This window comes from Xenopus laevis, chromosome 4S (assembly GCF_017654675.1).
Source record: "Xenopus laevis strain J_2021 chromosome 4S, Xenopus_laevis_v10.1, whole genome shotgun sequence".
NCBI lineage: Eukaryota > Metazoa > Chordata > Amphibia > Anura > Pipidae > Xenopus > Xenopus laevis.
The window spans coordinates 85,026,161-85,098,249 of record NC_054378.1 but is presented as its reverse complement, the minus strand read 5'-3'; the positions used below and the strand labels follow the sequence as shown (position 1 = coordinate 85,098,249).

The window sequence follows — 72,089 nt, the reverse complement described above, 5'->3', positions numbered from 1 at the left end:
CCATTGCCGCCAACTTCTACTGTTACCGCCAGATTGCCAGCTTCAAAAAGGTCAGCAGTGTGGGATTTTTTTAATGTGTGTGCCTCTGACAAAAGCGTTGTAATTTGCAATGAGTGCAGTCAGAAACTGAGTCTTGGGAAGCCCAACACCCACATAGGTACAACTTCTATGCGAAGTCACATGAACGGCAAGCACAAAGCACTATGGGAGCAACACCTCAAAGGCAGCAGACAAACTAAAAGCCACCCTCCTTCTGGTCCAGCATCTTACTGCTCTACCTCTGCTGTCCTTGACCCGTCTGAACCACCCTCCACTCCGCCTTCCACCTTGACCACCAGTTCCAAGTCATCTGCCCCCAGCCAAGTTTCTGTGAGGGCCATGTTTGAGCGTAAGAAGCTAATGTCTGCGAGTCACCCCCTTGCCCGGCGTCTGACAGCTGGCTTGTCTGCACTCTTAGCCCGCCAGCTTTTACCATACCAGCTGGTGGACTCTGAGGCCTTCCGCAAATTTGTAGCAATTGGGACACCGCAGTGGAAGGTACCCAGCCGCAATTTTTTTTCCAAGAAGGGAATACCACACCTGTACCACCATGTGCAGAGCCAAGTCACCGCATCTCTGTCACTTAGTGTTGGGGCAAAGGTCCATATGACTACTAACGCATGGTCCTCCAAGCATGGTCAGGGCAGGTATGTCACCTACACTGCCCACTGGGTGAACTTGCTTATGGCTGGGAAGCAGGGAATGCGTGGCTCAACAACAACAGTGGAGTTGGTGTCACCGCCACGGATTGCACGCGGTTCTGCCACCACCTCTACTCCTCCTTCGCTCTCTACCTCGTCTTCTTCCTCTGCTTCCTCCTCCTCTGCTGCTGGGTCCTCCTCCTCCACACCTGTGCACCCCCAGCTCCCCCTAGGCTATTCGACGTGCCAGGTACGCCGTTGCCGTTTCTGGAAAGCAGAAACCATACCGGATCTGTACTCCTGTCATCTCTGCAGTCACAGGCCGATCGTGGCTGACCCCACACCAACTGAAGATCAGAAAAGTGGTGTGTGACAACGGAAGCAATCTGTTGGCAGCACTGAGACTGGGCAATTTAACACATGTGCCCTGCATGGCACATGTTCTGAATTTAATAGTCCAACGTTTTGTCTCGAAGTACCCAGGATTCCAGGACATTCTCAGGCAGTCCAGGAAGGTGTCGGCCCATTTCAGACGTTCCTACACAGCCATGGCACGCCTTGCTGACATTCAGCAGCGGTACAACATGCCAGTCAGGCGTTTAATTTGCAACAGCCAGACTCGCTGGAATTCAACGCTCCTCATGTTTGAACGTCTGCTGCAACAACAAAGAGCCGTCAATGAATACCTGTTTGAACTGGGTGGTAGGACTGGATCTGCAGAGCTGGGGATTTTTTTCCCCCGTTACTGGGTGGTTATGCGCGATGCCTGCAGGCTCATGTGCCCTTTTGAAGAGGTTACAAACATGGTCAGTCGCACCGAAGGCACCATCAGCAACCTAATACCCTTTGCTTTCTTCCTGGAGCGTGCCGTGCGACGAGTGACAGATGAGGCTGTAGACCAGCGTGACGAGGAGCAGGAAGCGCACGATTTCTGGTCGGAATCACCAGAACGAGCCCAGGCACCTGCTGCAACGCAGGGAGAGGTGTCAGAAGTGGAGTCAGAGGAGGAAGGTGGCTTTGTGGAGGAGGAGGACCAACAGGAGCAGGCTTCCCAGGGGGCTTGTGGTGACCTTTTGGGGACCCCTGGACTTGTACGTGGCTGGGGGGAGGAGACCGTGGATGATGTAGTCCTTGATAACGAGGAAGCGGAGATGGATACCTCTGCATCCAACCTTGTGAGAATGGGGTCTTTCATGCTGTCATGCCTGTTGAAGGACCCCCTGTAACGATCGCCGCCCGGAGCAGGCCCAGGAGCTCCGGGCGGCGCGTCCATCTTCGCCGGCGTCGCTCCCAAAATGGCGGCGCCCATGGCCGCCACGTGGGTAGCGGCGCCGGGCGATGACGTCAGCGCGCCGACGTCGGCGCAAGAGCGTCAATGACGTCAGAATGGCGCCAAATTTGAAAATAAAAACTCCAACTAGACGCCAGAATGGCGCCCAAGAATAGGATTACTTTCCTGAAGCATATCCTGGGTTTCCTGTGTGCCTTATTGCCTAATATTGTTCCTGCCTTGTATCCTGACCCTTTGCCTGGACTTTGGACTTTGATTGTATTCTGCCTGCCTGTGAACTCTTGCCTGATCCTGACTATTCTCCGTTTAACCCTTTGGATACCGCGACCTTGTTCCCTCAAGAGGGCTTCCTCCTTGATCCAGACAACCTCCCTGGAGGGAGCTCCCGGCTCCCTGACATTATTCTTGGGCCATGGATCCTTCTGAGGAAGCCACACCTCATGTCGGACGAGCGCTCCGCGGACTGGCATCCCGCATGGAGGACTACGAAAACCAGCAGGTTCGCATTGGGCAAGCACTCGATGTCCTGCTGGCTCAAGTGCTTTCTGCGTCCTCAACTGCTCCACCTACTGGGGATCCCCCCATGGCGGCAGCCCCCACGAACACAAGCTACCCGACAGGTGAGCCTCGCATTCCACCTCCCCCTCGTTTCAGTGGGGACCCACAAGCCTGCAGGGGATTTGCCACGCAATGCCAAATTCAATTTGAGTTCCAACCCACACAGTTTCCAAGCGAGCGTTCCAAGGTGGGGTATGTGATGTCTCGATTGGAAGGCAAGCCACTGGAGTGGGCAACGTCTCTTTGGGAGAAGAATTCCCCGCTGACTTTTGATGTTAAAGACTTTCTCCAAGCTTTTCGTATAGTCTTTGATGCTCCAGGTCGGGTTACGAACGCCCCTGCCCGTCTCTTGCAGCTCCGGCAAGGAAGCCGCAGTGTCAATGAGTATGCTATAGACTTCCGAACACTGATGGCGGAGACTTCCTGGTGTGATGACGCTTACAAGGCTGTATACTACCAAGGCCTATCCATCCGCATCAAAGATGATCTCGTCTCCAGAGAGACTCCTGACACCCTGGAAGGGTTGATCGCTCTATCCATTAAGGTGGACACTCGTCTCAGAGAGCACCAGGTGGAGAGAGAGCGCAGTAGACGATTTTCTCCCATGTTGGCCCCTCGCTTTCAAAGGCCGATTCTGCAAACACCCGCTGTTCCTGTGACCCATGTGTCGACGTCTCCCTTGGAGGAACCCATGCAAGTAGGAAAGACTCGCCTCTCCGAGCAGGAAAGACTCCGAAGACGTATGGCAGGTCTCTGTTTATACTGTGGTGGGCATTCCCATTTTGCCAACGCCTGTCCTGCCAAAGCCAAGAGTTTTGTACCCCGAGGTATGTCTCAGGTTTCTTATGTAGGGGGCATCACTCGAGGTTCTCTGGAGAAGTATCAAGAAAATTCACGCAGGCTTCTCCTTCCTTTGCAGATTCACCTGGCAAGTAAGTCTATCTTCGAAAGGGCCTTCCTCGACTCCGGAGCGGATGGCAATTTCATGGATGCCTTTTTTGCCGAACGCATGAAGATTCCTCTGCTTCCATTGTCTTCTCCCCTGCGAATTACTGCCATAGATGACAAACCCCTGGAGTTTGAATTCGTCACAAAGTTCACGGCGGAACTATCTGTACAAGTTGGGGCGCTGCATCAAGAAAAACTTTCATTCTTCATCATCCCCTGTCCTTCTACTCCAGTGATATTGGGTCTTCCATGGTTACGTCTGCATAACCCCACCATAGACTGGTCCACTGGGCAGATCTCTCGTTGGAGTTTATTTTGCCTGCAACATTGCCTTCCGCCAAAACCCCTCGAGAAGGTGAATGTCTCCTCTGCGGAATTAAAGACTTTGCCCTCCACTTACAAGGGATTTTCCGATGTGTTTTGTAAAAAGTCTGCAGAGTTCCTTCCCCCACATCGCTCCTACGACTGTCCGGTTGAACTCCTGCCTGGAGCTATGCCCCCCAGAGGGCGCACCTACCCTCTCTCTCCTGCAGAGACTACCGCTATGAAGGAGTACATCCAAGAAAATCTCCAGCGGGGGTTTATCCGCCCTTCTACCTCTCCTGCAGGGGCTGGGTTCTTCTTCGTGGAGAAGAAGGACGGAGGCCTTCGGCCTTGTATAGACTATCGGGGTCTGAATAAGATCACCGTGAAAAACAGATACCCTCTGCCCCTGATTGCCGAGCTCTTTGACCAGCTGAAAGGGGCCAAGATTTTCTCCAAGTTGGATCTCCGGGGGGCCTACAACCTCATTCGCATCCGGGAGGGTGACGAATGGAAGACGGCATTCAACACTCGGGATGGGCACTATGAATATCTCGTTATGCCCTTCGGCCTATGCAATGCCCCTGCCGTCTTCCAGGAGTTTGTGAATGATGTGTTCCGAGATCTCCTAGGAAGGTTCGTAGTCGTATACTTGGACGACATCCTGATCTTTTCCAAGGACCTTGAAAGTCATCGCTCCCAGGTGAAGGAGGTACTCTCTCGTTTGAGGAAGAACTCTCTCTTCGCCAAGTTGGAGAAGTGTGTTTTCGAGGTATCCAAGATCCCCTTCCTAGGATACATTATCTCTCCAGAGGGATTTGAGATGGACCCCGTGAAAGTGTCGGCCATCCAGGAGTGGCCTCTTCCACTGAGTACCAAAGCAATCCAGAGATTCATCGGATTTGCTAATTATTATCGACAGTTCATCCGGGGGTTCTCTTCCCGCATTGCACCTATCCTGGCCCTCATCCGTAAAGGGGGTAAACCCAGCCTGTGGCCTCCATCTGCTATAGAAGCCTTTCAGTCCTTGAAAGAGGCCTTCACGTCCGCTCCTGTTCTTCGACATCCCAATCCTGCACTACCCTTCTGCATCGAAGTTGATGCTTCTGAAGTCGGAGCCGGAGCTATCCTGTCTCAGAGACATTCCTCTGATGGAAAATTGCACCCCTGTGCGTTTTTCTCCAAGAAGTTCTCATCCGCAGAGCAGAACTATGACGTCAGGAATCGAGAACTCTTGGCAGTCAAGCTTGCCCTTGAAGAATGGCGTCACCTCCTGGAGGGTTCTGAAATTCCTGTCCAGATTTTCACTGATCACAAGAATCTGGAGTTCATACAGTCCCTCAAGAGGCTAAATCCCAGACAAGCCAGGTGGGCCCTTTTCTTTTCCCGATTTAACTTTGTTTTGACTTATCGCCCAGGTTCCAAAAATCTGAAGGCCGACGCCTTGTCTCGTAGCTTCACTCCGGTGGACCGTGACCCTGAGAGACAGGAACCAATCATTCCACCAGTCAAGATCATTGCCTCTCTGTATCCCCAATTTGCCGACCAGATTCTGGCTGGGCAGTCCTCGGCTCCTCAAGATACTCCGATTGGCATGGCCTTCGTCCCTCCAGAACTTCGCCTGGCCATCCTGCAACAAACCCACTGCTCCAGGCAAGCTGGACATCCTGGTTCGGCTAAGACCCTTGAACTCTTGAGTTGCCTAGTCTGGTGGCCTGATATCCGCAAGGATGTAAAGGACTTTGTGGCTGCTTGTAATGTCTGCGCCACTTCTAAGCCTAGCCATTCCCGCCCCAGTGGGTTGTTACAGCCTTTGCCGGTACCCTCTCGTCCATGGACGCACCTCTCTATGGACTTTATTGTCGAACTTCCTCCCTCCGGTGGGAATACTGTGATCTGGGTTGTTATTGATCGCTTCTCCAAAATGGCCCATTTCATCCCTCTGAAGAAGTTGCCCTCTGCGGTGGAGTTGTCCCAGCTTTTTATCCAGTACATCTTCCGCCTGCATGGTTTCCCAGTGGAGATCGTCTCCGATAGAGGCACCCAGTTTACTGCCAAGTTCTGGCGTTCCTTATGCAAAGACCTGGGAATTGTTCTTCAGTTTTCATCTGCATACCACCCGCAAACGAATGGGGCAGCTGAACGTGTCAACCAAGCCCTGGAGCAGTTCCTGAGGAACCACGTATCCCTCTGCCAGGATGACTGGTCTGATCTCCTCCCATGGGCGGAATTCGCTCATAATAATGCTTGTCATTCCTCTACAGGAAGGTCTCCGTTCATGTCGGTGTATGGTCAGCATCCTCAAGCTTTTCCCCAAGACTTTGTGCTATCTGACGTCCCGGCTGCTGACGACTCCGCAGCCCATATGTCTGCTATTTGGGCTGCGACCAAGTTGAACCTAGAGAAGAGTGCTCTTGTTCATAAGACTTTCGCGGATCGTCGTCGAAGATCCTCTCCTCTCTACAAGGTGGGTGATAATGTCTGGCTCTCTTCCAGGAATATCCGGTTGAAGATACCATCTCCCAAGTTGGGTCCAAAATTCGTGGGACCATTTCCCATCTTGGAGATAATCAACCCTGTGGCTGTCAGACTCCAGCTTCCACCAGAGATGAGAATCCCCAACGTGTTCCACGTGTCTCTGGTGAAACCCGCCATCACCAACCGGTTCTCTGGCGGTCAGTCTCCTCCTCCTGCCATCTCAGTGGAGGGTCAACTCGAGTACGAGGTGGAGAAAATCCTAGACTCCAGAATCTCCAGAGGGTCCCTTCAGTACCTCATTCAGTGGAAGGGCTTTGGCCCTGAAGAATGCTCCTGGGAAGGACACCGTGATGTTCACGCTCCTCGTCTGGTGAGGGAGTTCCATTCCAAGTTTCCCCAGAAGCCAAGTCCTGGTGGTCCAGAGGCCCCCCGTGAGGGGGGGGGTACTGTAACGATCGCCGCCCGGAGCAGGCCCAGGAGCTCCGGGCGGCGCGTCCATCTTCGCCGGCGTCGCTCCCAAAATGGCGGCGCCCATGGCCGCCACGTGGGTAGCGGCGCCGGGCGATGACGTCAGCGCGCCGACGTCGGCGCAAGAGCGTCAATGACGTCAGAATGGCGCCAAATTTGAAAATAAAAACTCCAACTAGACGCCAGAATGGCGCCCAAGAATAGGATTACTTTCCTGAAGCATATCCTGGGTTTCCTGTGTGCCTTATTGCCTAATATTGTTCCTGCCTTGTATCCTGACCCTTTGCCTGGACTTTGGACTTTGATTGTATTCTGCCTGCCTGTGAACTCTTGCCTGATCCTGACTATTCTCCGTTTAACCCTTTGGATACCGCGACCTTGTTCCCTCAAGAGGGCTTCCTCCTTGATCCAGACAACCTCCCTGGAGGGAGCTCCCGGCTCCCTGACACCCCCGTATCAAGAGGCTTAAGGAGAAGGACCTGTACTGGGTTGCAACGCTACTAGACCCTCGGTACAAGCATAAAGTGGCAGAAATGTTACCAACATACCACAAGTCTGAAAGGATGCTGCATTTACAAACCAGCCTGCAAAACATGTTGTACAATGCTTTTAAGGGTGATGTCACTTCAGGAACTCATCAACATTCCAGGGGCAGAGGTGCCAGTAATCCTAAGAAAAGGCACACTGGCACACAAGCTGTGAATGCAGGTGAACACCTTGCAAAGATTTATTACCGGAAGTGCAACGTTTCGGGGCAAGCCCCTTTGTCAAGCATCATATGCTTGACAAAGGGGCTTGCCCCGAAACGTTGCACTTCCGGTAATAAATCTTTGCAAGGTGTTCACCTGCATTCACAGCTTGTGTGCCAGTGTGCCTTTTCTTAGTATCAGATTTGAGGTTGCCGGTTACCTCTATCACTGTGCACCAAGGAAATTGGAATTATCTACACAGAACAGGTGTGCGTGAGCTACTACTACTTTGTGCCAGTAATCCTGCCACGAGCGCACCTGCAAGGACAATGCACTTTGGCCACTCTGTAACGTCAGACATGCAAAGATTTTTCAGTCCAAGGCAGCGCCAGAACCCTTCTGGATCCACCCTCAGAGAACGCCTCGACCGGCAGGTAGCGGACTACCTGGCATTAACTGCAGATATCGACACTCTGAGGAGCGATGAACCCCTGGACTACTGGGTGCGCAGGCTTGATCTGTGGCCAGAGCTGTCACAATTTGCCATGAACCTCTTGTCTTGCCCCACCTCAAGTGTCCTCTCAGAAAGGACCTTCAGTGCAGCAGGAGGGATTGTAACTGAGAAGAGAACTCGCCTAGGTCACAAAAGTGTGGATTACCTGACCTTTATTAAAATGAATGAGGCATGGATCTCGGAGGGTTACTGCACGCCGGAAGACTTGTTCTGACTCCCCATGCAGCTGTCCTTCTCTGCACGCCGCATGACTCCACACACAGCTGTCCTTTAGCGTCCTCCTCCCTCCGCCACCGTTACAAACTAGGGTGCAAACCCTACTGGTTTCATTTTAAGAAAAACTTTTTGGACAGGTAAATCCTGAGTTTTTCTGGCCTCTGTGCTTCAGTGGCTGCAACCAAAAAAATATATATTTTCAGCATTTATATGGCATATTTTTTCTGGCCTCTGTGCTTCAGTGGCTGCGACAATTTTTTTTTATATTTTTAGCATTTATATGGCATATTTTTTCTGGCCTCTGTGCTTCAGTGGCTGCGACAAAAAAAATTAATATTTTCAGCATTTATATGGCATATTTTTTCTGGCCTCTGTGCTTCAGTGGCTGCGACAAAAAAAACATAATTTTTCAGGAAAGTACACATGCCTAATTTTTCAGGGTTCTGCAACAGTGGCAAAATCGCATCTTTTATGGTCACCGCAGGTGATCAATAAAGTAGACCAAAACTGGGCCCACACTGCAGAATCAGTGTTTTTTGGTTCACTTCACTGTACATTGAATTACCTCTGCCTGACCGTGCACACAAGCACAGTGACTGCTAAACACACCACTACAGAAATATTGCCACCAACAGGACGAACATCCTGGAGGTGACAAGCAACTAGTAATTAAAAACTATTATTTGCTCACTTGACGGTATCATTCATTAAAGCTCTTTGCGTTTTTTTGCATTGCAGTAAGCGCCGCGTTTTGTCTTTGCGTGTGAACAGGCTGTAACCTTTACACGACTTGATTGGCATGTAGACGCCAGACGTTTTAAAGCAGTTTATTACACAAGTTTAGAAATGTAGTGTGATTTCTGCCCTTTACAGAACTCTGCAAGGATTTGATGGACATTTTAGGTTAGGTAGCTTTGCTGGCTAGTAATCTACTTTCTACTGCAGTGCTCTGTATGTAGCTGCTGTGGGCAGCTGTCCTGCTGCTGATCTCTCATCTGCTGACTGCTGCCTGTAACCCAATAGTCCTTGTAAGGACTGCTTTTATTTTCTTTTTTGTTTTTTTTACTTTGCTACTGTAAGAGCCCAGTGCTATTAGTCTAGCTGTGTTGGGGAGTGGGACTGGTGTGCTGCTCCTCCTAGTAGTTCACCACCACCAGCACCAACCAGAGTCAGAATTGTTACAAAGTATCTTATTTGCACCTGTTAGCTGTTCTGAGCTCTCTGCCAAAAGCTAATTAAGTTAGAAACAGTTTTTTTTTCTGGCTGTTCAGTGCAGAGAAAAGAGGGACGGGTGTGCTGCTCCTCCTAGTAGTTCACCACTACCAGCACCAACCAGAGTCAAAATTGTTACAAAGTATCTTATTTGCACCTGTTAGCTGTTCTAATATATTATTAGCTTATATTATTTTATATTAGCTTATATTAGCTTATATATTAGTTTATATATTATATTAGCTGTTCGGAATATATTATTGCTGCTTGAAAAACGTCACTCAGGTGGTGTTTCTGGAGACGGTATTATTATTGATATTTAGACAGAATGTGAAAAAGCTCACACAGCTAGGTGGCAGTTGTTTGAAGAACACACTGGGCAAACAATGCCTGCAAGGTCAACTTATACACTACAGCAGTGGATACGGAATATATTATTGCTGCTTCAAAAACGTCACTCAGGTGGTGTTTCTGGAGACGGTATTATTTTTGATATTTAGACAGAATGTGAAAAAGCTCACACAGCTAGGTGGCAGTTGTTTGAAGAACACACTGGGCAAACAATGCCTGCAAGGTCAACGTATACACTACAGCAGTGGATACGGAATATATTATTGCTGCTTGGAAAACGTCACTCAGGTGGTGTTTCTGGAGACGGTATTATTATTGATATTTAGACAGAATGTGAAAAAGCTCACACAGCTAGGTGGCAGTTGTTTGAAGAACACACTGGGCAAACAATGCCTGCAAGGTCAACGTATACACTACAGCAGTGGATACGGAATATATTATTGCTGCTTGAAAAACGTCACTCAGGTGGTGTTTCTGGAGACGGTATTATTATTGATATTTAGACAGAATGTGAAAAAGCTCACACAGCTAGGTGGCAGTTGTTTGAAGAACACACTGGGCAAACAATGCCTGCAAGTGCACTACTATTGGTGCACTACTATGAAGAACAGCAAACAGCACTGGACACGTTAAAGAACAGTAAGATAAGTAAAATAAAAAAAATATATATATATATATTAAAAAAAAAAAATTACTCTGGTTGGTGCTGAACTACTAGGAGCAGCACACCAGTCCCACTCCCCAACACAGCTAGACTAATAGCACTGGGCTCTTATAGTAGCAAAGTAAAAAAACAAAAAAGAAAATAAAAGCAGTCCTTACAAGGACTATTGGGTTATTACAGCAGTCAGCAGATGAGATCAGAAGCAGTGCCCACAGCAGCTACATACAGAGCACTGCAGTAGAAGGTAGATTACTAGTCAGCAAAGCTAACTAACCTAAACTCACTGTCCCTCAAATCCCTGCAGAGTTCTGTCCCTACAATACAGAGCAGTATCAAGTAGATTACTAGCCAGCAAAGTTACTATCAACTGTCCCTCAAATCACTAAACAGCTCTCTCCCTACACTAGCTCTTCCAAGCACACACAGGCAGAATGAAAAAACGCTGCAGGGCTTCAGTTTATATATGGAAGGGGAGTGGTCCAGCGGGTGTGGGGGTGGTCCAGGAGGGAGAGCTTCCTGATTGGCTGCCATGTATCTGCTGGTCTGGGGTGAGAGGTCAAAAATAAGCGCCAGCTAAGGCGAACCCAAATTGGCGAACGTCGCGCGACGTTCACGAACATTTCGGCGGACGCGAACAGCCGATGTTCGCGCGAATTAGTTCGCGGGCGAACAGTCCGCGACATCCCTAATGTCAGGATACCGCTGCTATAATTTATTAAATGAATGTGTTTTGTACTGCCTAGCAACTGATAGCTACTGTTCTGTTACTGACTGTGGGAATGACAAACCTGAAATTACTCCATTAATGATTTGCACTACAAGTGTTGAGGATCACTGCCTCTGTTTGCCAGTTCCACCGCCCATAGCCACAGAAGAATGTGTTCAGCTGCAGGACACACATTCTCTTCAGCTGAGGTTTATAGTTAAACACTTACTGAATGAGCATATCTGGTTTAGGCAATCCTAATCATATAACCTGTTAATAATAAACTGGCCAGTCTTAGTTCTTTTTAGTCTATTTTCATTCAATAATCATTTGTTGTATTTTACATCAAGAACAGTCTTTAAAATATTATATATATATCTTAATATTACATATATTTGTAATACAGAATCTTGTTAAATCAAAGGCAAACTTCCTTTGCCAGTTAAAACACTGCATTGTATAAAATGAAAATGTATGATTTTATACCAGCCTGATGAGCAATTAGTTCATTAATGTATTATATAGTTGCATAGGCAGTTGTCTTAACGAATGCAGTCTAATCTATATTATACTTTCTATCTGGACTATAAAGAAAATATACATCCCTTTTTTTTGTGATTTAGTTAACTTTTGAGAATATCTCTGCCACATATTTTATTGTGTATTGCTATATGTTTCAGAGAAGGTAAGCTTGAAAGTATTTAGCAGAACTACAGCTCTAGGCACTACCAATGGTGAAAAGGGTTGTTCGTCTTTGAGATAATGTTTAGTATGATGTAGAGAGGGATATTCTGATATTATTACGGTAGGTATGTTTTTTAGCATTTTACTTAGCAGCTTTCCAGTTTGCAGTTTCAGAAATCTGGTTGCTAGGGTACAAATTACCCTAGCAGCCATGCATTAATTTGAATAAGAGACTGATAGGTGATGACCTGAATAGAAACATGAGTAACAAAAAGTAGCAGTACCAACACATTTAAATACAAAAAAGAATGGTTGTGGGTGCACACCTGAGGCCAATTTCAAAAAGTCTAATTCCCTGTCTCAATGATTCAAGTAAAAATGCTAGTGCATATAGTTTTGAAACAGGGTTTTTTAGTTACAAAGTTATGATCATAAAATTGATAAGCCACCATACCACGTCAAGGTAAACCCCATACGGTGGTCCCTAACTTGTTTACTTTTAATCATAGTAAAATAGGTATCTTACCTCTCTTCTTAATAGCATTACTTCATGTGAACAACTCCTATGCCTTGGTTTTAAACTGTGTGCTAAATCCTCCCCCACCAACTGCTATGCGGCTTTTAAATGGGAGAGACTGCCTTCAGGCTAGATCCTCCCATGCCGCTAGCATTTTCGGCTTTTAAGGGAGAGTGATTGCACAAACCAAAGCAAATAATTAAAGGGACAATAGGACCACCAAAAATCTAAAAGGGTGGGTATGAGGGTGCAACAAACCACATGGAGCTTAGCCATAGCTCCCAGCAATTACAAATACAAAAAAGAATGGTTGTGGGTGCACACCTGAGGCCAATTTCAAAAAGTCTAATTCCCTGCAATCACTCTCCCTTAAAAGCCGAAAATGCTAGCGGCATGGGAGGATCTAGCCTGAAGGCAGTCTCTCCCATTTAAAAGCCGCATAGCAGTTGGCGGGGGAGGATTTAGCACACAGTTTAAAACCAAGGCATAGGAGTTGTTCACATGAAGTAATGCTATTAAGAAGAGAGGTAAGATACCTATTTTACTATGATTAAAGGTAAACAAGTTAGGGACCACCGTATGGGGTTTACCTTGACGTGGTATGGTGGCTTATCAATTTTATGATCATAACTTTGTAACTAAAAACCCCTGTTTCAAAACTATATGCACTAGCATTTTTACTTGAATCATTGAGACAGGGAATTAGACTTTTTGAAATTCGCCTCAGGTGTGCACCCACAACCATTCTTTTTTGTATTTCCAACACATTTAAAGCCTTACTGAGTATTTGTTGGTGTCGGTAACCCCCATTTAAAAGCTGGAAAGAGTCAGAAGAAAAAGGTAAATAATTGAAAAAATATAAATGAAGACCAACTGAAAAGTTATTTGAACTGGCCATTCTATAGTATTCTAAACGTTAACTTAAAGGTGAACCACCACTTTAAGCTACAAAGGTAACTCTGCTAGAACTGTAATATCTTTTGTTGCAAGCATCTAAGAAAAGAAAAGGCCATTTATGAATATTCAGTGCTACTGCTTTTTTTTTTTTTTGGAATCTGTGGAGTTACAGTGTACATGCTACAGGTGGCAGTGTGGCTAGATGAAATATAACGGCCAATAGTTTTGGGGAACTTTGGACAAAATTCCGTTATATTCCGTAGCTCTAAATGATATGGCAATCACTTCTCATTCAGATGCTAAATATAAAAAAATGGATTGGTTAGTTTAAGACTCAATTGTCAACAACTAATATGGCCACTCTCATACATACTGTATGAATGAATGGAAATCTCTAGAAAATACTGCACAGTAAGTCGTGTTATTATGAGACCACTTTGTTTTGCACAAATCTGTTGAGTGCAGCATTACTAGTTGCATAATACAGTATATTATTCCTTTTTCTCTTTGAGGTTTCCTGCAGCTGATTACTGTCACTGGTTGTGGTAATTGCTTTTAGTGTTTATGGTTTCTGATTCTGCAGTCAGTATTGGGCTCTTTTTTCGCTTTTATTGTATCTGTATCATTAGTATTATGTAAGCATGTGTAGCCTTGCAACAACAAAGCTGACTTCCTGCTGACTTCCTGAGCTTCTCTTTTGCCTCATTCACCAGCGACATTGTAGTTCAGAGGTGACGTAAGATTGCATAAGGTACATTGGTCTGCAATGTGTAGTTTCATTTTTGTATTTTCCTTTCCATCTGCAAGTCTTAAGGTGGCCATAGAGGCACCGATTGTATGAAATTAATTTTTGTATGATATTCTGTGCGTGCACGGTGGGAGACGAGCCGACAGATATCAGCAGAAGATTTTGATCGTGCTCCTTTGAAGGCATCCGTACATCGGCCATTGTTAGTGCTGGATTGTCAGATACAGGAAGAATCTTATTGTTTCTACCTGTATATTTGACGATTCAGCTCTACACGTGAGTATTGAAAATTAAATCTTTTCCAGCAAAGATCGTAATTGTTTCGTCTATGGCCACCATAATAATGATCACCTCTGTTTTGACGGAGCTAAGCTCCTTTTAAATGTGCTAAAGGGTACAAAATCACATTCCACAGAGACCATGCACAGAACACTTAAAGGAAAACTATACCCCCAAATTGAATACTTAAGCAACAGATAGTTTATATCAAATTGAATAACATATTAAAGAATCTTACCAAACTGGAATATATATTTACATAAATCTTGCCCTTTTACATCTCTTGCCTTGAACCACCATTTCGTGACTCTATCTGTCCTGCCTCAGAGATCACCTGACCAGAAATACTACAAGACTAACTGTAACAGGAAGAAGTGAGGAAGCAAAAGGCAGAACTCTGTCTGTTAATTGGCTCATGTGACCTTACATGTGGTTTGTATGTGTACACAGTGAATCTTACGATCTCAGGGGACGGCCCTTATTTTTTAAAATGGCAATTTTCTATTTATGATTACCCAATGGCACATACTACTAAAAAAGTATATTATTATGATAATGGTTCATTAACATGAAGCAGGGTTATACGCATGAGCTGCTTTACTCAGTATCTTTTAATAGAGACCTACATTGTTTGGGGGGTATAGTTTTCCTTTAAGAATGTATCACATTGCATAGTGTTGTCAGGTGCAAAGGAGCCCTATATTATTGCCTACTATTTGGCACAAGGTAAATACAGTGCTCCCTAAGGAGTGCACTGAAAAGCAAGTGGAGTAAATGCAACTCAGAATGTTCATGAGTACAGCCAGGTAGAATATAATATAATAAATTAGGAATGCATTAATTTGTGCTCAAACCTGCTTTTTAAAGGCATGTTAAACACAAAAAATGAAGGCAGGAAAAACGCCTGTGTTTAAGAGCCCTTGGACTCTAATGCAAGTTAGTGCATTTGAACGGGTTCAGCATGCATTTCCCCATATTAATATATTCTGAAGGTACATCAAACAGATAAAAATGTAGCAGAGATAGTAGAGGTAGCGAAACTGGACTAAATTGGATGTCACCATCTCCAGTAAAATGTTTCTTTGTTATATTTTACAGAAAACTCAGAGCAAGAAACATCTCACTTTAGTTTGAGTGGTGGCTTATTAACAATTGATGGCCTCTACGTTTTATCTGCTTTTGGCTATCCAAGGAATTTGTCATACAGCTAACCATCTTTATCTCACAAGGCAAGTCATGGGCAATGCACAAATTCTACTTTGCACTTCGGAAATAAACTGGTACCCCCCCCCCCCAGCATGCCCAGAAAAAGGTTGTTTTTATACTCTAGAAATATTAAGACCTATTGCTCCATTAATAAGTCTCCACTGTATGATCACATTTCATACCCTTAGGGTAGAAGGGAGTGTTTTCTTCTCACTGTCAGTGCATACTTTATGGATTTCTTGTTTTTTTGTGACTTAAACTGTTTTTATATTGTGATACCAGAGAGCAAAAAAAAGGGAAGGGTTCACTCACAGAAAGCTGTTGTATGTGTAACTCTATAACTTGAAGATTGGTACTTTAGCCATACTTAATAAGTCATTCTATTGTGTATGTGTACCTGTTAGTTTTCATAATTTATTTATGAACAAGTTCCAAGTTTGTATTGAGTTGTAATATCTAGATATAGTTTGTATTGAGTTGTAATATCTAGATATGTTTTAGATTATATTTCATCTTGTATTGGGGGCAGATATTTTATTATATATATTTTATATATATATAATATATATAAATATTTGTATTTGCATCCTAAAGGATCTGCTGCATTTGTTTCATCTAGTGCAATTACAGCATTCATCATTTGCCACCTAGTGTAAAGTAGGGAAAACCACTGCCTGGTTGCTAAGATAAACAAGACCTTAGTAACCAGCTGCTGAAATGCCAACTGGAGAGCAGCTAAAAAAAGAAGAAAAACCTGTTGCAAATTGTCTCAGATTGTTAATGTCTATGTCATTCAATAACATTAATTTAAAGGTAAACAAGTATAAAAGAGTCCTTTATGTATTCATCCGTGTGGGTGTGCTTCTCTACGCGCTGCAATCCCCGTGCTGGAGTGCCAAAGGTTAATAATACAAAAAGAGGTAGCCGGAGAGCACTTGATTCTTTAGTTAAAGGGTCATCTCTTTATTTGCAGACATTTACTGCACAACATGTTTCGGCTACAGGCACCTGATGAAGGCCTGTAAAGGTAAACAAGCCCTACAACATACAGTGTACAACACTGCTGTTCTTAACCACTTAGAACTTTCCATGACTTGCTGAGCCTTCAGTTGTTTGCACAGTTAAGTGGTCCATCGCTAATGCATCCTTGCGTTGTACCTTAAAGAAACAGTAACACCAAAAAAATGTAAGTATTTTAAATGAATGACAATATAATGTACTGCTGCCCTCCACTAGTAAAACTGGTGTGTTTTCTATAGAAAATTTGCTGTGTAGAGGTAGCCATTCAAGCACAGAATACTTAGTAGATAACAGATACGTTATGAAGAATCCTATTATATACAACAGTTCATTTGTTATCTACTGCGTGTCTTGTGCCTTTTCTCATTTTACAGCTTTGAATGGCTGCCCCATGGCTACACAGCAGCTTATACTATAAATTATTGTAGCGTTTCTGAAACAAACACACCAATTGTACAAGAGCAGGGCAACAGTACATTATATTATATACATTATACTTGCTGAGTAATCAATGAAGACGTTTCACTACTCATCCGAGCAGCTTCTTCAGTTCAACTGACTGGTGTGGGAAGTTCTCGACATATAAACTCTTCCACTAATCCAATCACAATGGCACATTGTAACTCTTCAAAGAGGTGACATCTGAAGAAACTCACAGAGGTGTTGATTCTGTGTAGTTGTGATAGGATTATCCAATGTATCATGCAACTCCTAGAAACTGGTGTTACTTGTGAAAGTTGCATGAATGGATGTGTGAAGTGTTCTGAAACCGCCGGGGTACAGATGTTAGAACAGCATTGTATGTAGCAGACAGGTGTTGTCGAAGGCCCCCCACCTTGACATGAATCGCCTCTTTCACGCCTCGTTCAAACCAGCTGCCTTCTTTATCCAAGATTTGGACCTTGCTATCTTCAAAGGAGTGTCCCTTGTCTTTTAGGTGTAGAAAGACAGCTGAGTTTTGCCCTGTAGTGTTCACCCTCCTATGCTGAGCAATTCGCTTGGTGAGCAGTTGTTTTGTCTCCCCAATGTATAGATCTGTGCACTCCTCGCTACACTGGACTCAGTGTACCACATTGCTTTGTTTTTCTTTTGGTGTTGGATCCTATGGGTGTACCAGTGGTGTTTGTTGAAAATCTTCCTGAGTTTCTCTGACACTCCAGCTACATATGGGATGACTATGTTTCGCCTACTATGTGTCTCCGGGCGGTTTTTTCTTTTGGTGTTCCTGTTGGGCTTGGTTGCTGCTGTTTTGACAAAGGCCCAGTCTGGGTAGCCACATGCTTTCAAAGTTCCTCTAAGATGTTTTTGCTCTTTGTCTTTGGACTCTGTATCAGTTGCCACAACTTCCACCCTGTGGTGCAGAGTTCTAATGACACCCAGTTTGTGTTCCAGCGGATGGTGCAAATCAAACAACAGATATTGATCCGTATGAGTGGGTTTCCTGTATACTTCAGTTTTCAAGTTACCCCCCTCTTGGATGCATATCAAACAGTCCAAAAAGGCAAGTTTGTTCTCGTGGACATCTTCCCTTGTGAATTTGATGATATTGTCCACTGAGTTAATGTGTTCTGTAAAGGCCACCACTTCATTGGATGTGTCATACACATACCTGAACCCTCCTTTCCACTTCCTCCATGTACAAGTTTGCTACAATGGGAGAGACTGGAGAACCCATTGCACAGCCATGTTTCTGTCTATAAAAAAGGTTCTTGTACTTGAAGTATGTGGTGTTAAGGCACAAATCTAGCAATAAACATACTTGGTTGGGACTGAACTTCGTTCTGCAGCTGAGGGTGTTATCTTGTTGCAGTCTCAGTTGCCTCTGTAGTAGGTATACATGTGAACAATGAAGTGACAGCATTTGATACCATTGTTTCTTCTGCCTCTAGTGTAATGCCATGAATCTTGGTTACAAACTCTTTGGCATTCTGGATATGATGCACTGTATTGCCTAGCAATGGGGCTAAGATGTTAGCCAAGAATAGCAGTGCTGTATGTCACTGAATTTATGCTGCTGACAATGGGTCTTAGTGAGGCTCCTTCTTTGTGTATCTTGGGGAGTCCATATAAACATGGTGTGGCTTCTCTGGGGTACATGCGGTGGTATAAAACTCGATCAATGGCTTTCTCTTTTTCAAGTTGTTGTAGGCAACCTATTACCTTTTTCTTGTAACCGCTGGTTGGGTCTTTCCTTAAGGATTCATATGTATTGCTATCACTGCTTAGTGTGGTTATCTTGCCAAGAACTTCCCACACCAGTCAGTTGAACTGAAGAAGCTGCTCTGATGAGTAGTGAAACATCTTCATTGATTACTCAGCAAGTCCAGTTGTTTTTAGATTTACCTATACTAGATATACCATGACCTGGATGAATGAAAATCTTCATAGTCTTTTATTCTGTAATTGTATGTAAAACAAATTGAATTAAATAACCTGCAGCCTTTTTTTTCTTATGTCAAGAATAGGATTCCATTTGTTTTCTCAAGTGTGAAGTACAACTGACAATTCTTCACAAGTTGTTAAGTATATTCTGAGTTACTCCCAAAGCTCTGTAAATGACAACAGCACAGAGCATGTGCAGTGAATTAGCAGAAAAGAAGATGAGGAGCTACTGGGGCATCTTTGGAGACACAGATCTTCCCTGCTAAAGGGCTGTGGTTGCCTTGGGCTGGTACAGAAGCCCAAAACATAATGTACAACATTTCTAGCTACTTCTTTAGTAAGGCTTTAGTTCTCCTCCACCATAACTTTCCTCTTCACTATGAGCTACAGCACAGCTTACCATATACAGTACATTATATTACAGTGAATGATACATTTCTCTGAAGTTTTTTACAAACATGCTATGATTGATCAGGTTTATTAAATAATTTTCTTAAAACATTTTGGAAACAACTCAGATTAAAAAATAAGTTAATTGGCTTACTGGACAATGAGAGGGTAAATTTTCAGCCAAATCTTTTGTGAAAAATGTGGTGATTATGTTTTGGGGTATCTCTTATTCTACTATACAACCCCACTAGTAGAGTACTATATGCCACTGGCATATATACATCTTTAAACAATGTACAGAGGAATTAGGTATATATCCAAACAAGATTGCTTAAATATTTGCATATATATGTATTACAATTATGGTCTGTGCAAAGTTAAAACTATTTTGACCTTTGGTGCTGTTGTTTGGCTGTAACACAATGTATGGACAATGGGGGAAGATGACATCATGTAAGAACTTTAGAGAGTTCACTTGGAAATGATCTCACCTCTATGAGTAACAAGGGTTTGTTATTCATGTATTTTTTAAAAAGCATAGTACAGACTGTAGGAATTGATGGCAATGTCATTGGTAAAGCCAAAACACTTCGGCCATTTCAAAGATCAAAATCAAACAAGATAAATTCAGATTTTAGAATTTCTGTTACCATGGTTTCACTGAATTTTAAGGCTGGATGACTGAGCAGCTTTCTCTTTTTTTAGGAGATGACTGCACGCAAGAAAATTATGTTTATTTAAAACAATGAAATTACAGATTTTAATAATAAAAAATATTTAACCCCCACACAACATTTAAGACACAAATTATATTATATGCTGGGTTTCCTGTAAAGCACAAAAACTCCTACACTAGCTTTAACCACTTCCCTTGATTCTACCACACCCAGCTCATGTGCACACAGAAGTAAGAGTTCATTCACTTGATGAAACAGCAATGAAACTACTGAATTACTATCACTTTCACACCCATTTTGGAATGTTTATGGCATCCCAGCCTGATCAGATTGTATAGTGCTAAACACTAGTTTTAACAATCATTTATTTTGGAGGCTTAATGTAAGAGTATCTTGTGGTCTAGTGGGGTTGGCGGGGTAGCCCAAGTTCCTCTTGTGGGGATGCCCACAGCTGTTGCTTCCTCCTTCGGTTTGACAAGCATGTTTTTAACTTGGCATTCGAGTGACATCATCACAGTGCGAAATTCAAATAGTTTAAGGGGCCTTGGCCAAGCATTCATTGCCCAATGTAGGTCTATTTATAATTGCTCCTGGGTGCACTTTCTAAATCTCCTATCTGTTTCTGACCTTTTCTAGTTTTCCACCTCTTCTGACCTCTGCCTGTTTATTGATCATTCTCTCAGATCATGTTTTTGTACTGTGTGACCTCATCTACGTTCCATCGGACTTAGTACTGCTCTGCCTGATCGGTATTGACCAGGCCTGTCCCTCGACCATATTCCTTGTTCTCAGTTCTTTCTGCACACGTTTGGGATCCCGTCTGAACTCTCTCCTTGCTCCTCTCCATATAAGACCTGGCGGCATCCGTGTAGCGGACGGCTGCTCCCAAAGGGAAAGGCAGCTATTATAGGCAGAATTGTGAACCGAGACCTAGGGCTTTGGGATACCTTAAGTAACACTTAGGCAGGGCCGGAACTAGGGAAGGCAGAAGAGGCACTTGCCTAGGGCGAAACGATGTGGGGCCGCTGGGCAGGTGCCTGATCAAGATTCTTCTGCCTACCCCTAGTCCGGATTAGCTCCCTTCTGCAGCACTTGCCTACCCCCTCTCTCCCCCTCCCCTGGCCTTACACTTTCCCTCCGTTGCCCTACCCCATGTTATGGTGTGTGTGCGCATGTACGCACGCACCCAAGGGGTGGGGTTAGGGTTGTCTAGGGTGCCCGGTCGGCTTGTCCCAGCCCTGCACTTAGGCTATGGCCACACAGACTAAAGGCTCCAGCTGTTGTCAGCCTGTGTATTTTTACAGGCTGAGAGAAGCGCATACCTCCCAACTGTCCAATTTTCTGTGGGATAGTCTCAGCAGCCCCAGGTTTTTTACCTAAATGTCCTGAGTTTCTGTTTGATCTCCTGCACTGACACCAGAAAAATAAATTTTGTCAGGGAGCCCAGAAGACTGAGTGGCTGCATTTTGATACATTTGTAACAAGTTAAGATAAGCAAAGAAACAATTGTAACTATTTAAGATAAGCAAGTCTCTTGGGAAAACTGTGACTCTGAGTTTAAAGAACAATTTCAGCTTCAATGGCAAAACTGAAAATAAACAAATAAACACGTAGTATTTCTGTGGTGTGTAGTTCTACTTTTTAAGCAATGGTCGTGAGTCCAGTTAAGCTCAAAAATTGTTGTTCAATTAAGTTATACACAGTGGTCGCATCCCAGAACACCCCTGTCCAAGGGTTATGCATCATTTGGTAAAGTAAATCAAAACCAAAAAATTGGGAGAGACCTACTGTTTAGTGAAAAAGTAGCCCAAGTAATATTTAAAAGTAAAAAATCTTTATTAGGACATGCTTTAGCCTAATCCGTTTCGTGCCGAGGGTGGGCACTTACTCATAGGCCTTTCCAAATTTTGTAAAATGAGCATGCTGTAGTCATAGTGTGCGTGGTCAAAAAAATCTTTGCTCTACTCACAGCTGATGTTTTTGTCCCTCTTTACATTTTCAAGTGTTGGGAGGTATGGAAATGGTTCTGTTCAGTGCTCCTGCTCCATTGATCTGAATCCAATCAGCCTGTCATGCCAGGGTGAGACACCCTCTGTGGCTCACCCTGGCACAACGGGTGCATCAATTCATGATAAAAGTATATCAGCAATCTGTGTCCCAATAATGCCAGAATTTAATAACACAGTGTCAGCAGCAGCAGTAGTTGACCCCAGCGATATATGACATATAGACCTCCTCTGGCACTGCAGTAGAATGGAGTGAGTGTGTGATTATTTTTATGACACAGTAACCCCTGACCGGAACAGTGACTCCAGTATATAAACATACATTATAGTACAATAACGCCCACTGACACTACAAACTTTCCTTGTGATCTTCTTTTGCTCCTGATTGCATGTGCTAGTGCTTCTCTCCCTCTGTGACCCCTGCCTGGACTCTGCTAGGCATCTGCAACCTCACTAGGGGGGGGATTGTGGATGCACACCTGAGGCCAATTTCAAAAAGTTTAAAGCCCTGTCTAAATGATTCAAGTAAATATGCAAGTGCATGTCATTTTGAAACAGGGTTTTTTTGTTACAAAGTTATGATCATAATATTGATAAGCCACCATACCACGTCAAGGTAAAACCCCACATGGTGGTCCCTAACTTATTTATCTCTTAATCATAGTAAAAAAGGAACACTACCTCTCTGTGTAGTATCTGCAACCTCACTGCCATTGGACATGGCAAAGTATACAGTATAGTCAAAAAACAAATTTCCCACTGTGATCAAACACACTTATCTGCAGTGCTTGAAATGGAATGGAAAAAGTGAAGGGATGCCCTGTGTGGTGAGCAGGGCTGCCATCAGAAATCATGGGGCCCTGCACAACAAAATTTAATGGGCCCCCCTTCTCCACCCATCAGTACCAAGGCTACACAGGCACGAGCTTGCTCCTATAAAAACTAAACGTTCTAGACCCAAACCACTTCAACCTTGGCATACTGCTCATACAAAAGCGCTCCAAAGACATTCACGTGCACTTGAGCGTCGCTGGCGCAAATCCCGTTCAGAATCAGACTTTTGGAGCTACAAATCTGCCCTGTGCTCCTTTAACACCAACCTCTAACAAGCCAAACAAACATACTTTACTTCACTCATTAACTCCCTTTCTAAAAAAACTGCACAACTTTTCTCCACCTTTAACACTCTCCTTTCCCCTTCTCCATGCACATCTGTCTCTGCTCAAGATATTGCTGAGCACTTCAAAAACAAAATTGACACTATCAGAAGGGACATTACACTACTCAACCCCCCTAGACTTCCACCACCCTCCCTCCACACTCCCCAGTCTCTCCTGTGCTCCTTCACCCCTGTCACTGATGAGGAAGTCTCAAAGCTTTTGGCCTCTTCTGACCTTACCACCTGCCCGCTTGATCCAATTCCCTCAAAACTTCTCCGCAATACCAATCCTTGTCTAATCAAAGCCTTAACTCACCTATTTAATCTTTCGCTCTCAACTGGACTGTTTCCTTCTCAACTAAAACATGCTCTTGTCACCTCCATTTTGAAAAAACCCTCTCTTGATCCCTCCAATCTTGACAACCTCTGACCTATCTCTCTGCTACCTTTTATCTCTAAACTACTCGAGCGCCTAGTCTACAACCGACTAACCTCATTCCTCTCTGACAATAACCTGCAATCTGACCCCCTACAATCTGGTTTTAAGCCACAACACTCCACGGAAACTGCCCTGACTCGACTAACTAATGACCTTTTAACCGCTAAAGCCAACAATCATTTCTCACTACTAATACTGCTTGATCTCTCAGCCGCATTTGACACTGTAGATCACCCTCTCCTCCTCCAGTCCCTCCAGTCACTTGGCCTTCGTGACACAGCCCTGTCCTGGTTCTCTTCTTACATCACCAATCGTTCCTTCAGTGTCTCCTACAATGGAGTATCATCTTCTCCCCTACCTCTTTCTGTTGGGAGTTCCTCAAGGCTCTGTCCTGGGACCATTACTATTCTCCCTCTATACTTCCTCCCTTGGCAAATTTATAAATTCGTATGGTTTCCACTACCACCTCTATGCTGACGATACTCAGATCTATCTCTCATCTCCTGATCTCAACCCAGAACTCCTAACTCGCGTCTCCTCCTGCCTGTCGCTATCTCTACCTGGATGTCGCAAGGATACCTTAAATTAAACCTCTCTAAAACTGAAATGGTTCTCTTTCCTCCAACTAACACCAGTAACATCCCCGAAGTATCCATCATAGTTAACAATTCCACTATCACCCCCTCTCCCCAGGCCCGGTGCCTTGGGGTTATCCTAGATTCTGCCCTGTCATTCACTCCTCATATCCAGTCACTTATTAAATCATGTCACTTCCACCTAAGGAACATATCCAAAATACGATCATTTATCACCCAAGACGCTGCCAAAATTCTTATTCACTCTCTCATCATATCACGTCTAGACTACTGTAACTCTCTTTTAATTGGCCTCCCCCTCCAGAGACTGTCACCTCTCCAGTCCATAATGAACACTGCTGCGAGGCTCATACACCTCAGCAACCGCTCCTCCTCTGCCTCGCCATTCTGTCAATCCTTGCACTGGCTTCCGTTACCTTTCAGAATCAAATTCAAATTAATGACACTGACTTTCAAAGCACTTCATAACTCTGCCCCACCCTACATCTCTGAACTCATCTCTATATACTCACCCAATCGCTTACTACGCTCCTCTACTGACCTGCTACTCAATTCTTCTCTCATTACCTCCTCACATGCTCGCATTCAAGACTTTGCAAGGGCTGCACCCCTCCTCTGGAACTCTCTCCCACGGTCTGTCCGACTTTCTCCCAACCTTTCTGCTTTCAAGAAATCTCTGAAAACACACTTCTTTCGAGAAGCCTACCCCCACTCTGCTTAACTACCAAACGCAACACCACATACAATACCACATTTCTCACCCACTTAATTCGATCTTGCCCACTCCCACACCTTGTGTATTACTCCCTTCCCTTTAGACTGTATGCCTATGCATAGGGCCTTCCTCACCTTTTTGTACCTGTATTGATTGTGATGTTTGTTACTCCATATATTCTATGTATGTAATTCATGTGATGTAGTTGTATAATCACATTTACTTTACAGTGCTCTGCAATATGTTGGCGCTATATAAATACATGTTAATAATAATAAAGTACTAAAACATTTAAGGCCCACCTACAAGTTAAAGAAAAAAATTGGTGGCCACGGAGCACCCCCTACAACAGTTAATAGAACAGTACGTTGTACTTCATTCAAACTAAGATGTAATTAATCCTTATTGGAGGAGAAACAATCCTATTTGGTTTATGAATAAATTATTTTTTAGTAGACTTAAAGAATATTGTCCCTTTTGTTGTTGGGTTTCTCTGCAATGACTACTGTGTCATGTATAAACAGAATTTATTCTAAGAACAAGAAATGTCAAACAAAGATATATTTAATTAAGCTGATCTTGAAATTACATTTCGTTGCTGCGGATTACACTGTCTGGTTTTTGCAAACATTGTAAGATTTAATCTCTCATGGCATATTGTTTTCATCATTCTTCTTCTGTCTTTTTAATAACCAGGATAGACTTCCTTGAATCTCTATTTGTGTTGATGTGATTTTATCTGAAGAAAAATGCCCCAAACAATGGAAAACAGATGCACAAAGGAATATTAATGAAAGGGCAGAGGACAGTGCATCCAAATAATTGCCTCCCGTTTCTTATTGCCAAGAAATGCTTAGAAACCGACAAATGACCTAAGTGTTGTTTAATTTAATGACTAACAACACATGAAGTTTTTCTGTATGTACTGTAACTATGCATATAGTGTGTGTATATATATATATATATATATATATATATATATATATATATATATATACACACCTACAAACATACAACCACTTGCATATACACCAACACAAATACAGATGCTTACACATGATACCCTCTATTGTATTAACAACTGGTGCACTACACAATGTGACTTTACACTTATGCAATTAATTTGCTTTCAAAGATGATTGTATAATACATTAATGTAGCTCTTCTGTTCTTTACTTGTTGATTATCTAAACTCTGCCTGGTACTCACAATAAAGGGACTGTATACAACTTATTCAACATAAGTGCAATGCATAGGAATTGTGCTAAATATACTTTTTGTCTGTTGTTTTAATCTTAAAATATCTGTTTTTTGAGCTAAAGAGAGTAAACAGTTACTGTATTCTTTGTCCCTGTGAATTTGATAATATGATCACCAGTGTACAGATAATCCCCTGCATACCGCTAACAAAACAATCAGAACAAAAGAACAGAGAGCATCTGTATATTGGTAACTACCCCTTTAAGAAAATAACAAAGTAAAGTATTTTTTAATATTTCATTGATAACCCTCTGTGGCTCATCCTGGCACAACGGGTGCATCATTTCATGATAAAAGTATATCAGCAATCTGTGTCCCAATAATGCCAGCATACAATAACACAGTGGCAGCAGCAGCAGTAGTTGACCCCAGCGATATATGACAAATAGACCTCCTCTGGCACTGCAGTTGAATGGAGTGAGTGTGTGATTAATTTTATGACACAGTAACCCCTGACTGGAACAGTGACTCCAGTATATAAACATATTTTATAGTACAATAATGGCCACTGATACTACAAACTTTACTTGTGATCTTCTTTTGCTCCTGATTGCATGTGATAGTTCTTCTCTCCCTCTGTGACCCCTGCCTGGACTCTGCTAGGCATCTGCAACCTCACTGCCATTGGACAGGGCAAAGTATATAGTCAAAAAACTAATTTCCCACTGTGATCAAACACACTTATCTGCAGTGCTTGAAATGGAGTGAAAATGTGAAGGGATGCTCTGTGTGGTGAGCGTAGCGTGGCATGCTAAAACAAGCCCCTCCCACAACCATAAGCCACACTAGAGTTGCCACCGGTCCAAATTAGGAAAATCGGGTAGGATTCCCCATGATTGACACGGTGCTCGACCAATCACATAGTCATAGCCACGCCCCCTGATGTCACAGCCCACCCCCTGCCATGTCACAGCCCCGCCCTCTGCCCAGTCTCCACCGGCAGTAAAGGTGGCAACCCTAAGCCACACCCATTGTTATAATAAGCCTCACACACCAATACTTTATGGTTTCACCCACTTTAAAGCAAAGCCATTTTGTTATTTCGATTTTAGTATTTCCTTCTAAAGCACAGTTTGATGCCCAGTATATAGATTTACCTAAGTATGTGACCTGTAAGGACCCCAAAATGAAAATTGTGCATATGACTTTTCTTTGCTGCTAATTCAGCTTCTGCAAACACAGCATCTTGCCTGTTTATTGTGTGTCATAACATAACCCCATCATATTCTATATTACCCAAGATTATTTCATATATCTCTCACTATTACTCAATCTGCTGCTGTTTACTACCTTCATTTTCTCTTTTTTATTGCCCCTGTCTTCTTCTTCTCTCCTTTTCTCTATAACCCTCTATGATGCCTCCACCTTCTTTATCTGTTTAACACAACTCTAGCTCTTCTATGCTTCTCTCCTAGGATATTTCCTCTCCTTTTATCTTATATATATTTAACTATATTATATTTATCCTCTGCATTTTATTTGCATGCAGGAGTGGAGAGGAGCAAAAGAAAGTCCTGGGATTCAAAACTAAGTGGCACATTTACGAAGGGTCGAAGTGAATTCGAAGTGAATATTCAAATTCAAAAACTTCGAATTTCGAAGTAATTTTTGGGTACTTTGACCATCGAATAGGTCAAATTCGACTTTGATTCGAAGTGAAAATGTTTTAACTATTTGACCATTCGATAATCGAAGTACTGTCTCTTTAAAAAAAACTTTGACTTCGACACTTCACCACCTTAAACCTGCCAAATTGCTATGTTAGCCTATGGGAACCTCTTAGAACCTATAGGCAGTATTTGGCTAAGTTTTGAGAAGTCGAAGGATTTTTTTGTAAAATCGTAAGTCATTCATTCGATTCGAAGTACTATTATTATTAACATGTATTTATATAGCGCCAACTTATTGCGTAGCACTGTAAGTACGATCGTACTATGATCGTGCGATCTTAAAAATCCTTCGACTTCGAATGTCATACTATCCTATTCGATGGTTGAATTTCGAAGTTTTTATCACTTCGAAATTTCAACGTTTTTTTCACTTTGAAAATCGACCCTTGATAAATCTGCCCCTAACTCTTGCATCCCCACTGAGGGGATGCTATTTCACAAAAATAAAGAAGTGAAGGGGTAGCATCCCTTTGCATCTCCCTCCAATTCCAATTTCTGGTATGCAATATTGCTGTATCCTACCCAGCAAGATACAAATTACCCGAAAATAATAGCAGCAGGATGGCATCCCATCCCACATTAATTGATGAAAAGGTCCATAAAAATGTAAAATGGTGTCTTCTGTTTATTGATTTTGCCTTTCTGTCACTATGTACAAATTGGCACCGACACATCGCATATGAATTAAATATTGTAACTTATTAATATTATGCTGCAAGGAACTATCTGCAATGTACATGGCTAACGTTTTTGAAACATTTCCCTTTTAATCTGTCACTTGCTTTTCCTGCCCAATACAATTGAGAAAAAAAACTATATAACTCATTCCCATCAATTACATTTAATATGATTGACTAACTGTACCAATATTATAAACTGCAACATATAATTGTAACACTTTGAACTGTTGTCATAAAGAATAGGCATTTTTTTGAATAATGTATTCTGCCAATTTATGGTATTGTTTTATTATATTTAACAGAGATTTTGTTAATAAAAATAAAAATTGAAATCCATTCTAACTCATACATGTATTCAGTGTTCAGGTAATACAGTATATAATGACTACGTTTATTCTTGAGCTTTTGAGTGTAATGCCTGCAATCACTGCAGCAAGTGATGTGATTAAAGCTGGCCACAGATGTTGAGATTTTTAAAAGATCCGATCGTCATCGTGAGCCAACGATTATCTCGGAACGATTGTACGAATTGTCCATCAACTAAAAAGACAAATTTGCCAGGAAAACAAAGGGGAGCTGCCTGTTTGGCCCTGCAGACATAGATAGATTGCACTGGCCGATCAATTTCCTGACAGATGTCGGCCGAAAAATCGTAAGATGTTTGATCGTTCGAATCCCACTAACCGCACAATAATTTCGAAGGATTGGTCGGACTTCGCTAAAATTGGTCGTTCGGCAAGAGAAATCTTTGCATCTATGGGGAGCTTAATAGTCTGACTGCAATTGGTTGCTAAAAAAATTACATTTTCTCACTGTAATTTCTGAATCCTTAAAGGGGAACTATTGCAAAAATGACAATTTAATATTAGCGTCAGCATACTGAAATAAGAAACTTTCTAAATACAATCAATTAAAAATTCTGTACCGTTTCTGAAATAATCAAGTTTATCTTCACTATTCCTCTCTCAGCATCTGTTTCTCCTCATTCTGTCTTCATTCAGGAGTTGGGTGTTGGACGAATGATCCAATATATCTTACAGGGGGGCTCCTTTTGCCTATAAAAAGATGTATTAGAGCTCACTCTATTAAAATCACCAGACATCATGTCTCTCTAGATGCAGAATTTGTGCAAAAGGCAGTTGTTTTGTTAGATTATGTTTGTACTGCAATCAGTTATTTGAGTGAGCTCTAATTCATCTGCTAGGAAAGGAAGCCCCCCCCCCCTATAAGATATATTGGATCTAACTGTCAATGAATATCTGACACCCAACTGCTGCAAGAAGACAGAATGAAGAGAAATAGATGCTGCGAGAGGAATAGTTAACATAAACTTTATTATTTCACAAACGATGCAGAATATTTAATTGATTATATTTAGAAAGTTTCTTATTGGAGGATGATGAAGCTTATATTAAATTTTAATTTTCGTGATCTTCCCCTTTAAATGTTCAGCAGTGCTGAGTGATGAATATGATAGGCATGTGAGATAGACACTTTCGAAATAAAAAAGCTGAGGACCACTGGCCTTGTGTGCTTAGACTTGGGTATAATCATTAATTTCTTCCCTGCCGATTCTGGCTCCTCTTCAAGGTTAAACATTTTATATGCGGGTAGAACTACACGGACGATTTCTGTGCGCTTCTGTCGGATCCGACGCTGGGCGACAAAGGCCAGTGTCAAGTCGGATGCAAAGGGAAACAAGGTAAGTAATACAAAAGTCGGATGATGTCGCAGCATTCGTCTGACGGGACTGTCGGATGCAGACGCAGCATTTTGTTGCAGCGCGTTGGATCGCAACGAAAACGTCCATGTAGTCCTACCAGTAGTTGAACATTAGAGGAGAAAAGGCTGCTTGGATTGCTGTGAGCCTTTGTTCGGTTGGTTCAAGGCAAATCGGTTCAACCAGAACTTCTGATTACATTTTTGGTGTCAGGAAGAAAATTTTGGTTTGCCTGTAGTGAAGTCAATTTGACAAGGGTTAATGGTGGGATTTTCATGTGACTTGTTATAGAATAGCAGGTTCTGTTGGTTGAAAAAAATACTGTCCTTACTGTATTTTTACATTTCCTATTAATAACTGCCAGCAAACATGAGTTTTAGGGTAAGGCCACACTAGGAGATTTGGGGAGATTTTGTCGCCTGGCGACTAATCGCCTCGTCTTTTGAGCGACTATCTCCCCGAACTGCCTCAGCGTTTTCCCCATAGGCTACAATGAAAAGTCGCCTGTGCTAATGCACACACCGCGATGCGGTTTCTATAGTTGCCCGAAGTTGCCTCACTGAGGCAACCTTGGGCGACTATTGAAAACGCATTGTCGCGTGTGCATTAGCGCAAAAGACGAGGCGATTAGTTGCCAGGCGAAAACATCTCCCTGAATCTCCTCCTGTGGACTAGCCCTTACCAGATAGGCAGGTAGAATAGCGTGTATATGGACTAACACATGGCAGTGCAGCTTGTGGGGCCCTCCAGCTGCTAAAATGTATTTGCTCTGACTTGGTGACATTGTGTGTGAATTGCAGCGGGTCCAAGTAAATTGTTCTCAGGGTGAATAACCAGGAAGCAGAGGTCAGAGCCCTCAGTAATGTAAAGCAATGGAAATGTAGTGTCAGGGAGTGCAAGAAGTTTGAATAGTGCTGTTTGCCTCATGGGGCCACATCTGCTGCTGCTGCTGGTGGAACAATTATACAGCTCAAGGCTGCAGATAAAAGTGACGCCGTATAAATAGACTTGACTCTTCCCTTTTCCTCACATTGTTATCTATTTTTACCAGATTCCCTCCCGCCCTCTCACATTGTCTATGGTACATGATGTTTTTCGGATGGAGACAAGAGGCAGCTCCTCAGGCTCAAGTCAAGAGCACAAACCCCCTCCTTTTTGTTTGGTGGCGGGAGCTGTGAGAGGGTGGGGGGAGCAGTGTGCGTCACTCTCAGGCTGTGAAAACATCTGCGCCGGCGGCGTCCCTCAGCAGCAGCAGCAGCACTAGGAGAAGCCGGAGTGTGGGAAGGGGGAGGCAGTTGTTCGGCAGCAGCATCTCCAGGCACAGGAAAGCGGGTTATGATTGCAATGGCCGTGCTGCTTGGAGCATGACCAGTCTGGATCTCGGTAAGTGTATGGGGGGGGGATTCATGTTCCCAGTACGAATCGGACCAAAAGTCCTGGATGTTGGTGTACTTGGTACTCTCCACACCACCCTGTTCATCACTTCCTTGCTGGTGCCTGCGGGAGCTGTACATGAGGAGCCCAGTGGGGATTTTCCAGTAAAGTGATAGCCGGGCCTTTAGCCCACGTGCTTTTGTGCTCTTACAGTAAGTGACCGTGGGACCTTGGTCTCAGCTTCCCTCCCATAAGCTGCTGCTGATTCCCTGATCCCACAACGTCCTCACGTACTGTGTCACCTTGCAGCCACTGCACCCATCTACTCTGGCCACACATGTTTGTATCCCTTCAATGCATTTATAAACCCAACATTAATGACTGGGGAATAATGTTATAGCTATTGCTGACAATACTTACAGTTCTAGTCTGAACAGTGGGTCCATACTGTGTATATAATATGTTTAACTTACATTTCATCTGATAATAACACATATATAGAGTAGAACCCCCATTTTACGTTTTTCAGGGGACCAGAAAAAAATGGTGTAAAATCTAGGAAAATGTATTATGCATAATATTTAGGTGGGACCATGAAACAATAGGGATGCACCGAATCCAGAATTCGGTTCGGGATTCGGACATTTTCAGCAGGATTCGGCCGAAATCCTTCTGCCCAGCCGAACCGAATCCAAATCCTAATTTGCCTATGCAAATAAGGGCGGGAGGGAAATCGCGCGACTTGTCACAAAACAAGGAAGTAAAAAGATATGCATATGCAAATTAGGATTAGGGTTGGGTATTCGGCCGAATCTTTTGCGAAGGATTCTAGGGTTCGGCCTGATCCAAATGAGTGGATTCGGTGCATCCCTACAAAACTACAATGTAAAATGAGGGGAAACTTAAAATCCGGGGATGTAAAATGGGGGTTGTACTGTATAGATCAAGCACCCCCTATAAGTAGCCCCTTTTAAACACCATATTCGGTAGATTACGAGCAGGCACCAACGTCTAAACTCCCACTTCCCAAGAGAACTGAAACACTTGTGTTAGCTCAAAAGCAGGTACATTTCCAGGGATAGCCATTTTTATTAGGGTCCATGGGACTTATGGCCAAGTGGGAAATGTGAATTCTTCCAAAGCTACAAAATAGAAGGGATGAATGAAAGGACTAAAGAAGCTGTGCCTGCTTCCCAGAGCTTACAGTCTAAATCTCTGGGTTGTGGGAAGAAGCTAAAAACAACCTTGTTAAAAGAAAGGGAATTTAAAAAAAACAAGCAAATGTTTGCAAACGTTTTTTTTGTATTTCTTTTGGGAATGCAGTAAAAAAAAAAAAAAGATTCTCAATTTTAGCTCATATTGTTAAATAGTTTTTTTTTTGTTATTGCAATATCTAATGTTTATCACATTCTTCCTAAAATGCTGTCTCCAAACATTCTGCATTCTTTTACCTCTGTGCTTTCTGCCATTTGTGTATGTGCAATCCAAATTTGCAGGAAAAAGACCCAAAGCATGCGTACCACGCTCCTAATTAGCAATTTTACAGTTTAGGAATAGAACTGTTTTCATGTGGGGCAGGTTTGCACACATTATTTAGGATAATTGCTTTGGAGAATACCATGACAGTAAATATTCTCTATGAGCTTTGACACATTATACAGGTATGTGATCCATTATCTGGAAACCTGTTATCCAGGAAGCTCTGAATTACAGGTAACCCCTTCCATTTTATCCAGTTACTCAAATTTTCAAAATTATTTCCTTTTTCTTAAAAAAAAAAGCAGTACTTTTTACTTGATTCAAACTAAGATATAATTCATCCTTATTGGAGGCAAACCAAGCCTACTGGTTTTATTTAACATTTAAATGATTTTCTTTTTAGCACACAGTTACATACATAGCTACATCAGGTTGAAAAAAGACCAAGGTCCATCAAGTTCAACCCCTCCAAATGCAACCCATCATCCATACATACACACACTGGCACTGACCTCTCCTTACACTCACATAAATTATTTATACCTATATCTATACTAACTATAGATTTTATCACAATAGCCTTGGAAATTATGCTTGTCCAAGAAATCATCCAAGCAACTATTAAAGGGGTTGAGGTAACTTTTAGTTTGATGTAGAGAGTTGAATTCTGATTTGAGATTAGTTTAAATTTTTTATTATTTGTGGTTTTTGTTATTTAGCTTTTTATTAAGCGATCTGGTTGCTAGGGTCCAAATTGCCCTACCAACTATCCACTGATTTGAATAAGACACTGAATAGAAAAGATGAGTAATAAAACGTAACAATAACAATACATTTGTAGCCTATGGGTAAGGCCACACTGGGCGTTTTGGGGAGATTTGGTCGCCTGGCGACTAATGGCCTCGTCTTTGCAGCAACGCCTTCCCTCGCTCTTTGCGGCAACGCCTTCCCTCACTCTGCCCCAGCTAAAATGAAAAAAAAAAACGCCGGCGCTAATCACACGCGGCGATTCGTTTTCTGAAGTCGCCCAAAGTATCCTCGTTAGGCAACTTCGGAAAAAGAACCACCGCGTGTGATTAGCGATATCGTTTTTTTCTTTTAGCCGGCGCAGAGTGAGGAAAGGCGTTTGGGGAGATTGGTCACTGCAAAGACGATGCGATTAGTCGCCAGGCGACCAAATCTCCCCAAAACGCCCAGTGTGGCCTTACCCTTACAAAGCATTTGTTTTTTAGATTAGGTTATGGGCTCCCCATTTGAAAGCTGGAGAGGGTGAAAAGAAGAAGGCAAATAATAAAAAAAACTATTGCAAAATAAATAATGAAGACCAATTGAAAAGGTGCTTAGAATTATCCATTCTATAACATACTAAAAGTTAACTTAAAGGTGAAACACCCCTTTAAGGTATGGTGATCCAAATTATGTTAGGATCCGTTATAGGGAGAACCCCAGGTTTTAAGTATTCTGGATAACAGGTCCTATACCTTTATTCAAAATTAATGGGCTATCTTAATTTAATATATTATATATATGTACAACAATTTTTCTTATATGGGCATGAAAAGAACAGCGCTCTTTGCTCCTGTACAGGAGTGTTGATTTGGAGATTTCTAGAGACGCATGGGCAATACACTATATTGTGTAGCTCTGGTACCACAGAAGTTTTGTATTTCTAGAACCTAACAGGTCTTCTCCAATCAGGGGGGCATTTTATGAGCATTTCAACCCACCACAGCTTTTTAAATACAGTATATGCATCTTTACTTGTCTTTGTACAATATAACCTTGATGTCTTGCAAACACAAAATGGATACCACTATTTCTCATGGATGTGTTTGATTGCATAAAGTATATAAAACGTGAATAAAATTAATTTGCTTGGCTCTAGCTCTTATCACAGTTTATCTCTCCTACCACTGTGATTAGATATTAAAGCGATTAAGTGATGTTCCAGCTCTCTTCTGTAACCGCATTTACAGGCACTTATGATGGAGATGAGGTTTTTTTGACTGCAATCATTAGAAAGGTTCCTGCTGTGAATCAATATATTACTCAAGTTCATCCACAAAAACCACTAAACAATCTGCTGTACTGAATTAGGGTATCTATAATCTTATGGATTCTTTTATTTATCAGAGCACTAGACTGCTTTCCATGGTGCATGCAGCCATTTAGGTGCAGGTATGGGACCTTTTATCCTGAATGCTTGGATGAGGGATTGTGCTGTAATTTGGATCACCATGCCCTAAGTGTATTTAAAATCATTTAAACATTAAGTAAACCTAATAGGACTGTTTTGCCTCCAAAAAGTATTTATTATATATTAGATGGGATCCAGTACAAGGTACCATTTTATTTTTACAGAGAAAAACAAAATCACTTTTAAAAATGAGAATTATTTTCTTAAAATGGAGTCTATGAGAGATGACCTTTCCGTAATTCGTAACTTTCTGGATTTCGATTTTCTTGATAACGAATCCCATACTTGAAAAAAAAAATGAAAACCAACATCAAATTATTCAGAATATCAATGTCTATCTCAGACATGGAGAGATACTGACACCAGAAAATAACCTTTTTTTTGTATTTGTCATAACATTGTTTTTGAATGCTAGTTATAATTTTGCTGTAAAAGTTTTTGTGTGATGCTTTTACATTACCTTACTTGCCCCTGTGTTCCTCTAGGAGGGGGCTGCCATATTTGTGCACCAGTAGTCTCTTAGCATTAGAAACTGACAGGCTGAGAACAGACAGTCAGGTTTAGGAACTTCAAGTAGCAATTACTTACAAAATCAGAACTGTTAGCGAAAAACGATCAGCATGACCCATGTAATGTAGATTAATATTTTAAAAAGAAATTTTTTTGTGTCAGTATCACTTGAAGCAGCAGTGTCCAACTTATGGTGCACTTACTTAACTGGGAAAACTTGCATAGTCGTTAGTAACTGGGGAAAGTGTAGTCATTAGTAGCTACAACACCAAACCATATGGATCGTGCAACTGAAATATAGGTTTTGTTGCGTAATGTTTAAAAGTACATAAAGCCATCTGGCATTTGATGGGGAAGCAAGTTTCTTGGCAGAAACGGGCATTTTGTTGCAAGAGAGGCAGTGTTGTACATGACAGTAGGCCATATTTTCCCCAAGAATCTGAAATTTGTCTGCTTCTACATGCTTCCCAAAGTCCACATAGAGGGAAACCCGGGAAGGCCAATTATATTAGGAACAAGTATATTGACTGAACACATCTCAGGTTGGGTGGAAAATATCCTTAAGCCTCTGGTCAGAAGGGCACCAAGCTACATTCAGGACACCACAGATCTCCTGAACAAACTTGCCGCTATGGGACATTTGCCAGAGGGGTGGAGTCCCAATACACAAATATCCCTCATAATGATAGAATTCTGGCATGTCAGATGCACCTGCAGCAGCACAACATACCAGAACCAGTTATGTGGATGGTGGAGTTTACCCTCACTCAACAGGTTTTCATTTGGCCAGGGCATGTACTTGCAGCAGATGGGAAACAATGGGCTGCCGATTTGCACCCCAGTATACCAGTCTTTTCATGGCTAAATTGGAGGAGGTGTTCATGTCAACCTCTGATACCAAATTTATGGATTACCTTCGCTACATTGATGATAATCTGAACAGCAAGTGAAGAGTACCTCCTATCTTTCCATAGGAACTACAGCTCCTTCCATCCGCCATTAAATTAAAACTTAACTTCTCCAAACAGTTGGCCATATTTACCCCAAGAATCTGAAATTAGTCTGCTTCTACATGCTTCCCAAAGTCCACATAGAGGGAAACCCAGGAAGGCCAATTATTTTAGGAACAAGTACATTGACTGAACACATCTCAGGTTGGGTGGAAAATATCCTTAAGCCTCTGGTCAGAAGGGCACCAAGCTACATTCAGGACACCACAGATCTCCTGAACAAACTTGCTGCTATGGGACATTTGCCAGAGGGGTGGAGTCCCTATACACAAATATCCCTCATAATGATAGAATTCTGGCATGTGAGTTGCACCTGCAGCAGCACAACATACCAGAACCAGTTATGTGGATGGTGGAGTTTACCCTCACTCAACACATTTTCATTTGGCCAGGGCATGTACTTGCAGCAGATGGGGACAGCAATGGGCTGCTGACTTGCACCCCAGTATACCAGTCTTTTCATGGCTAAATTGGAGGAGGTGTTCATGTCAATTTGTGATACCAAATTTATGGATTACCTCCGCTACATTGATGATAATCTGAACAGCAAGTGAAGAGTACCTCCTATCTTTCCAAAGGAACTACAGCTCCTTCCACCCCACCATTAAATTAAAACTTAGCTTCTCCAAACCAGAAATCAATTTCCTAGATGCTAAAATTCATATAAAAAACAATACCCTTGCAACATCCATTTACCGAAAACCCACAGACAGATGCACATTTCTCAGAAATGATAGCTCCCATCCCAAACATATAAAGGAATCCATAGTTTACAGACAAGCAATAAGATATAATCGTATTTGCTCAGACCACATTGATCAGGATAAATGGCTCTGACATGACAGACAGGCAAATTAAGAGGCCAGTTGCTACATGAAGGGAAAATCTTCTAAGATACAAACAGAGAAACAACGACTGTATCCCCCTTGTTGTGACATATAAAGCTGGCCATAGACTCAAAGATCTGATCATACGAATCGAGGATTCGTACAATTTTCAGACCGTGTGTGGAGAGTCCCGTCATTTTTCGTCCGGCAGTAATCGGTCATTTGGTCGATCGGACAGGTTAAAAGATTTCTGTTGGCTGCCGATAATATCTCTGCATGTATTGCTGATCTTACGATTTTCAGAGGGAGACTGTCACTAGCTTTGGTCGGACATAACTTTCGTACGATTGCTGTCAGGGGTAGAACATTGACTGATCTGTTCTTTTGTACTTTATTTGATCGGAATGGTTAGTGGCAGGTTGGGAGATGGGAAAATCCGATCGTACGTTGATTCGTACGATCGGATCTTTGCCTCTATGGCCAGCTTAACCCCCATTTTTATACTTAAAAACACTTTCATTTTCTGGTGTTACTGTCCCTTTAATACATGATTTTACATTTGGCCATTACATTTATGAAATTGAATAAAACTTCTTTTATTAGATTTTGACACAGTGTACAGAAAACACAAGCGAAGCTCGAGAGAGCTATCCTGCTTTGGAAAGGCACAAGGTGTTAAACCAACAAGCATAGTTAATGTTTGACAGGGCTTTTAAGATTACCTTAAATATGGTCAATGTCAGAATACTGACAAGGACAATAGGAAATAAGAAATAGTCATGGTAGTAGATGTGTTGTTTATTAAACATCATATGTAGCAGAAACAAGTTACAATGTGCTTAACAATAATACAAGAAAGTAGGCACTTAAACAATAAATTCTAGGTTACAGACAGGAACAGTATGTTTGGAGGGCCCTATGTACAAGTAAAAATCTTAGGGGATGGTAATAAGTGACACATAGAAGCCAATATTTTGGGGTCAAGGAAAAACTACAATAACGAAACGAAAAGAACCATGGAAAAAAAGCATGACAGAATACAGTGGTTGTGTTTTTTCTCAGAGAAAACATGCACACGTGAGAATCACATTGTTGTATTCATTTTCAGTCAAGCTGTAAATCTGAAATTTTTATAGGAACAGTAACACTAAAAAATTAAAGTCTTTAAAAGAAATGAAAATATAATGCATTGTTATGCTGCACTGGTAAAACTGGTGTGTTTGCTTCAGAAACTCTTCTATAGTTTATATAAACAAGCTGCTGTGTAACCATGGGGGTAGCCATTCAAAGCTGAAAAAGGAGAAAATGCACAGGATACACAGCAGATAACAGATAAGCTCTGTAGAATACAATGGTATTATTCAGAACTTATCTTTTATCAACTGTGTACCCTATGCTTGAATGGCTGTCCCATAGCTACACAGCAGCTTGTTTATATAAACTATATTTGTGTTTCTGAAGCAAACACTCTAGTTTTTACCAGTTTTTAAAGAAGATTTCTATTGTTTATAGAAACACCCAACTTTTACTTGGCAAGTTTTTTCTGGCTATTTTTTTTTTTTTTTAAATTCTTTAAAAACTATTCGAAGGTTTTAGAAAACACTCACATGCAAATTATTTTTTCTATTTGCACCACGCTTTTTTCAAATAGAGTTCATCTTTATCTCAATAATCTAATACTTTGCGCACCTCAAGGACGATGTCAAGTTTGAGGTTGATGTCAAATTTTACTCGCTTTTCCTTCAAACTGGTAGCAAGAGTTATAGATTTGGATGAGTAGCATGCAGTCTTTCATTTAAAAAAAACATAGCGTGGCATGTGTCAGAAATCATTTGATTTGCCAACAGAAATCTAATCTTGCAGGCTGAATAATCATTTGGCCCTCATGCCATTAAAACATATATTAATGGGGTTTCCTAGGCATAACACCTGAACACCACCGAAAACAAAAGAATGCCTTCACAAACCAAGCAATGCTGCTCTCAGTGAATGTAGATATATAGTGATATACTAATCGCCTCGTCTTTTGCGTGACTATCTCCCCGAACTGAGGGGAGATAGTCGATTAGTCGCCAGGCGACAAAATCTCCCCGAATCTCCTCGTTTGGCCTTACCCTATATTAGTATATGTGTGTGGACGCTTGTCCAAAATCTCATTCCAAAACCATTCCATTCCAAAATATGACATTTTGCACTGGAAACAGAAACACTGTTGGTGAGATTCACTTCCATTCAGCCATCAGAGAATGAATGATGTTGGCCGCTAGATAACCAAGAAAAACTACTCGGATCATTATTCCCTATTCACCTACTGTAGCATATGCCATTCCTAGACATGTTCAGATTGTTGGTGGTGAAGTGTAACTTTTCACTCCATACCATGTTTCCACTGATCAAAAGTTCGTCACTCCAAACAATGTGGCTATTGATCTTGGTGGTATTATTTTTTTTTTTAGCTTGAGCTTAAGTTTTTCCCAAAGACACACTGAAACAAAGCAGTGACTGTTAAAGCAGAGGATGTGCCAGTTTTCTGCACTATTTCAACAATCGGTGATCTCTTTCTGTATATCTGTGTGGGCTACAACTTCTCACAACTTAACTGTAGTTGCTGCTACATATTTCGACTTCACAATTAGAGTTGGATAGCTGAAGCATTCTTTCTTGCATGAACTTACTGAATCCTTCCCATCCCATCTATCAATACGATGCACACACTTTTCTCGTGGTCGTACTTGGTGTTGAAGATGTGGCCCCAGACCTGGTCATAACCTCCTTATATTACCCCTGTAATACCTCTGAGTACCTATACTCCAACATTTTTTCATTTCTTCTACAGCTTCTAAGATTTTATGTGCTAATAATCCATCTAACCAAATCCACATTAAGCCATTTTCCTGTCTCCTTCTTGGGTGTTCTCTGAAACATGCATTACATCTCCATTATACTCAGTGCTATTTAAGTGTTCAGAGCTCATATATTATTGAAACCAAAAGGAGGCACAGTTTTATTATACATTGTACATGTCAGACTTTAGGTGGGTCTAAATAATGACATATATGGAACTTAAACTGGATAGTTTGATCCACAACACTTGAAGAACCTAGTTTGAAGAACTGCTAAACACATCAGGACCCATTGCCGCACTGACTTATTCATTTGTATACTTATCCATCCATTTGTTTTTTACCTTCTTGCATTAACTTTGCCCCAAGACTCCCCATGGTTCATGAAGTGACAAAGCAAGAGTGGGATAGAGTCCAGACTATTCTGTAGTATAATGCTACTACTAATCAATAAGCCAAAGCCAATTTGACCCATTTTTATATTTTTTAAATAAACAAAACCAAATAAATAAAGGGTGTTGCAATGTATTGTTTTTTTTCTGTTTCATGGACAGATACAGAGACCAAAGAAAAATGTATTTCATATACTGCATGCTTTTAAGAGTTTGTTTGTGAGTATCCATCACAAAGTAAGGCAGGACCACAAGAAACTGTGTATGCATTATTACAAGTATAGATCTATTATCTGCAATGCTTGGAATCTTGAGTATCCCAGATAAGGTATCTTTTTGTAACTTGGATCACCAGTCTCTACGTCTACTAAAAAAATTATTTAAACATTAAAAAAACGAAAACAAAAAGACTTACTTTACCGGTGGTAGGACCCATAGCAAAACATACTTTTCTGTCCTTAAGTTGTTGTTGAATACAATTAAAATGTGCAAGTAGTTCAATGTTGGGCACCACTGATAATTAAATGTTTTTCATGTTTACTCATTTCTCTGTTTTCTTACTTAGAACTGCAGCTCTAATGAGTCTTCTATGTTTTTGTTAAAGGGCAAATCTTGGGCAAGGTGCACAGTACTCATATACAATGGAGCCCTAAATGTAATCCTTGACAAGGCAGGCCTTTGTCTTATGGTGCTTTCTTACACATATTCTTCTATAGCTTCCTTTGTATTCATCGCCACCAATACTAGGCAGTGCAACATATAAACTAAGGCACAACATTTTGCTCTCCATTCTAGCCCCCATATGCAGTAAAAGGCATTAAATTTGCCCAAGTCCGGTAACCAATAACCACCAATAAGATGTTTCCAGCATCGGAGTGGTGCACAGTGCCACATTACAAACCATTTACCTCCTCCTGCAAAAGGTCTGAAGAGCATATGAAACAGGTCTGAACAAGTCTGAAAAAGGCATGCTGTGTTTTTCCTGGTATCTCGCTGGCACAGTCCTATTCTGGAAATTTAATATTTTTAATAGGTTGTATCCTGATTAATTGCTATGTGTTATTACATCTGGACAATCTTAATTGCTTTCATTACGTAATGCCACTAGGGCTCCACATGAGAGGCAAAAGTAAAACAAACAAAAAAAAAATCAGTCTTCTTTGCCTCCGTTATTTTGCAGTTTAAACCTTACTCCATACTTCATTCCTGAGGCTGACCATCCCCTTGTAAGGTAAGGCAATATGTTGGCACTCTAAAAATACATGGTAATAATAATAATAGGTAACGGTGAAGGCAAAAAAGAGCTATTTGTTACAATGGAGCTTAAAGGAGAATTTGACCCTTTAAGAAATAAACCCGTACCCCCCACCCCACATAGACCTCCCTCCTCCCCCCAACCTAACTACAGCCCCCTGGGGAAATGCCCCATACTTTATACTTACCTCTGCTCAGTTTCTGGCATCTGAGTTCCACGCAGCCATCTTACGGGTCTTCGTCTTCATGCCGATCTCCCACTCAGCTTGCCAAAGGCCCAGAAGATGGCTGTGTGGAACTCGGATGCCAGAAACTGCCCAAGGGGTAAGTATAAAGTATGGGGCATTTCCCCCGGGGGGGGCAGTTATGCTGGGGGGAGGAGGGAGGGGGGTCTACCTGGGGTGTGGAAGGAGGGTTTATTTCTTAAAGGGTTGAATTCTCCTTTAACCAAACAGATCCAAAATGTCACTTGTGGAATTACTTTTTATCATGTATATTTTTAATTAAAAGAAAATAAAGTGCCTGAAGCAGAAGGCTTGTTACTGGTGAGAGAGGTCCCATTCACACAAACAGGATATAGCCATAGGAGCTGCACAACAGAACTCATTCACAGTTCTGGGTCCATGTTTACCAGCTAAGGGAACACTGAGGGGCACATTTACTTATCTCGAGTGAAGGAATAGAATAAAAAATACTTCGAATTTTGAAGTATTCTTTTTGGCTACTTTGACCATCGAATTGGCTACTTCGAATCAAACTATTCGAACTAAAAATCGTTCGACTATTCGACCATTCGATAGTCGAAGTACTGTCTCTTTAAAAAAAACTTCAGCCACCTAAAACCTACCGAGCATCAATGTTAGCCTATGGGGAAGGTCCCCATAGGCTTTCTAGCCAATTTGGGATTGAAGTAAAATTGTTCGATCGATGGATTAAAATCCTTCGAATCGTTCGGTTCGAAGGATTTAATCGTTCGTTCGAACGATTTTTCCTTCGATTGTTCCATCACAGGAAATGTGGTAAATCCTTCGATATTCGAAGTCGAAGGATTTTACTTTGACGGTCGAATACCGAGGGTTAATTAACCCTCAATATTTGACCAATAGTAAATGTGCCCCTGACTGTCTCCAATGGTTCATTAGCGAAAGATTACAGCCATGACTCTTAACTAGCTATAACTGCTATATTATGCATATATCATTTTTCAGTTATGGAATAAATCAGAAATTCTAATTTCACAGAATGTGTACCCTTTTGGTTCTGGTTCATCTTTGTAGGGCCCAGTTATATCTATCTGGGTGGGGACATCTTGGCCTAAATGAAAATCCAAACATTGTCTTAGAGTTAGTTTCATGGGTTCTATCAACCCTGTAGAATAAGCAGTATACATTAAAAAGGGTGAGGATTTTGAGAATGTAGGCTGGGCTATTAATATCCTAATTTTACAACTTGAAAGGGACATGAAACGACTCCATATGAGTTGGTCCTTTGAAGGTTGCTAGATTTCATAATAGATCTGCTACAGTTCATTAAATTCATTAGGAATAAAACATTTTATCTTTGTAATTCTGCCTTTCATTGCTGTTGTATTCTTTTACTTTTTTTTCCCATTTCGTTTAGTGAATTGAAATTTTCTCCTGTCTGAGGGATTTATGTTTTTTTTATCAGCAGCTGTATAAGTAATTTACTTTATCTTTCCATTCCAGTTTAGTAATGCGGCTGATGAGTGTTTTTCTAGAGCTATCTGTTGAATACATCTCAGGACATTGCAATAAGTAGGATTGAGCCCCCAGCCTGTTGTTTGAAATGACTTACTGTTACTGTTTAGGAGTAATATCAACATTTACTTACTGGTTAAGAAGTATACTGAATTATCCCTTAAGAGCATAGTATGTGCTTTTTTGTGCTTTTTCCTTTATGGCTGTTTATAGTTATTGGCAGTTAGATTTGCTTTGTGCTTGAAGTCTGAACTGGAAAATAACTTTTTTTTTGGGGGGGGGGGATAACTACAAACACAGAGTTAGGCACAGTATGGTGCTTTGGAATCCTATTGGTGGGCCAGAATAAAGCTAGGAGGTAGGCATCAATTGAGGTGGTTGACCACATTGAGCATTAAAAAGTAGATTTTACACCGGGTACTTAGCAGGAAAGATCAAGATGTGCCTGTCTGTGACCACCTTATAGAGGTTTTTCACCTTAATTTGTAAACAAAAAAGGATGTCAACTAGTTGTAGCTGGTTAAAGGTCTGCAATTTTTCAGAATTGCTCCATGCCTTAATGTTAAATCACCTTATATCCTTATAATCTACAGTTTTGTCATTTTCCTATGGGACCAAACTGTAAATTATATATAGTGAATAAACTACTCCCTATTGTAAAATATATAGTGAATAAAGTACCCCCTCTTGTAAAATATAAGGATATTATAAGTTACCGAGGAGTTTCATGACCATATAAAAACACGAGGCCGAAGGCCGAGTGTTTTTATACAGGTCATGGAACTCCGAGGTAACTTATAATATCCTCATATTTTACAATTGGGGGTACTTTATTAATTATAATACACAAATTTTAGTGAGTCATGTGACAGAAATTACATCACTACTCACCGTTTATAACTGATGACATCAGAACTCACCGTTTATAAGGATATAATTTACAAGATATTCATGGCTTTTGTGTATTATAAGGATGTTACAAGTTACCGAGGAGTTCCATGACCATATAAAACCACGAGGCCAAAGGCTTCTAATATCCTCATTTTCCAACAGAGGGTACTTTATTTATTATAATACACAAGTTTCGTTGGGCCATGTTACAGAAATGACATCACTAAGCTCTGATTACAACTGATGACATCACTAAGCACTGTTTATAAGAATAATTTACAGGATATTCATGGCTCTTGTGTATTATATCCTTATAAACGGTGCGGATATCCGTGCGATCCCTTTTTAAGATAGAGAGTGCACTTGCCCCCAATAAGGAATTACAGGAAAAAAATGTAATCAGTAAGTGGCAAAAGCAAAACAGCCATAACCCTTTGTCTGCCAAGCACGTACACTGTAACGCTGGCAGGCAAATGCTCAGGCTGCCAAGAACGTTCTTTCTGCATCTGCAGCTTCTGCCGCCTCCACATAGAGTGGGCAGGAGCGGATTTCTCCTCACGGCGCCTGGAGGCCAGTGTTCTCCGGTGCCCCCTCTCTCCCATAGAATTGCACGCATGAGCATCTTTTCACACTGGAGCACTAAGCGTCTATAGCGCTTAGTGCTCCAGAACATCACAAACTACCGCTGCGGCTGGGCGGCATGCTGCCCCATAATTTATGCCGCCCTAGGACCGGGCCTATGCGGCCTCGCTGCAAATCCGGGCCTGAGAGTGGGGAGGAATAACAGACCCCTGAGCAATAAGCTGGGGGGCTGTCACGTCAGATCTGCAAAGCTACGCAGGTCTGACTTTCAAGTAGTGCATGTTGCGTCTACTACTTCCCATACATCTTCCTCCCTGCAGAACCGCCCACGCACTTCCTGCTGCGCAACAGCTCTGCATGATCTGTCTCCAAGGCCCCTCCAGCGATGATAGCGACTCTCCTGCTCCAAGAAACGGTAAGTTGCGCGTTTTTTACACACTGACATAGACTTACATAAACTTACATTACATTACTATACACTGACACTCACATTTTACAATTTTTTTATCTTGCACATTTATTTACATATATTTACACACTCAGACAACTTTTAGAAGTGCACAAACATGTATACACAAACTTTTTTTTTTTTTACTAATTCATTGTACTCTTATCTTTTGTTCTTTTTTACCTAAAAACTGTTTATTTCGGCAGCGTGACTATTGGATAATCTATTTTGGCTACTAATTACACTGTTGGGTCAGTTATTTTGTTATTTCATTGATTTACACAATTGTGGTTTTATTGTAATTTTATCCCTGCATTATTGTTCCTTATGTATCTTTAGTATAGTTATAGGTTTACTGGGGGTCTTTTTACAGTTTGGGGGACTTACGGCACATAATGCACAGTCGGGCTCTGTTTTTAGCAGCTGAGTGGGCCAGCTTGAAAATTCATATGCACATTTTTCATTTGGGGTCTGTACAAACCACATACTATGGTAAATCTATGCATAGATTTGAGTATCAAATTATTCAGTAGACCAATGACGTCCATATTTAAGTGATTTTTCTTTGTACGTAAAACATTGTGTGAGATAAATGCAGCAAACTGCAACATTTTTAGGGAGATTTTCAGAAATGTTGTATAAAACCCGTACGTTTAGAAAAGCTTTGCAGTTTGGTTTTGGGGGGTCTTTGTGCTGTTAGGAGCATCTTGTTGCACATAACGCAGTCTTTGTTCACAGAAGCCAATGAAAATTCATATGCACTATTTTTATTTGGGGTCCGTACATGCCAGCTGCTTTGGTTTATCTATGCATATTGGGCATCAAACTGTTCCGTAGAACCTTAGGCGATTTTCAGAAATGTCGTAAAAACCTTTATGTTTAGAAAAGCTTTGCAGTTTGGTGTAGAAAGACGTCTTTATCTTTGTTGGATTTATCAGAATGTGTACTTCCTAAAAATATATGGTTTTGGGGGGTCTTTGTGATGTTAGGACGGCCTTGTGGCACATAATACGCAGTCACAGGTCTTTGTTCACAGAAGGCTAATCGGCAGTGAGAAAATTCATATGCGCTATTTTTATTTTGGGTCTGCACATGCCAGCTGCTTTGGTATATCTATGCATATTGGGCATCAAACTGTTCAGTAGACCCTTGGCATCAATATTTAGGGTGTTATACAATTGTATGTAAGAAATTGGGTCAGATATGCGGCCAATTGCAATATTTTTTAGGTGATTTTCAGAAATGTAAAAACCGCTGCCAAATTTAGGAAAGATTTGCAACTTGATGCTTTGTAGTAGAAAGACATTCATACCCAAATTGGATTTGTGTACTTTCCGAAAATATATGGTTTTCTGGGGTGAACGTACTTTTTTCTACCTTTGCCCCCCCCCCCCCAAACTATGTAAATGTGTTGATTTTGCAGTACCTGAAATTACAGACCATATGGGGGGTCTACATTTTGGGGTCCCTACATGCCACGTGCTTAGGTAAACCTATACATATTAGGCATAAAACTGTTCAGAGGACCTCAGGCTTTCATATTTGGGGTGATTTGTTATGATACCTAAAAGTTTGTGGAAATAGATGCTGCATGGTGGAAATTTTGAGGTGATTTTTGTAAATGTCACCAAGATCGCCAAATTTAGGAAAGGTTTGCGGCTTGGTGCTTTGGAGTAGAAAGACATGCATACTCAATTTGAATTCAGGGCAATGTGTACTTTCCGAAAATATATGGTTTTATGGGTGAACGTTCTTTTTTCTACCTTTGCCCACCCCAAAATGATGTAAATGTGTTGATTTTGCAGTATCTGGAATTACAGAACTGATAGCTCAAATGGTGAGTCTACATTTTGGAGCCCCTATATGCCACATACTTAGGTAAACCTATACATAGTGGGCATCAAACTGTTCAGTGGACTCCTGGTGTTTTTTACATTAGTACCTAAGGGTAGGACTACACGAACGTTTTTGGGGGCGATCCGACGCAAGGCGACAAAACGCATGCGACAAATCACACATCCGTGTAGTCGTACACTTAGGATGTATGGAAGATAAAATGCTGTAGGAAGCTTTAAAGTAATTTTTCAAAAAATTCTGTAATTTCTATTAAAATTTAAAAAATAAATATATATATATATGTTAGGAAAGAATTGCAACTTGGTAGTTTGGAGTACATAGATTAAAGGGATACTGTCATGGGAAAAACCATTTTTTTCAAAATGAATTGGTTAATAGTGCTGCTCCAGCAGAATTTTGCGCTGAAATCCATTTCTTAAAAGAGCAAACAGATTTTTTTATATTCAATTTTGAAATCTTACATGGGGCTAGACATATTGTCAATTTCCCAGCTGCCCCAAGTCATGTCACACTACAGGTGAAGCACGAGTCGAGACCAGGGTGCTTGGCATTTGTTCTGGTGTTGGGTGCCGACCGTGACATGGAGCTTACAGTCTAAGCTCACAAATTTGGTCTGTTTTTTCAGGAACTAATTAACTGTATGTTGTGGGAAGAAACCCATGCAGACACACGGAGAATATGCAAACTCGTTGCAAATATTACCCAAGCTGGAAACAATCTCAGTACCCCAGCTCTGCATGGCAGATGTTCAACCACCATGTACACCAGGAAGTATTTTATACATGATTCACTGTATATATTCTGACATTAAATTCTGCACTGTGCGTTTGTTATTATATCCTTTCAACATAACCTGTGGAACTACTTGTGGGAACTAGAGCTGCCTCCCTTGTTCCTGTGAGAATCACTAAGAAGTACATTTCATCTCTGTACCATGTGCATCGTTTATTAGGAAAAAGGAATATATTTTTAGACTCTCTGCATCTGTCAAAATGAGTTGCAATTGCTATTTAGCCTACACACAACACTTTGAGATTATATTTTTATGGGAACCAGGGTAAAACATGATGGAATGGCTTTTCCTTTTGTTGTATGTTTTTGTAAAGCAGGGTTGACTGAAACATTGCCCCAAGTTGCTAAATGTATTTTGCATACATACATATTAAAGCACTGCGTATCTTGACAGCTCTATATAAATAAATGATGATGATGATGATACATACATATTTACATTTCTTTTCATATTTACACTAGGATAATACACTATCATACAGTTCCTACACTACTGGATAGCTGGTTAAGGTAAATTAAGCTCAGTGGTGGGCAGCCGGCTTCCTAATTATTCTCTTTCTCCTATTCACTTGTCTAAAAGACCCAGTCTTGATGGCCCCTTGATATTGTACATATCACTGCCAGTACAGTGAATAGCCAAGGCTGGTACATGTGTTTTGAGTAGCATTTTGCTGCTCGTTCTCCCTGCCTTGTATTATGAAGTCCCATTGTGGCCCATGTACTTTTAGAAGAACAGTAACACCAACAAATGTGTATTAAAGTAGTAAAAATGTAACATGCTGTTGAGCTGCTCTGGCACAACCAGTGTGTTTGGTTAGAAACTGTACAATAGTTTATATAACTAAGCTGCTGTGTAGCCATGGGGGCAGTCATTCAATGCTGAACAAATTAGAAAAGGTACAGGATACACAGCAGATAACAGATACGCTCTGTAATATACCGGTACAGGATTCTTACAAAACTTATCTGTTTTCTACTGTGTATTATGTGCTTGATTGGCTGCCCCCGTGGCTACACACCAGCTTGTTTATATAAACTATAGTAGTTTCTGAAGCAAACACACCAGTTTTACCAGTGCAAGGCAACATAACATTATGTTGTCATTACTTTAAACCACTTAAATTTTTTGGTGTTACTGTTTTTTTTAAAAAAATGGGGCTAGGCTAGCAGATCTATGGAAGGTTTGTACTTCTTTTTATGTTTCAGCAACAAAGTTTTTGGTTTGATATGGCCAAACCTTGCAAAAGACCCTTTAATGTAGCCAGATCCTAAAGTGATTTCAAGATGAATTGCATATCCGACAATAACACTTGTTTTCTTTTTGTTTAAGCTGAAGTTCCCCTAATTACTGAGTTGATTAGTGTTTCAGCCTAGGTATACACTCTAAGGGCAGAGACACGCTGCTATTTCGGGAGATTAGTCACCTAGCGACAAATCGTTTCTTCTTCGGGCAACTAATCTCTCCGAACTGCCTTCCCACTGGCAGGATGGCACTCGGATCGCTTCGGCTTTCTGAAGTCGCCCGAAGTTTCCTCATGAGGCAACTTCGGGCGACTTTGGAAAACTAAGCCCTCCGAGTGCCATCTCGCTGGCAATTTCCATTCTAGCCAGGGGGAAGGCAGTTCAGGGAGATTATTCGCACAAATAAGAAACGATTTGTTGCTGGGCGACTAATCTCCTGAAATAGCAGCGTGTCTCTGCCCTAATTGCTGACGGCTGGAGAAATGGGCACAGATTACTGTAACACCCAATAAGGATTAAATGAGGCAAAGCAAAAAGAATGCTGTAAACAGGAATGTGGCCAGTGTTCCTGCACAGACATCTTGGCTTTTTATATACTGTATAACTGCATGTTTATGTTACTTAGCCTGTATGTGTATATAACTTACAAAAACTGTCAGTTACATCTGAGCATGGTAATTGTCAGTAAACTGGACATGGAGACACCCCCCTTATTGCATATCATTTAGTTACTTGACAGGGCTGCCTATGTTGTTCTAAATCTGCATCCCTCACCCAGTAATGCCAGGAATGGCTGTTCAGCAACAGATATACAAGTCTGCTCTCCCGGAAATTAATCAACGGAACTTCTGGAAAGTGCTTCAACTTACCAGCTCCCACAATAAACAGTAACCTGCTATTAAGCTCAAGAAAAAAACTGCATGCTTGAGGATGATGACACTTTTTGCCAGCTCTATCTTGGAAAGCTTTTATTAGCTTTTCCTGTACAGCTTCAACTTGTAATGAAAAGTTGGCTTAGATCAGATCCACTGTGTGTGTCTGACGTTGTTTGCAGATAGGTGTCTCTCTGGCAGTGCTTACTAATGGGATCTTTTTGTACTTCTCGTTTGCAGAAAGATGATTCCAGTGACGGAGTTCCGACAGTTTTCCGAGCAGCAGCCAGCATTCCGCGTGCTCAAGCCATGGTGGGACGTGTTCACAGACTATTTGTCTGTGGTCATGCTGATGATCGGAGTCTTTGGTTGCACTTTACAGGTAAAAAACTTGCTTGTGTGAATTTTTTATGCACACACTATAAACACAGCTTAGGGCAGTGCTCTGTGTCTATTTTTTCTTTAATACTTGTCAGAAATGAGGGGATGCTAAACCCCAAAACACTACTGATTATAATAATTGGGAATCATTATCAGAAAAAGCAAACATACATGTAGCCACTAATGAAAAGCAGGTCACAGGGGAATTTAAACCAGTTTTATTTTTCAAGCCAGAATTAATGTAATTTTAAGTTAGGAAACAGTTGTTTGTGGGTTTATTTAATCTAATTGATTTATTTGGCTTTTCACTTCCCAATTTTCCCTATAAGTGAGCTTTGTCAACATAGTCAAATATATCTTTGTATTTTATGAATCCATACCACATATTAAAGAATGTAAAGCCGAGTACTTGTAATGTATATAAATTTCCTAAGAGAGAAAATGATATCACTGTATTACCATGATCCACTAATAAACTAAAAAGTTAACACTATGTGACTTGAAGGACTAAAAGTCCAAGCATTAGCTATTCTATACCCACAGAGACGACTAGGAGAGGAAACTGCAGGTTAATAGCATGTTTGCCAATATTCCCAAATAAAAAATTCTCAGCTTTTTGGCTTCTCTGTTAAGCTATTTGGGCCTTATTTACTGGCAAGATGTTAAAATCAGGGACAATCCTTTACATTTTTCCTTACAATGCAGTGTTTTGCTCTGAATTCTAGCTTCATTGCACTAGCTGAAAACGTAACCAAAATTCAATACAAGGCAATTTGGCTCAGATTTTTTGCTAGTTAATTTCTGGCTTTCAATAAAATAGGCATGTTGCAGCCATGAGCTGGTCTTCTATATACCTGCCCATTATGGCCTGCATTTTAGCGTGCAGAGACGCAATGCACGCTCACTCATGCCTTTGCTGCACTTTGCATATAGCACCTTCATGAACATGCATAACTACAACTGACACATTGGCATTGGATGCAAGACAATTTAGCCACAACCTCTTTGTTTATGACTTTTTAACATTCACAGCTTTAGTGTGTTATTAAACCTTGCACCCAGTGATTATAATCTCTTAATTGATACCTGATCTAAAAACAACACAGGCCCGAAGGTACTACTGTACGAATACTAGCAATGCACCAGATTCGGTTCGGGATTCGGCCAGGATTCGGCCGAATCCTTCTGCCAGGCAGAACTAAATCGGAATCCTAATTTTCATATGCAAATTAGGGGAGGGAGGCAAATAGGGTGACTTTTTGTCACAAAACAAGGAAGTAAAAAATGTTTTCCCCTTCCCGCCCCTAATTTGCATATGCAAATTAGGATTCAGTTTGGCATTCTGTCGAATCTTTCGCAAAGGATTCGGGTGTTCAGCCTAACATTTGGCACCCCCAAGTGATTTTACCTTTTCATTCTCCTTTAAGACCATGCTAGTTCCCTTAAAATTTAATGTGATTCTTGAGATAAGTTTAGTAAAGCTTAGTAAGTTTAAATAAGTTTAGTAAAGCAAATGCCAAATGTTCATGTCCTGGAAATAATAATACAAAAATAACAGTGGCTCATAGAATGGTTAAGCAGGGTGTTGGGAAAAGAAACAGAAGATATAAAAGTAGGCCACAGAAGATAAACCAAATGCAACAGAAAAATTATGTTAAAGTAGTGGGAAAGAAGGAGTGAAAATTACATTGCAAAACACAGAAAAGAAAGGAAGAGACCATAAAAAAATAAAGAAATAGTTTGCTAGTTTATTTGCTAGTTTATTAATAAAATACATCTTTAATTCCAATTAGCTATAATGTGTGCAGTGTTACAGATCTAAGGTTGTGAGCATATCAAGCTGAGTAATAAGACTGCAGAACATACCTTTATAGTTACTGTAACTTGGTGCATCTAAAATGTAATGTAAATGAAATGTAATTGATACTTGTTGTTTCGGTGCTTTAACAGAGTTTTGCAAATAAAATAGATGCAAGCAGCATGTTACATTATAAACCTAGTGTCACACAAGGTGTTCTCTCTGCAGTCGTAAATAGATTTTGGCACGACAAACACAGGTCGAAACCAGTCCTGTATGTGCTCTGACTGGTATGCACCATCAGGAATGGTATCTGTCTAATTCGGAATTAAATAAGTCAACGTTTGCTGATGCATAAAACAATTTGTGAGATACAAGATTATGGAATAATGGGCAAAATTCTTTCTATAGTACTGCAGCTGCAACAGGCTATATCCCCATGTGCAGGTTATGATGCAGCTCATACAAAGAACTGGCAGTGAGACTGTCTTTTATAAACACAGCCTTACCTCTATTGTTACTTTATTAGCAAGATCCTAATTTCTGGCATAATGTGTGTAGCACATTTTCAGTGTATCGTTTCTTGAAGTAAAGTGAAAAGATTTTGTCAAAATCACTAAATTATTATTATTAAGTAATGAGCATTGAGACTTCAGTAACAGTTTAGTGCATTTTATTCACATGTTATTAACAACTATTTCACTTTCCTTAAATTGCAGTGAAAAGGGAATTTTAAATCAATAAAAAGGGAATTCAGTCTATTAAGATATTTTATACATAAAATCTTTATACTTTTGAAATATTGGCAATGGATAGGCTGACTGATTCTTATTTACGATTTTTTTCCCTTTAAATCTAAACTATCCTCTTACCTTTCATCACAGCTGACACAATTCAAATGGACGTTCTGCCCTTTCCCAGTGGGATGTAGCAGCAGCATTTATGTGTCTTAATTAGACATACTCCCATATGACTGTGGCGTGGCCAAGAAAGATTGTTTCAATACACACTTGTACAGCTTAATCATCTGATATACAGGTAGAAATAATATAATTTTACCTGTATCTGACTATTAAGCACTAAGTGGCTGATGTTTGGGTTCCTTCAGAGGCATCAAAATGCTCTGCCTGAGCCAATTGACGAGCCAAACGATATCCAAGTCTTCTGCTGATATCAGTCGGCTGGTCTCCTGTCATACATGCACTGAATGTCGTACCAAAATTTGTTTTGTACGATAATATTGGTGCATGTATGGCCATCTTAACTTTCACATCATTTGTATGTACAAATGAGAGAGTATTAGGATGCAGGCTGCACCCTGTGGGAAGCAGTAAGGACAGAGCTGCCCTGTGCCCACTGATGCTGAATACTGAACTCCACGACAAAGCCTGACCATGGAGTAATGCCAGCTGAATAAGCACTAAGGGTTGTGCTCTTGCATTTCTTCGCATGGTTGTAATAAATCGCCTTCATTTTGTTGTGTACATTCTCTCCTACTGGATGTGTATAGACATTTCTGCCATTTCTTAAGGTCTTACAACAGTACGTATAGTGCAAAGTTCTACAGTTAATTCCATCTGAGCAAAGTAAAAGAAACTGGCTTGAATTACAAAAATAGTGTTTTAAAGAAGATACCCAGAAATCTGACAGCCGCTCATTACTCATTTTAATTGTAGAGTTTTTTTCTAATTTATTTATAAATCATGTCAAATATTTCTCTTTGTATTTTCTTTTTATTCAGGTCATGCAAGGCAAGATAATATGCCTGCCAAGAGTGCAGCCCATTCACAACGTTTCAGCCTACAATGGATCAAATTCTAACATGCCGCTTACTACACCAAAGCCAATAACACCTGGAACAGTGGAGATGAAGGGGTTGAAAACAGACTTGGACCTTCAGCAGTACAGTTTTATTAACCAGATGTGTTATGAGCGTGCTCTGCATTGGTACGCCAAGTACTTTCCCTACCTAGTCTTGATTCACACTTTAATTTTCATGTTATGTAGCAACTTCTGGTTTAAATTTCCTGGCTCAAGTTCAAAAATTGAGCATTTTATATCAATCTTGGGGAAATGTTTTGATTCTCCTTGGACAACCAGAGCCTTGTGCAAAGTATCTGGAGAAGAGCCAGAAGAAAAGGATAACAGAAAAAATAATCTGAACAAGCCTAACATAATCCAATCAACATTGGAGAGTCCTTTGGTAAAGACCCAGTCTCTGAAGTCAATACCTGAGAAGTTTATTGTGGATAAAGCTGCTGCAGGTGCTCTGGACAAAAAGGAAGGAGAGCAAGCAAAAGCCTTGTTTGAGAAGGTGAAAAAGTTTCGTATTCATGTTGAAGAAGGAGATCTTCTCTATGTCATGTATGTCCGACAAACCATCCTTAAAGTTCTGAAATTTCTGTTCATCATCGGATACAATAGCGCTCTTGTATCAGAAGTGAGGTTTACTGTAGAGTGTAATGTTGACATACAGGACATGACCGGATATAATCATTTCTCTTGCAATCATACAATGGCTCATCTGTTCTCTAAGCTGTCCTTTTGTTATCTATGTTTTGTGGGTGTTTACGGCCTCACTTGTCTTTATACATTATATTGGCTATTCTATCGCTCTTTAAAGGAATATTCCTTTGAATATGTCCGTTTGGAGACTGGCATCAATGATATCCCAGATGTCAAAAATGATTTTGCCTTCATGTTCCACATGATAGACCAGTATGACCCGTTGTATTCCAAACGCTTTGCCGTGTTCCTCTCTGAAGCCAGTGAAAACAAGTTAAAGCAACTGAACTTAAACAATGAGTGGACAGCAGAAAAGCTGAGGCAAAGGCTTATAACAAATGCATCCAACCGACTGGAGTTACAATTGTTTATGCTCTCTGGCCTTCCAGACACTATATTTGAGATAACAGAGTTACAATCCTTAAAGCTAGAAATTATAAATAATGTTATGATTCCAGCAACCATTGCTCAGCTTGACAATCTTCAAGAACTGTCCTTGTGTCAGTGTTCTGCAAAGATTCACAGTGCAGCCCTGGCATTCCTAAAGGAGAATCTCAAGATTCTGAGAGTTAAGTTTGATGATATTCGAGAGCTTCCTCCTTGGATGTATGGGTTACGCAACCTGGAAGAATTATACTTAATTGGTTCATTAAGCCCTGATGTATCAAAAAACATCACACTTGACTCATTCCGTGAACTGAAAAGCCTTAAACACTTATTTATAAAGAGTAATTTATCCAAAATTCCTCAAGGTGCTGTTGATGTTTCTGCCCATCTTCAAAAACTCTGCATTCATAATGATGGGTCCAAGCTGGTCATGCTAAACAATTTGAAAAAGATGGTCAACCTAACTGAGCTGGAGCTCATACACTGTGACTTGGATCACATACATCACTCCATTTTCAGTCTGTTAGCACTGGAGGAACTGAATTTAAAGGAAAATAATCTGAAGTCTATTCAAGAAATAGTTAGTTTTCAACACCTGCGCAAGCTTACAATCTTAAAATTGTGGTACAACAGCATTACACATATCCCAGTGGAAATAAAAAAACTAACAAGCTTGGAGAGGCTTTACTTCAGCCACAATAAAATAGAGGTTCTCCCCTCTCAGCTGTTTCTATGCCACAAACTCCGATACTTAGATTTGTCCTACAATGACATACGATTCATTCCACCAGAAATTGGAGTGATGCAGTCTTTACAGTATTTTTCAATTTCTTGCAACAAAGTGGAGAGTGTTCCTGATGAACTGTACTTCTGCAAGAAGCTGATCACGTTAAAAATAGGAAAAAATAACTTGTGTTCACTCTCACCAAAAATTGGCAATTTGGTATATTTGTCTTATTTGGATATTAAAGGCAATCACTTTGAAACCCTACCAGCAGAACTTGGTGACTGCAGAGCCCTGAAAAAGAATGGGCTCATTGTAGAGGACATCCTTTTTGAAACATTGCCATTCGATATAAGGGAACAAATGAAATCTGAGTAATGGACCTGAGCAAATGCTAGTCATTACTGGGCATTATTTAAATGTATGTACATGCTATTGTAAATGTTGTTGGTACATAGGTGGGCAGCATTCTATATTGGAAGGTTTATTATTCAAGGAAAGATTTAGTCTTATAAATCATTAAGTTCCAAGTCGAGGAACAGCTGTAATATATAATTCATTTTAACTATTACTAAAGGAGTGTAGGTAAAGGTGCTGTACCAGGTTAGCCAATCGAAACCTTCTAGCATAAAACTGTATGCCATGCACCATGGCATGCAGTTTATGCTCTGCAACTGCATGATCAGGTGGCGCAACATGCAGTGGAAGCCTGGTACTTTACCTCCTAATTAAAGGAGAACTAAAGCGTAACTAAAGAAGTAGGGCAGAAATTTTGAACATTATGTTTTGGGCTTCTATACCAGCACAAGGCAACCACAACACTTTAGCAGTAAAGGTATGTGCCTTCAAAGATGTAGTAGCCCCCCATGTTATTTTCTGCTGGTTCTCTGCACATGCTCTGTGCTGCTGTCTGTTACTGAGCTTAGGGGCTCAAATAGTAAATATAGGGGCCGATTCATCAAGCTCGAGTGAAGGATTCGAAGTAAAAAAACTTCGAATTTCGAAGTGTTTTTTGGGCTACTTCGACCATCGAATGGGCTACTTCGACCTTCGACTACGACTTCGAATCGAAGGATTCAAACTAAAAATCGTTCGACTATTCGACCATTCGATAGTCGAAGTACTACCTCTTTAAAAAAAACTTCGACCCCCTAGTTCGGCAGCTAAAAGCTACCGAAGTCAATGTTAGCCTATGGGGAAGGTCCCCATAGGCTTGCCTAAGTTTTTTTGATCGAAGGATATTCCTTCGATCGTTGGATTTAAATCCTTCGAATCGTTCGATTCGAAGGATTTAATCGTTCGATCGAAGGAATAATCCTTCGATCGTACGATCGTAGCATTTGCGCTAAATACTTCGACTTCGAAGTCGAAGGATTTCAATTCCTAGTCGAATATCGAGGGTTAATTAACCCTCGATATTCGACCCTTGATGAATCGGCCCCATACAGTACACATAGAATATAAATGTCACAATATAAGGCTGATTAGTAATTTATACAGATAATTACTACATGGCAGCACAGAAACCAATGTAAATAGCATCAGAATTAAATAGCCTTGTAGCATCAGTTTATATTACAGCTTAGCTTCTCAACAGCTGCTCAAAGCCCACTGAGCATGTGAGTGTTGCAGACACTTTCCAAGATGGTGTCCCCCTGTGACAAGTTTGAAGTCCTGGATCATTGCTGCTATTGAGAAGCTGAAATTTTAGGCTGGTGCAATAAGTTCTGTATATAAAATATGGCATTTTTAGCTATAGTCATTTTTAGGGTTTACTTCTCCTTTAAGTCAGTTGTAAATTACAGTTCTTTCTTGTGCCTCATGCTTTTTTCAGTCCAAGTCATGAATATGCATTGCCTTAAGCTCTGTTTAAAAAAAAAAACTGTGACTGTTTCATTAACATAATTAGTTTGAAAAATGAGCCCTTTGTGCTCCTTTCCCATAAAAATGCATCCTGTTAGTTTGGTAGATCGTCCTTTCATAGAAACCCTTCTGATTGAACTGGACAGGTAAAACTGTCTGCCATTGGGGAGTATATGGGCAATACAAATGAATCAGGCTTCAATAGCTAAATGTTACAAAGTACAAAAAGGATAACAAATCATTTAGAGTTTTATTTGTTTAATTAATTGCTGGTCTGTTAACTAGGGATGCCACCTGGCCAATATTTAACAATAAACTGATGTTTGATGCCTAAGTTATTAATAGAGAAAAAATACAGGCTGGTATTTTTTCCAAAAAGGTGGCAACCCTACCTTTATAATAATATTAATTTATATTAGTAAGCACACTAATGGTCAAGGAAGGCAGTATGCAAAGTGCAACAACAACAAAAAAAATCTGCCATTTTGTTTGCATTTCATTCGTCCAGTCCAGAATAGCAGCAGCTTTCTTTTATAGCAAAATGACCTGCAGTTTCCCCAATGAATACAGTGTTGCCTTCGTTCAGCAGCACTATAGTCCTGAAGGGTAGGAAGGGGTCATATCATTCATATGCACAAGTTAGGGAGTGGTAGAGAACACAAGCTGCAACAAGACAGGGCTTGCTAGCACCCCTTGTAGCTGTGGTCAGCACTCCGCATTGTCCCACATGGTTTATGCTATACATTATCCGATAACATTTACAGTACATTACATATGCATTATTCAATAACTGCGATGAATCTATTTAGAACAGCACTATTCAGTTCAGTTTACTTATGTATGTTTTCTGAGATTTATTTGGGTTGTAATGTAAGACAAAATATGATGTTGATGTGTTCTTTTTGGTTCTAGTATACATTATCCGATTACTGGGAAGAGCTAATTTAGAATTGCACTATATAAAAACTGAATAGTATACATCATATTACTAATTATGTGCCTTTCCTCTTCTACATTAATAAAATATGAGGACTAGTTTTATACATGTTTAGTCTCACCCTCTACCTTTATTTCCTAATAGCTAAGAAGCCACAGGTTACAGTGGATGGCAAGACTTACCCTGACAATTGTTGTGGGGGTTTTCCTGGAGAGAAAACTGGATAATATTAATACAATCACCTGTTCCACCCAGGGTGCCTTTTGGATACCTTACATGCAAGGATAGTGAATGCAGAGTACAGTGGGGTATAGCCCCATAACAAAAAACTGAATAATGCAGAAACTTTCTCCAGCAAGTTCCAATCCAAGTACCTGGCCTGCCTGATTGACAACCCCCAGCTTAGCTTCTCAGTAGTAGGTTAACATTATCAAACATATAAAATGCCACTGACTCTCCAAAGATAACCTAACAAGATCCAAGAGCTGTTATAGACAATTGTGAATGCATGGATCATTATTACTGTTTTAGGATGGTTACATTTAAAACAATATATGTAAATACCTATTATAAGTTATGGCATGCTTTTTTGAGACACTTATGACCCAGCTCCGGAAAAAAAACGTTTGCAATTTGAAATTGGCAGCCAGTGGTGCACAAGATGTTATGTCATAAAAGGTTCCTGTGTTGATTTTGGCTTCTTCAAATTCAATAGCTTTTATCATTCAACTATATCCTGGCTCAAGCTTCATATCTCCCCTGTTGGTAACTGTTTTCTCCTGATTGGGAAAAATGGCAAAAATAGAAATGAAGGCAGCCAACTTTAGACAAAAAAAGTGCATGTGTTCTTAATGTGCTCATTAGATGCCAGTGAAAGCCAAAATAGCTCAGCTGTTGCTACTGTAGTCTAACAAAAATTAGATTCTAGAACTCTATTTAGTCATAAACCCGTCAAATAAGACAAACATCCACATGCAATAAACACTTGGTACACGTTGTACTGTTTGTTCCTGTAATTAAACAACATAATATCAGCTACTACAAAGGAGTCACAACCTACAAATAAAAAATACAGTAAATGAGGGGTTTCCTACCAATTATTAGTACACCCTACTTTTCTTTTTGGTGGCAGTAACTTTATAAATTGACAACTTGAAACAAAAAAAATAAATAAACATAGTTACTTATATGCAAAATAATATTCAATACAATCATCCTATGCAAAGGCTCACAGTAATTAAGTTTGGCTGTCTTTCTGTTAGCTGCCAGGGCAGTGCTTAGCCCATTGATTAAATCTGGCCATAGACGCAAACTCCCTTTTATTTTACATAATGGTAGTGAACCCATAAACACTGTTTTGAAGTTTGCTGCCCCAAATTCTGTGTGCTGTGGAACAATCTGCCCTTGTACAATGAAGCAAAAAAGAAAACAAAAAAACTGGGCCAGTCCATATTCAGTGCTGCCTGCATTTGTCTTTGATATATACAGTAGGGGGCAGCATATTGGTATTCCCTGGAACACCTCTAGTTTCTACATCATTCGCTGCAAGTGTTACTATAGGTCTCCTGGCTCCTGCAGACTATACCCACTAACTACTATTTCTCTTTTTCTCAGACTCTCTTTCATCTGGCATGGTACCTACAGTTTGGAGGAAAGCTGATAAAATTCCTGGAGTCCTTGTAAATAATAAACTTGGCTGTAGCAAACAATGCCAGCCAGCAGCTGCAAGGGCAAATAAGGTCTTGAGCTGTATTAAAAGGGGCATAGAGTCACGGGAGGAGGGGGACATTCGTCCACTGGTAAGGCCCCATCTAGAATATACCGTACAGTTTTGGTCTCCATCACTCAAACAAGACATTATTGAATTAGAGAGGGTACAGAGAAGGGCAACTAAGATGGTAAAAGGTATGGGAAAATCTTAGCTATAAGGAAAGACTGGCCAAATTGGGGATGTTCATGCTTAAGGGGTGATATGATAACTATGTATAAATATATAAGGGGATCATATAATAATCTCTCTAATGCTTTATTTACCAGTAGGTCTTTCCAGCTGATTTGAAGTCACCCATTCCGATTAGAAGAAAGGAGGTTCTGGCCAAATATTCGGAAGGGGTTTTTTACAGTAAGAGCTGTGAAGATGTGGAATTCTCTCCCTGAATCAGTAGTACAGGCTGATACATTAGACTAGTTCAATTCCCATCTTGGAGTAAGGAAAGCATTTTCCCCTGCTGAGGCAAATAGGAGAAGCTTTAAACATGGGAATATTCATTCCTATGAGATTTGTAAAAGCATATTATTCAAATGGCAAACTCTAACTTTCACCCATTGATAAATATGCTTCTAAAAATCGCATAGGAATGAAGAGAAAGTAAGTTTTTCTCACCCACTAAAAGTGATACAGACGGGAAAAACGACTCATAAAAATATTAATGTACGTTAAAGGTTACCTACAGGTAATGTGCCTCAGGCAGTACGTTTCCGGCAAAATTATAAAGCACATGCAACGTTATGATAGGTATAAGAAATTAATTTCTGGTGCCATTATCTCTTTAGGAACCTTGGCTCAAACTAGGTTCTGCTGCTTTATTACCTTAAGGGGTTGTTCACCTTCAAACAACTAGTTGTTTTTGGATAGATCACCAGAAATAACAAATTTTTCCAATTATTTTCTATTTTGTATTTGTGACAGTTTTTCTAGTATTGAAGTGTAAAGTGTCATTTCTCACCTTCTAAAGCAGCTCTGGCAGGGGGGTTGCTGACCCCCCAAACTGTCCTAAATTGATACACTTAATGGATATATTTCTTATCTTTGTCCCTGCTGAGCAGAATCTCTGGGTTTCATTACAGGCAGCTGTTAGAATTAATACAATAGTTGCTAATACTCCAGAGATGCTGCTATAGAATGTATCAACTAAATGTTGCAAAATTGTAACAGTTTAGAGTTTACACCTGAATTACTGAGCTGCCAGACTGAAACACCAGAGGGATGAACATTCAACTTAAAACTTAGATTTTGCACCAGCTGGATCTTTTCTCTACCAAGACGAGGGTTTGAGGTTTGAAATGTATCTCGTGGGTCTTGTAAAAGAAGATTGAAATAAACACTTGAAGAGATTCATTGCTACACTATGTACTTTCCATTTTGTTTTCATAGATAAGCCTGTAGCCCATCCTTTATTGCCTTTCCTTTCTACTTTCCCCGAAAGACTCAGAGAAAAGGTGAAGGTCAAGCGCAGCAGGCCGATGCATTTCCTGTGTATACAATACAGAAGAGCCATTCTGTTTATCAGTTTCCATAGTCTGTCTCCTTGCAGTTTCCTTGGCTGGATAAAGGGAGTAGATCGGTCATATTTACATGAACATCTCTATGCAGATGTCAGTTTTTGGATATGAGAATCTGCTTTCCAGGATACTCAAAGCTCCAACCAAAGCTTATTGCATATCTTTTTTTGGACATACTGTTCAATCCTATCTTACAGAGATATCTTATTATCCATCTGACTGTCTGTGACCATTTGCCACATATGCAGTGCAGCGCTTGTACAATGTGCATTATACTGCAAAAAAACCCTAGAACCTTTTCATTTAAGGAAACTCCCAATACACTGCCATTTAGTGTATAAATGTTTTATATTATTTTTTTATAAAGTGCATATTTTTGCATTAATCAATATTGAACCACATTTTCCAGTTTTCTGCCCAGTTTTCAAATCACTCTGAAAAATAGAAAAATAAAAACAGTACTTTTAATGCAAGTCTTTGAAAAGCAATGGACCGAGTACAGAGCTCTGCGGTACGCCACTAACAACACTGGTCCAATTAGAAAATGTTCCATTTACCACCACTCTTTGTAATCTATCTTTCAACAAATACTATGTTCCAGGCTAACATTCCTACATTTAACCATTAGCCTTCAGTGTGGCGCTGTATCAAATGCATTAGCAAAGTCTAAGTAGATCACATCCACTGCCATCCCAGAGTCGAGGTTCCTACTCACCACCTCATTAGTCTGGCAAGAGCTGTTACACATAAAACCATGTGTCATAGGCATCCATCAACTCCTGCTCTGCTTCATCAGCCCAGACAGGATTATTCAGACGATATTTAGTTGCCTGATGAGTTTTCAGTTGTTTCCTAGCCATAAGACCTTACCATGGGCAGAGACAGCTTTGCATGTAGCAGGTTATGGATTAGGTCAAAGAAACCTTTCAAATTATCACATCATTTAATTTTTCAGAAAAGAAAGAAATCTAATAATGGTAAAAACACCTCTATATTTGTGAATTTGGCTCCCCCTAGTGTCAACATGCATTACCGAACTTTGTTGTAATCATAATTTAACATGATTAAAATTCAATGTAAACATCACTCTAAAATATATATATATATATATCCAGAGGAATGGTGCACTCCGTAGACAGGTTTAATACCTGGGTGCCAGCAAGGGAAATATGCAGTAGACAAGGATTGCGGGACTCACAGGGTTTTAGTGAAAAAACAAAAACAGTTTTATTAAACCTCAACGTTTCGATCCCCCACAGGGATCTTCGTCATGAGCTCCTTTTTTTGTTTTCGCTCCTGACAAAGATCCCTGTGGGGGATCGAAACGTTTAGGTTTAATAAAACTGTTTTCAGCAGGTACCTGCCCAGCACCCCCTCATTGTTGCATACTTGGCAGGTGCCTCTTCTGCCTACCCCTAGTCCAGCCCTGTGTACTTGCATATAGAGCTGTAGGAAAAACTCAGTTCCAAGAGGCTGAGGTTTACAGCACTGTCACCAAGTGAAGTCAGAAAGTATATGGGCTATTATTTCCACTAGCACCCAGCTAGGGTTGCCACCTGTCCAGTTTTGACCCTGACAGACCAGTTTTCGCAAAGGGCTGTCCAGGTCAAAAGTGCCTGACCAATTGCTGATCTCCACATTGTAGACCCCCCCCTCCCCCTTTGATAGTACCGATCTGTCTCTGTGATGTCACTACACTGCCCGGACCTAGAGGCAAAGAAGTGGCAACCCTACACCAAGCATGTGGCTAACTCATTAAATGAATTATTTAAAAGATATTCTCACATTTCCCTGCCTGGGTCAATTCTGTTCTGTATACATATAACAGTGGAAAGTAGCCCAGAGTGATGTTTGTATGATACACTGTAAACCTTGGTAGTTTGTTTGCCATGCAGGCCAGGCTATTAATCTATGGTATCTGAGCACTAAACCCTGTAAGGTTTGTCAATAGATAGCACAAAGGTTACATTTAAGCTCAGCACACTCCCAAATTTATAGTCTATAATTCATTTATGAGGGCACCATTGTAACAGCTGGAGCTTATAATAATCTTTAACCTGCCAGCAGCACAATATTTCTACCCAAAAATTCCATGAACTGTCCTCTTGCTGCATAAATCAGTATATACTTAATTTTGCTGTCAGCCTTACAGCGGTTTATTGTTTGTTCTGTGCAAAGAAAATGTTAACACAAAAGCAGATCTTGCTGCAAAAGAAGATCCCCGTTTTGATATTGTCTTTGCCATTACTGCCACTAACTATACTGCAATCAGTCCTGTGCAAGTGTCATACAAGCACGATATGGCCTGTGCTTGTTGCTTGTACAAACATTAAACTTTATGACTGAGACAATGCAGAATGTAGGTGTACAGAGCAATGCCTTACATTCTAAAAACTAAAATATATTCTTACAATGCAGACTTGCTGCATCTCCAAACTGAATTTGTGGTTGTAGAGTAGGGCATACACTTGAGGAAAGTTGTCCAAAAGTACTCGCACACCCTGGCCTTCACAGAAAACAATTCTCTGGTGCACAGCAATGGAGGAGTTCGCTACCTCTCTTCCCAATGGCTACAAAAAAGCACTGGCACACAGGTAATGCTGGCAGGATAAACCTTGCTTAAATTTTATTGCAGCATGCAACGTTTCCCCTTCTGTTGAGGATTTGTAAGAGTTATACAGGCCAGGGAACGGAGTATCACACATGTATATGGCTATATGTACAGGCCTTGTCAAATGTCAGCCATTTCAGCTAAGAGAAACAAAAACATATCAACAGCACATGTGTTATTAGGCTACTTATGGAGGAGATGTTGAGTGCCTTTATGCAGAAGACAGAAAGCAGAGTTATATCATTTTTTTAATAAAGCATTGCAAGTGTTAAACTTTGTGCAGGACAGAGCTTATCGTAGTGCAGGGTAGAATAGATTTTTTACTAAATATTTTTAAGTGTTACATTGAGTTAAACCATTTATTTTCCACCCTAAGAAGCATGGCAATTAGCCCAGCCTCCTTTATACTACTGTAGAAGGGTAAAGGTTTTGCTTACTTTTAGGTTCTTTGGTCTGCTGGGCATAACTTAATCAGCTAGATTGGGTCCTCAGTTATAAAAGGGAAGCTGGTTCCTTTTCCTATGTGAAAGTATTTTGCAGGCAGTTCAGTGACTGGCCAGTAGATGTCACTATTCTATTTTATAAAAGGGGAAGGTCCTATGCACTCAGGGGCAAATTTACTAAAGGGCAAAATTCACCAGCGTGAGCTCATTTTGGGACTTTCGGTTTGATTTACTAACGGGCGATGGCGTAACTTCGCTAGCCAGGCGAAGTGCAATAGAGGAGATAGGAGTTCCTCAAAATAAATTAGAAAATTTGAAAAAACGCTGGCGACTTTTCAATTTTTCAGGGTAATAGGCTGCAAAAGATCGTAATTTTTTTTAGGGTACCGGCTTCCTCCCTACATTTCCTTACATATAGCACATAAACTATACACTGGGCACATGTGTAGGGCATTATAACAACTTTATTTTCTTTTATTAAGGTTCCCTGGGCTTGTGTAGTGTAATGTATTTGCTGCAACATATATGTGCATTGAAACTTAACTTACCGCCATATGCAAATTAGCCAAACGCTGGCGCAACTTCGATTTGCTTGCCGAATTAACACTTTTAAAAACTTCACCATCGTTCGGTGCCCTGGACGCAACTTCGGATTTTAGTCAATTAGCTTTGTACTGGCGAGTTTTCACCTGACGAAGTGTGGCAATGTGAGCGAAGCCGTCTCTGGAGAATTTCCGGAGGTTAGTGAATTTGCCCCTATGTCTCTTTGGGCTGCAGACTTGCTGGATAAAGTACAGAGGTGCTGCATAGGGCCTGGAACAAAGGAAGTTTCCAGGAGTGAAAGACATGATCAGGAGTTATTTAGTGAGCAGCCAGAGACTCAGACGAGGAGACCAGGAGAGTTAGTACCCTGTGGTGACAAGGCTGCCAGCCTTGTGGTTAGAGATCATTGGAGCATGGGACCCCTGTGACATTCGCCTTCAGCGGGATTGTGCAGCAAAGACAAGCCATGCTGTGAACACTCATCCTGAAGCTTGTGAGTATGCACTGGATTATTATTTTTATTTGTTGGAAGCACTTATCGAGTGTATTTTGTGTGAATATAAACAGCAGCCACCTAAGAGAGACTGTGAAAATATACATATGTCTGCATTCTATTAAAGTTAGTTTTCTACCAATAAACCCTAAACCATATCCCTGTGTGTGATTGTGCATCAGAGAAGTTCCCAGGGGAGGGGTATTACAGCCCAGTCTGTCCTGACCCTGGGTGGAGGCACGCCATTTTATAGTGTACCTGGAAATCAGTGCTAGATTTCTTCCAGTAGCAGAAAAGAGCTAAACTGCCATATCATTTCCCACTGTCTGGCCGAGTGTTTACCAGACGCATACCAACTCATACAGGAAGGGAGAAGAGAGACCATACCATTGCCCACTGAGTGTTTGCCAGACACATACCAACTCAAACAAAAAGGGAGCGGAGAGTCAAGGATCTGTTACTAATTGGACAATAAATATATTCTACACACTCGTTTTTCTAAAATGGTTGCGTGTTAGGCAGGTGCACCTGCTTCCGTACCCCAATCCCATACCTCCCAACATTTTGGAAGTAAAAAGAGGGACAAATTTTTTTTTCGCACATAGAACAGTGACCAGTTTTTGACCATGCCCCTTTCTGTGGCCACACCCCCTAATTACCATGTTCATTTTACAAAATTTGGCAGGTTATGAAAGTTTGAAAATATTTCTTCTTATCTAAACTGTTTTTTTGTGTCTCAAAATTGTTACAAAGTATCTTATTTGCACCTGTTAGCTGTTCTGGGCTCTCTGCTAAAAGCCTATCAAGTGAGAAACTTTTTCTTTTTCTGGCTGTTCAGTGAAAACAGAGACTTTCCAGTACCAATGAGGGACTGCAGGTTGAGCTGTCAAAAGGGGGGCTGTCCCTCTGAAAAAGGGACAGTAGGGAGGTATGCCCAATCCTAGCCCTCGACTCCTATTCTCTGAGTATTACATTCTTATTTCAGCCCACAGTTCCATTTGAGTTAGATACAGATACTGCTGCTTTAAGCCCAGCCACTTTCAATGCCATCCCACCCCCATGCCATTGGGCATGTCTATTATTTAGTGGCCCCTCCCTTGCCTTAATCTTCCTGGCACCTCTGTCATTTACCTATGATGAATGTAGGATGGGTCAGAGAGAGAAGAGGCTGTAACAGAGAAATGCAGCTGGTTATGCAAGCACACGAGCCCTCCCCTCCAGAGCATGTGTACAGTGTGAGCAGGAACATCTCTCCAGCCAGGAAACACACAGCTGTCTCCTCAGTACTCAGTGTAGGCGGCTGCTCCTTCTCTCTGTTGGCCTGATGCAGCGGTCACTGTGCTCTGGGCTGGGCTCTCGCTGAGCTGAATGAGCAGGGATATAGCACACGGCAGGGGAGTGCCTGAGCTGTCTCAGTCCAGGTGAGCATTTGGCTTGTTCAGCCACCATTCTCTACACAGCACAGTTTGTTACATGTAAAACCTTCCCATAGACAGGCTCCCATGCACCTGTCTTACCTCCATTCTATCTCTAGAGCTACTATTTAATTCTTAGCCTTCTAAAAGCTACAAATCCCAGCATTCTTTTCAGCCCTAGTGCTTTAATGTGCTTTAGCAGTCCCACTTATTCATTGGTCTTATAAGAAGGCCCTAGCATTGTCCGTAGTGGGAGCTGGGAGCTGACATTCAGCTACATTGTGGCACGAGACATTTCCACCAGTACCGTGTCACTGTCATTGTGCAATGGGTGGGCATGTGGCATTCACACTAGCTGACAGTTTATTCAGCAGCCTCCCCCTTGGGCTGTCACAATGCTTCTGCTTGGGCTGTTACAATGCTTCTCTTGTTTGATGGGGTTTGCTGTTGTTTTCTGTCCCTGGCTTTGTGCCAGATGGGCTCCAAATTACTCTGCAGTCTATGGCTATTGTGCTGTAATAATAAGTCAACCTGCAATGGAGACGGGCACCGCACAGTCAAACCTAGAACCCTCCCTGTGCTACCCATGTATTATTATTATTACTTATTATTATGTAGTTCAAGTGACTTGCCCTGTATGGTATTGTGTCAGTGATACACTGCTCATAGCTGATCATTCATTGAATTGCACAGAAAGAGATTAATCATTACTTGTGTCAGGCATTAGAACAAGGACGTGCAAGAGATTTGTGCCTGTTATAATCTATAATTGTGCTGACTGGGCTCTTGAATTTGGTGAGTGTGAGTTTCACATCCTGCTTTTTGCACGGGAAGTTGTGTGGCAGGGAAGATTCATTGGTGTCTTGTGGAATTGTTCTTGCACTCCATCAATAAAGCCAGGCATAAACCTGAAACTGCATTCATTAGCTGGAAATGAAGCAATCACGTCCTAATACCAACATCTAACTATATTGTCCAGAGAGTTACATTATAACGGTCACAGGTTACTGATTGACACTTTGTGTTTTTGTCATCCTTGTTGCACATTGCCAGAAATAGATCATCCTTTGGTTATAAATTCTGCAACTGTGAAATATATACTTTTGCTTAGAGATGTGAAGCAGTGAGTAATGAACAAAGAGGCATACTGTGAAGATGCATTGAAGTTATTGCAGCCTGCAGCATGCTTCTAAATTCACTATTACTTTCATGTGATGGAGGTGAATCATTATGAAACATGATAAATGTGTATGCCAGAGAACTTCGGACCAGTTTTTTTTTTTAAGTTTTTATTTAAGAGTTTTCATTAAACACACACATATATAGTAATGAACAAAAGAAGAATGAAGAGAATAGAGAGGAGAAAAGAGAAGAAGAAGAAGAGTTAGCCCAGTTGGCCCATTAAGTCTTCTAACCAGTTTGATATACAATATATATATATATAATTACCCAAATACTAATGTAGAGACCCTGAACTATAAAAAGTGCATATAATTTTTATGGTTGATATTTTAGCTCATGCAAAACCATGTAGCCTTTACTTTTTGTGTCAAAAAAATGCCCCATTTAGCAAGAGATTACATTTTTTCCTTAGCCTCACCGGTACATAACTGGGCATGTTCCGGTGTGTTCTGCCCGTTTGCACGTCACACTGCTTTCCCCTGTATTGGCTACTGAATTGTCTCTTTTTCAGTTCATGTCCACCTATTTTGCCCCTTAACTTGCCACCCCATCCTAATATGCAGTGTTCTTTCCATTATATTGTCCCAGCCTCTCCAGTTGCACCAAATCTCACTGCATTGTTGCACAATTGAATATACCAGCACCAGTAACACAAAATAATGAAAAGTATTTTTAAAGTATGAAAATATAAAGTAGTGTTGCCCTTTACTCGTAAACCAACCAATCACATCTTCTCTCACTTCACAGGTCCCTTTGTGTTTTGTACTATTAACCTTGCATTTTGCCCCTCGACCCTTTTTGCCATATTTCTGTGCTCTGACTTCAAATTTCCCTAACTTGATATGCAAGTTCTGCTATTTTTTTTTACTGTTTCCAGGCTGGTGAGGAAAGGGACAGAATGGAATTAAAGCAAAAGAAAAAAGAACCTGGGTGTTGCCCTGACACATATAACCCAGGAACAAGAACAGTTAATCATGGCAGCAGACACAGACTAAATTTAGCTTTTTTTCCCCTCAAAGTCCCAGTCCTGCCACTAGGGGATTGGCTAGGATGCAGGAAGCTTCAAATTTCTTCCACCAGCCAAGCCAATCCTATTGAGGCTATACTGGGACTTACATCTTGGGAGGGGGAAAGGAAGTAATGCTCTTTTTTTTTCTTCTCTTGAATCTTTAGCATCATTCAGGTTTAGCCTAAGTGAAAATCCGCACATGGACTTTGGCCTAAAAAGGCACACCTAATGTTTTTGTCTGCCCCTTGTCTGCAGTGCCAGGCAGATTCCATTCCTGTCAATGCTCACACATATGGGACAGTTGGGGGGACAAAATCGCATTTTCTCACATGGGTTTTGACACTGGTGGAGAAAACACAATGTGTACCATTTTACAATTTTTTTGACGCACGACACCATACAAGTCTATGGGTGTCATTTTTGTGGCGAAACAAGGCAAAAAAATTCGCCCATCCCTAGAAATGGCACATGGTGCACTCTCGCTCTTGGGGACTTATGATTCCTGTGCCTTAAAAATACCTCCATTGTAAATCTCAGCAGGCACATCACTCAAATCTCATAATTGCATGAAAATGCATGGCCAGGCATTTTTGACCAATTACATGATTTGAGTGAGCAGATTTACATTTAGGGTAGAACTCCACGGACGACTTTCAATTACGATACCGTCCATTCCACTGCGCTGAGACTATTTGCAGGCATCATGTCGGATGTGCTGAATCTAAGGTAAGTAATAGGAATGTCAGATGTTATCTCTGCGTGCATCCGACATAACTGTGGAATGCGAACGCTGCATGTTGCGTATTCATCCGACAGTTTAGTCAACGACAACATCCGATATTCCTATTAGTTACCTTCCAACATCACGCCTGCGATTAGTCTCAGTGCTGCGGAACATACGGTTTTGCATTGAAAGTCGCCCGTGGAGTTCTACCATCGAAGCAATGGGTGATTTGTATCTGTCAGAAGCATACTGTAACTGCCCTAAGGGTGTCAAAGCACTGTCCTTAAATATCAGATTACCAGCTAGTTACAGTATATAATTCAGATGAAAGCACACACCGAAACAGTAAATAAACAGAAAACTATATATACTTGGAAATTACACATTGAATTAATTCAAAATGAGAACATATGCCTTTCTATGCCCTAGCTGTAGATATGTTCAAACTGCCACATGTTCTTGAATGCAAAGACAACATTTTATTTATATTTTATATGGCAGTTAGAGACCCAGAATTGAAATATGTTGAAAACATTTTATGGCTAGCACTTCATGCAGACATTACACCACTTGTGATATGTGTTGTAAAAGCCCCTAAACAGTGAGATAACCCCAGAAAGCCATGTAGCTTTGGTAATTGCATTATCAGAAGAATTCAAATGGGTATGCACGAAAAATTAACAATGAACTACAAAAAAGGCAGGTTGCAGTAATGTATCTTTCACACTTTCTTGGGTATAAAGGAAGATCAGCCTGAATTTAAATGCTACAAGTTTGTTATGTAGTTTTATTCTTTATATGCATACGATTGCACAAAACATTTGGCACTATAATAATGCGCACAAGTTTTATGGACAAAAATAAATCAATGCAGAAAGCAATAACATTAATGAGACCAGCAAAAATTAAAGTTTCACTAGTCTCATTGCGGAATGAATGTTTTATGGGCAAAAACAAGCTATCCATATCAATACTCAACGTAAAAGACTATCATAACAATAAATCGCTAAAACGCAATAATATCTGCAGCATCTATAACCAATCTGTAGAACGAGCACTCATATGAATAAATCTAACTGATGTTTAAATACACTTATCATGCAATATCTTTGAACGGCCTCCGGAACACTTGTGTTTCATAAGTCATTTCTCTTGTGACTGTTCAAGTGTTAGTTTAGATATGAGAGCCCACAGAGAATTTACATTCACTGACATTGATTAAATTCGGAGAGTGGATACACAAGTATCTAATTGCACTAAAGCTTTTGTATGCTGCAACACTTATGGAAACTTGCCCAAAAACATGCCTTGTTTGAGTATGCACCAATACCTAAATGGAAGTTAATGCATTTCAATTATCTTTGCCGCATTGAAAAATTGT

General features: G+C 40.9%; 2 protein-coding genes across 4 annotated transcripts in view; both read left to right on the top strand.

The window, feature by feature from the left end:
• The first annotated feature begins 31,189 nt into the window (after positions 1–31,189).
• On the top strand, positions 31,190–57,216 carry LOC121393329 (volume-regulated anion channel subunit LRRC8C-like). 3 transcript variants are annotated; one of them, XM_041561530.1, is made up of 4 exons: positions 31,190–31,506; positions 48,131–48,264; positions 50,652–50,793; positions 54,332–57,216. In XM_041561530.1, the coding sequence occupies exons 2-4, from the start codon at positions 48,146–48,148 to the stop codon at positions 56,582–56,584; spliced, it is 2,514 nt and encodes an 837-aa protein (XP_041417464.1). In that variant the 5' UTR covers positions 31,190–31,506; positions 48,131–48,145; the 3' UTR covers positions 56,585–57,216. The 3 variants fall into 3 exon arrangements, with proteins under 3 accessions (XP_041417464.1, XP_041417466.1, XP_041417465.1); XM_041561532.1 differs by lacking the exon at positions 48,131–48,264 and adding an exon at positions 41,936–41,986 and having other exon boundaries at positions 31,193–31,506; XM_041561531.1 differs by lacking the exon at positions 48,131–48,264 and having other exon boundaries at positions 31,197–31,506.
• A 10,200-nt stretch (positions 57,217–67,416) lies between these two features.
• Positions 67,417–72,089, top strand: part of lrrc8d.S (leucine rich repeat containing 8 VRAC subunit D S homeolog) — a 26,856-nt gene continuing 22,183 nt past the window's right edge. Inside the window, exon 1 of the mRNA XM_018261029.2 lies at positions 67,417–67,799. The gene's annotated coding sequence lies outside the window, so the exon portion shown is untranslated. The remainder of the gene's footprint in view (positions 67,800–72,089) is intronic.

Excerpts from the sequence above, each read along its gene's own strand:
- LOC121393329 (XM_041561530.1), top strand. The coding sequence starts at position 48,146 with ATGTTGTGGGAAGAAACCCATGCAGACACACGGAGAATATGCAAACTC. Across the intron at positions 48,265-50,651 it reads GGCAGATGTTCAACCACCAT|AAAGATGATTCCAGTGACGG; the intron begins GTACACCAGGAA and ends TCTCGTTTGCAG. Across the intron at positions 50,794-54,331 it reads TCTTTGGTTGCACTTTACAG|GTCATGCAAGGCAAGATAAT; the intron begins GTAAAAAACTTG and ends CTTTTTATTCAG.